At 51.8% G+C, this 67,476-nt stretch overlaps 4 protein-coding genes across 13 annotated transcripts; 1 reads left to right on the forward strand and 3 right to left on the reverse strand.

Annotated features, from left to right (window-relative positions):
* Positions 1-1,654: 1,654 nt before the first annotated feature.
* Positions 1,655-41,620, reverse strand: Zfhx2 (zinc finger homeobox 2). Of its 6 annotated transcripts, none has more exons than XM_063274250.1 (10): positions 41,511-41,620; positions 14,663-16,734; positions 13,997-14,517; positions 13,299-13,539; positions 12,049-12,123; positions 11,658-11,716; positions 9,357-9,557; positions 8,729-8,855; positions 5,121-8,582; positions 1,655-4,884 (listed from the first exon to the last, which is right to left on the reverse strand). In XM_063274250.1, exons 2-10 carry the CDS (start codon positions 16,683-16,685, stop codon positions 3,917-3,919), a joined length of 7,677 nt encoding a protein of 2,558 aa, XP_063130320.1. In that variant the 5' UTR covers positions 16,686-16,734; positions 41,511-41,620; the 3' UTR covers positions 1,655-3,916. The 6 variants fall into 6 exon arrangements, with proteins under 6 accessions (XP_063130320.1, XP_038949221.1, XP_038949222.1 ...); XM_039093293.2 differs by lacking the exon at positions 41,511-41,620 and adding an exon at positions 31,887-32,025; NM_001098803.1 differs by lacking the exon at positions 41,511-41,620 and adding an exon at positions 34,669-34,985 and having other exon boundaries at positions 3,015-4,884.
* Thtpa (thiamine triphosphatase) lies at positions 36,197-41,437 on the forward strand. 3 transcript variants are annotated; one of them, XM_006251970.5, is made up of 2 exons: positions 36,197-38,746; positions 39,838-41,437. In XM_006251970.5, the coding sequence occupies exons 1-2, from the start codon at positions 38,160-38,162 to the stop codon at positions 39,866-39,868; spliced, it is 618 nt and encodes a 205-aa protein (XP_006252032.1). In that variant the 5' UTR covers positions 36,197-38,159; the 3' UTR covers positions 39,869-41,437. The 3 variants fall into 3 exon arrangements, with proteins under 3 accessions (XP_006252032.1, XP_063130321.1, NP_001007683.1); XM_063274251.1 differs by having other exon boundaries at positions 36,197-38,706; positions 39,289-41,437; NM_001007682.1 differs by having other exon boundaries at positions 37,798-38,706.
* On the reverse strand, positions 41,428-49,292 carry Ap1g2 (adaptor related protein complex 1 subunit gamma 2). 3 transcript variants are annotated; one of them, NM_001427245.1, is made up of 22 exons: positions 49,127-49,180; positions 48,557-48,758; positions 47,960-48,084; positions 47,678-47,819; positions 47,477-47,573; positions 47,226-47,302; positions 47,004-47,099; positions 46,423-46,503; positions 46,159-46,257; positions 45,953-46,008; positions 45,686-45,799; positions 45,398-45,538; positions 45,264-45,318; positions 45,067-45,189; positions 44,384-44,473; positions 44,181-44,308; positions 43,850-43,954; positions 43,445-43,571; positions 43,227-43,362; positions 42,500-42,663; positions 41,701-41,799; positions 41,428-41,621 (listed from the first exon to the last, which is right to left on the reverse strand). In NM_001427245.1, the coding sequence occupies exons 2-22, from the start codon at positions 48,755-48,757 to the stop codon at positions 41,520-41,522; spliced, it is 2,358 nt and encodes a 785-aa protein (NP_001414174.1). In that variant the 5' UTR covers position 48,758; positions 49,127-49,180; the 3' UTR covers positions 41,428-41,519. The 3 variants fall into 3 exon arrangements, with proteins under 3 accessions (NP_001414174.1, XP_063129959.1, XP_038949762.1); XM_063273889.1 differs by lacking the exons at positions 47,226-47,302; positions 47,960-48,084; positions 49,127-49,180 and having other exon boundaries at positions 41,431-41,621; positions 48,557-48,687; XM_039093834.2 differs by lacking the exons at positions 41,428-41,621; positions 41,701-41,799; positions 42,500-42,663; ... (2 more) ...; positions 43,850-43,954; positions 44,181-44,308 and having other exon boundaries at positions 44,417-44,553; positions 49,127-49,292.
* A 143-nt stretch (positions 49,293-49,435) lies between these two features.
* On the reverse strand, positions 49,436-58,759 carry Jph4 (junctophilin 4). The gene is made up of 6 exons (NM_001003711.2): positions 58,135-58,759; positions 57,047-57,596; positions 55,553-56,324; positions 52,697-52,815; positions 51,884-52,416; positions 49,436-50,998 (listed from the first exon to the last, which is right to left on the reverse strand). Exons 2-6 carry the CDS (start codon positions 57,423-57,425, stop codon positions 50,915-50,917), a joined length of 1,887 nt encoding a protein of 628 aa, NP_001003711.2. The 5' UTR covers positions 57,426-57,596; positions 58,135-58,759; the 3' UTR covers positions 49,436-50,914.
* Between the last annotated feature and the right edge of the window lie 8,717 nt (positions 58,760-67,476).

A 67,476-nucleotide genomic window follows, 5' to 3' on the forward strand; every position in this document is an offset into this window, starting at 1 on the left:
CTGTCTTTAATTGGTAGTAACTGCTGCTGTAGTTCCCTGGCTTCTCTTCCTAATTCAGTCTCCTAGAACTGGTAACCTTATTTATAGCTCTAAGTTTCTTTTTTTTTTAAGATTTATTTATTTTATTTATATGTTATTACACTGTAGTTCTCTTCAGAAGAGAGCATCCCATTACAGATGGTTGTGAGCCACCATGTGGTTGCTGGGAATTGAACTCAGGACCTCTGGAAGAGCAGACAGTGCTCTTAACCACTGAGCCATCTCTCCAGTCCTAGCTCTAAGTTTCTGATTGGTGTCTGAGATGTGTGCCCCACCTTCCCAATACCAGGCCTTCCTGTAGAGTCCCAGCATGCTCTGCTCAGTTTCAGGGTGATATAGTTCCCTTGACTTCTCTTGTTTAGACGACAATCATTTATGGCCTTTCTTCTGCAAGTTAATAACGTTCAACACTAACTGACCGTGGTCACATTTTCTCGGGACTTGGTGTAGTTCAGCTTTTTCTGTCTCCATTCACATGAAGAAAATCAGCAGGCATGAGGTCTTTGCAGGCAAGTGCCCTTCCCTTCTGCTAACCTACAACCTCGGTTCCTAGAAGATATTGCTTCTCAAGGGTGTGAGGCTGTTATGTCAGGCCACATTCTTGTACGTGTGTGTGTGTGTGTGTGTGTGTGTGTGTGTGTGTGTGTGTGTGTGTGTGTGTTGTATGTACTTCATCTACCTGCAGATAGACCCTTGGGTAGGGTCTGCTTCTTTTGAGGATGAGCTTGTTTTTTTGGTGGGGTGTTATACACAGAACTCTGCTTCTGTTCATATGCAAATTATTATTAATTATTATCATTATTAAAGATGGTCTCACTATACAGACCTGGCTGGCCCAGAAGTGTAGGCCAGGCTGGCCTTGAGCTCATAGAGACCTGTCTGCCTCTGCTTCCTACTTCCTGAGTGCTGGGACTAAAGGTATCCTTCACCACATCCAGCCTTATGTGATTATTTTTAAAAATAGGGACCAATGAGTAGATGAGCAAATGTCTTGAAATAGGAGGGTGATGAAAACTTTATCTATCTTGACATTAAGGAACAGAAGGAATGGAGCATCCAGGGCTATTATGCCTAGAATCATTGGCTTTCTCCGTTCTAAGTGTTTAAGTTCAGCCAAAGGGTAGGGTTTTGGGGTAAGAACCAGTTTGTTCAATGATCCTGCAGCATCTATCTTACCTAGCTATGAAGCCTTCAGATTTTTCTCCCTTTCTTCCTGGTTGAGGACTGGGTACTTCTCAGTCCTCTCACGAGGTTTAAAGGGAATACCGTTCACAAATGTGGAGTAAGAAGGGACCTGTTTTGGGAGCTTCCTCAGGAATGTGTGTGTTAGAAACCTGAAGCCATGATGGATCTGTCTTATGAGACCTTAGTTCGAGCTTGTTTAAAAGACAGACAGCCCGTAGATGTCACTGTGCTTGCTCTCTCGTGACTCGCTGGTCACCTCTAGCATCCTTCAGACACCAGGTCCCCTAGTGCACACGGCTGTCTGAGGGATTGGTACTGCTGTGTGGCCTGAGAGACTTTGGATCGACAGCTGACAAGCAGCTCCAGTTTCTGTCTCTTTGAAACTAAATGCAACTTAATCAGGCTAAAATACATAACACAACACCTCTAATTATCCCAAGGCAGATGTTTACCAAGATTTTCTTTTAAAGTTCCTTTTCTTTTTCTTTCTTTTTTTTTTTATCTTTTATACATGTTACATTCCCAGAAAGCACTGAAAAAAATCCAAAAAAACAAACCAAACAAAAACCCAACCCTTTTCCTTATACACATGCTGCTAAGAAAATACTTTTATACATAGAATTTCAACGAGTGAGACAAAAGGATGTAGGTATGTGTGGCTGTGAGAGAGGCGCTGAGAGACAGGGACCAGACCACCTCGGGCTAGCTTTTCTTCCATTTGTCATCATCTGTAACTGGCATTTTTTGGTATCAACAGGACTGGTTTCATCCTACCCTCAATTGGCTGGAGTTAGGAGTTTCTTAATTTTCAGTGAATGTCACAGGAGTTTAAGATTCAGAGTATGTGGGAACTGAGGATTAAAGCTGACCCTCCCCCTGTCTCCCTTTCTGCACATAACCATTGCTCTAGTGTTGACATGTGGCTGGGGTACTCTGCAAAAGCTGGGCTCTAGGGCAGGCTGATGTGTAACTAACTTAGGAAGCCTGGAGCGACTCCTTGGGTTTAAGGGGAGACATGAAATGTGTGGAAGGTGTAGGAAATTTGGGGGGCTTTTCTTTGCTAAAATAAAGCATCCATTAAACCTATCCTGTGCCACTCGGGCTAGATTTGGGGATTGCCAAAATTACCCACTAGAACTGAGATGGGGGGGCTCCCCCCCAGGACACTGTTCTCCTGTTTTGTCCCCTGGAGAGTATGCTGTGCTTCAGGTATTTCTTCCTACCGCCTCACTAGACCCTTATGCCCTGCCTTGGGCAACACTTCCGGGAGATGCTGATTAATGGAGAGGCTGGGTTGAGCTGGAGGGGATAAGGGCAAGGGTAGAAGTCTAGGAGGAAAAGTAGGTGGGGAACAGGGGGACCCCACAAAGGCAAAGGAGATTCAAGACAATCAGAAATGTGACAGGATCCCCCACCCGGGGTGGTGGTGGTGGTGGGTATCAAGGAGAAGAAAATGGGGCAGGCATAAGGGATTTCAGAAACCAGAAGTGTGGGGAGAAGTGTGCCCTTCTTCCCAAGGCTCTCAGGACACTAGGCTTTTTGACAGCTAAGAATGAGAGGATTATCACCTGTCCTGTTACTTGTTTACCTTAGGGGACAGGGGTTACCTCTACCTTACTAGTACTGAGACCTGGTACAGCAAGGGGAAGGCTGTGTTGCCTCCGGTCCTGCAGCTCACCGGCACCCAATAAGGGCTTAGGGGCATCAGAACTCAGATTGCAAGAAACTCTCAAATGGGGAAGAAGGGCCACAAGCAGTAAAACAAAACAAAAACAAAACAAAAAGAACACTTGTTTGATGAGAGTTTTCTTTTTTTTTCTCTCTCTCTACGTATATTCAAAGTTTATGTTTTTCTTTACTTCATCCTTCTGGTCTCTCCATCTCACGTGTCTGCGCACACTCTCTCTTGCTCTTGTTTATTTGGTGTGGATTTTTTTTTTTTAAGAACTTTGGATTTGCCATTGGTGGGCAATGCTGATCCCCGGAAGCTGGACCGCCCTTGGCAGGGCTAGGGCAAGGGGGCAGGCCCACGGCTGCTGAGAGGACCTCCGTGTTTAAAGCCTTTGAGAAAAAGTTACTGCAGTTTCCAGGGTAGGGGTGAGGGGTGGTAGAGGGCTTCCTGGCAGCGGCTTCCCCGGGAGTCCAGGCTGCAAGGGTCCTACCAGGTGAGGAGAAGGAAAGAAGGGAGGGGCGCGGGGAGGGTGACCAGGGGTGCTTCTCCCCCTGACAGCCTCCAGTTTGGTTAGTTTTATGGGCTCCTTGCCCATCCCAGGCTCCAACCTTAGGAACCAACTGGGTTTTTGGAGTTTGTGAGCGGTCTGTGCTCTGGACAAGGGACAGGAAGAAGGGGGGTGGCAAAGTTGATTTTCCACCCCCCTTTTTTTGCCTTTTTCTTTTCTTTCTTTTGGCGTTTTTCTCAGTCACTATAATAGTATGGAAAAGGTATGTGTTTACAAGGGAAGAGGACTGGGAATTCAATGGGGGAAAAAACAGACAGTTGGGGTGCATCTGCAAGGGGCTGAGAATGAGGGTCAGAGTGTTTGTGGGACGGGGAGGCAGGACTCTGCTGGAGGTGGGGTGTGTGAAGCCCACTGAGGGTGGGAATTGACAGACTCCCATGAGGTGGGCAGAGCTGAAGGTTGGGGTGAGGGAACCCTGAGGCCCTCTCTTGTCCCCATCTTGGTTTATCTGTTTATAAAGCTAGAAGTGTAGAGGTAGTAGTAGTTTGGGGGTTGGGGTCCGTGTGAGGTAATCTTGCTTCCTCTTTGGCAAAAGCCACAGCAGCCGGGACAGCAGTGGCGCTGTTGGTAACGGTGATGGGAGGGCCTCCTGGGGGCGGGGCTGCCTTGCGCCTGTGGGCTGAGGAGCGCAGATGGGAGGCTAGGGCTTCACGCCCACTCAGCAGCACCTCACAGGCCAGGCAGTGGTAGGTGCAGATAGGCACCCGCAATGGGGCGGGCATGGAGCCCCCAGAACCCCGCCCAAAGAAGCAGAAGGATCTCTGGTGGGCAGTAGCTGGAGCCTCGCCGTCAAATGCCATCTTGCACTGGCGGCACAAGTAGCGGTGAGTCACATCCACGGTGGAGATGCCAGCGCTGCCTGTCAGCAGCTCGTCAGCCTCACTACTCTCCCCTTCCCCCGGAGCCGGCAGCTCAGGAGGCTTTGGAGGGGCTGTAGCTGTAGGCTCAGGGGCTTGGGGTGGTTGCTGGAGGAGGGCATTGGGTAGCAGCCCAATGAGGGTCTGAGGTATCACCGGGTTCATGGGAAATAGCCCCTTCTTCATGCCATAAAGCTGTTGGAAGTATGACCCCTGTAACTGAGGGCCAAAGACGGCTGGTGGTGCTGCCCCGCCTGCAGGGGGCAATGGGAAGGGCAGGAATTGGCCCCCCAACAGAGCTGGGACAGTGGCCTTCAATGCTTTCAGGTTCTTGAGGGCGTCAGTGGAAGAGTTGGTAAGCGTTGCAACTGGCTTTCGCTCACCAGAGACTTTGTCTCCTGAGGGCTCAGTAGCTGGGCCAGGGGAAGGGTCAGTAGAACTGTTGGTTTGGTTAGACACAGGTCTCTGAGGTAAGGGGCGGCCTGGACCAGCAGTCTGGACCACTGTGGTAGCAGGCAGGACGGAAGTGGCAAGGCCAAGAAGGCCTGAGGAGGCTGCAGGGCCTAGGAAAACGAAAGCAGTAATGAAGGGTTAATGGTCTCCCGCCTCACAGACCTTTCTGCTCCAGACTACACCTACCACACACTCACCGTGCCCCCGCCCAGTGGCCATACTCTCAAATCTCCTTTTTCCTAGAGCCTGCTGCAAGGCTTGGCGAGAGCCGTGAAGGAAAAGAAGGGCTTACAATTAGAGGAGATGCTCTCGCCAGTCCAACTCCTCCCAGCCACCCCTAACTCACCTGAATTGAAAGAAGCTATGCTTCCAAGTGGTGGCTGGGCTAGAGTTGGGCCAGGCAAGAGGACTGGAGCCAGGCGAGGCAAGGTCGGGGAAGCCCCCAAGGGCACGGAGGCAGGCGTGGTGGCGGGTGGCCCTTTGGGGGCCAGTGGGGTCTCGGGTGCAGGAGCTAAGTCATAGCATTTGCTTTCGCTCTTCAGCTGGGCTCGGACGGCCTCCTTAAGCTTGGCAAGGTGCTGCCGAGAGAAGAGGTGGCCTCGGCAGGAGACATAGAAGTCATACTTGACATCGCAGTAGGGGCAGTCGGTTCGCTGGGCTGCAGAGGGGCCCTCACTGCCACCCCCACTCCCTGCTGGTGCTGTCCCCTGCAGTTTGGCTTTTTTTTCCTTGGCACGGGCATTTTGGAACCAGACCTGGATGACTCTCTTGGGTAGTCCGATTTCCTCCCCGAGCACCTCACACTCCTGCATAGTAGGGGTGCGGTAGGCTTCATAGCAAGCTTTCATGATCTTTAGCTGCAGGCTGCTCATCTGGGTCCTATACCGCCGCTGTCCCATGCCATCGGGAACTCCAGGCCCACTGCCTGGTCCTCCACCATTCCCCCCAGCCCCAGGGGACTCTGGTTCAGCCAGGCTGGAAGCAGATGAATCACTTAGGTCTCCTGCTGATGGACTGCAAGCCTCGCTTTCTGGAGATGCTTTGGATGGTTCTTCTGGACCCTCATCCTCACTGAGTGCAGACGGAGGGAGGGGTGGAGGGGGCTCTGGTGTTGGTGCAGTGACCTCTTTCCCAGGCGCTAGGAATGGCAGAGGCCCAGGAGCGGCAGCAGGGGTGACTGTGGGGTAGGGAAAGGCAGGTGCTTCTCTCTTTGGGGCTTCCTTCCCAGTCTCATCTTCGATCTTGCTCAATAGGAGATTGAATTTGGGGAAGGGTGCTGGGGAGGGCGTGGCAGTGGGCTTGGCTGCTGGACCAGCCACTCCCCCAGGGGTGCTTCGAAACTGACCTTTCCTCTCCCGGGCTCTGGTATTCTGGAACCAGACCTGCACGACTCGTTTTTTGAGCCCCACTTCCTCAGAGATGCAGTCGAGCATCTTCCGTGTGGGGTTGGAGTCCTGCATGTACCAGCGGTACAGGATCTCCAGCTGCTCCGGCAGGATGGTAGTGCGTAGGCGTTTGTCTTTGGGGGGTTCACCCTCTCCTCCGCCCCCTGCTTCACTGCCCGTGGGAGACAGACTGCCGTCATCGTGCTTCCGCTTGAGGGGTGTCCCTGTCACTGATGAGGGGCCCGATACTACAGGGTTTCGCTCCCCAAACACCAGCAAAGGCAGATCTAGGAGCTGTGACGGGGCACTGGGCTGCACCGATGGTAGGAAATGCAGTCGGTGGTGCGTGGTCAGGAGGTCCTGGCTGGGGAAGGAAATGGAACACTGGTCACAGGTGTGTGCTGGGGGTGAGGGAGGCGCCTTCCCTTCAGTCTCTTTGCTTTCTGGCCTTGTTGGCTCTGCTTGGCCTACGTCTTCCGCATTTGCACGTTCTGGTGATCGGTCACCATGTCTTCCTGCAGGTTCCGGGTTCCGTTCCTCCACCTCCTCTTCCTCTACCTCTTCCTCCTCTTCCCCTCTCTCTGCCTCCTCCTCCTCCGCGGGAGGCTGGTCATCAAAGCACTTCTTGAGGTGCCGCACTAACTCAAAAACACAGGCGAAGGTGGCGTGGCAGCGCCTGCAGCCAGAGGCTCCTCCCGTGGCTCCTCCAGCTGTCATGGGCCCACCCTCGCAAGCATTTTTTCGGGCTTTCTGGCGGGCATTCTGGAACCACACCACGACCACACGGCTAGCCAGGCCCAGGAGACTTGCAAGCCGCTCCACCTCTCCGTCCTTGGGGTAGGCACTAGTCTCAAAGAAAGACTGCAGGGCCTGGGTCTGGAACTCTGTAAACTTGGTTCTAGAGAACCGGCGGCCTACAGGGACTACACTCCCTCTAGAGCCTTCCTCTTCCTCTGAGGGCCAGGGTCCTCCTGCCAGGCCTCGCTCCTCAGAAGTGTGGATCCCCCCTACTTCAGGCTCAGGAACCACGAAAGGTGGGCCTAGCTGGGGAGGTGACTCTAGGGACCCATCTGGAGGTTTGGGGGGCTCTACTGGGGGTGGGTACAGGCTATCATAGCTCTTTCGAAACTGAGCAGCATAACGGCTCAGAGCCTCGAAGGGCAGAAAGCGCCGGTGAACATGTTCCTCATGAGTCTTAAGGATAAGCATATTGGAGAAGAGTTTCCCACAGGCCCCGCACGCCAGCTTGTCTCCGCCCCCCAGAGACTCTGGGGGAGGAGGAGTCGGGGGAGGGGGCACTGCCTGCTTCCCTTCATTGTACTGAATTACTAACTCAAAGCCAAAATTTTCTAAAAGGGCTTTGGCTGCTGTGCGAGCGGCTTCATTGGGTGACGAGTGGGGTGGTGAGGAGGGTCCCGCTTCAGTCCCCTCCTCAGCTATGAGGGGCCGTTCCCATTCCTGCTCAGCCAGCTCAGCCTTGGGGGGTGCAGGGAGAGGAGGTGGGTTGGCGGCTGGCAGGGACAGCATGGGCGTAGGGCTAGCCAGTGCCAGCTTGGGCCCCACCTTGAGGTCATGGAGGTAGAAGGGAAGAAGCAGCTGTTGTTGCTGGAGCTTGAGTAGTGATTCTGGAACCAGAGGGAAGGGGGGCAGGACTGGTGGGGTGAAGAGAGGGGCGGGGAATCGGTGCAGGTCCAAGGGAGGGGGTGGTGGGGACAGGAAAGGCAGTCCAGACATGAAGCCACTGGGGTCAGGGCCTTTCTTCTCAGTGCCCACCTCGCCCTCCGTCTCGCCTTCCTTGAGCTCTTCTTGGCTTCGCTCTGGTCCTTCGGTCCTGGCATCAGTCTTGGCCCCCCTTGAGCGAGTCTGATGCAGAACGGATCGCATGTGAATCTCCAAAGTGGAGCTCTGGTTGTAGGACACTCGGCAGACTGTGCACTTAAAGGGCTTGTCTGACGCAGTGGTGGTGGGTGGCGGGATGCCGGCCTCTCCTCGGGCAGGGCATGATGGGTCAATGGCGGCCTTCTTCATCTTATGAAGGTGAGAGACGGAGTTATAATGAACCAGGAGGATGTTCTTCTGGGTGAAGGACTCCTTACACACAGTACACTTATAGGGCCGAGCAGGGTCAAGAAACTTGTCCAGGGCAAAGTTGGTGGTCTTCCGATAGGTTAGATGGCGAGAGTCAGCTGGGCTTGGCTCTGCAGAGCGGGGCTCCCCCATGACTCCCTCTTCCTCTTCAGACATGGTAGGTAGAGGAGTCAATTCTTCAACTTGGGCATCTGGCCGAGGGACTGGAGATGAGGCTGGAGAAGGGGGCTGCTGAGGGCTTTCTGAGGGCTCCATGGGGCCCTCGACTGGTGCCAGGGGAGGCTCAGGAGGAGGAGGAGGATCTGGACTGGCTTCTGGGGCCAGGTTAGAGCTGTCTATAGGAGACAGAGGAACAGAGAACTGTGTTCAAGCTGAGCTCCAACCATTCCATATCCAGAGCCATTGACTTAGCATCAGCTAACTTCAGACCTCTTTATCCTCCTTTCTGCCACTTTGGGAGGTAAGCTGTGCCCTTCCTTACCTGCTACCTGGTCTCTGTTGGGAGTGGGCTCTGGTCCAGGAGCTGGGCGTTCTAGGCCATCCTCCACAGGGTTTAATGTGGGTCCAGGCAGCATTTTGGTTGCAAAGGTCATCTCTACAGTTGTGGCCTATAATGTAGAAAACATCCTAGTGTCTTCATTGTACCTGCTGCCTCCTGTTGCTAGCTAGCCCTGACCCGTTTACTGTGCACCCACATCTGTGCCAAGCTCGCTTCGTCCGGACCCAGCCTCCAGGCTAGACAAACCTCCCAGTGAACTGATGCTTTTCTTTGGATGAGGGACTGGGTAACTAGCTGCCCGCTGCCCCGACCTTCCTTCCTCAGGCTGAATATCTTACCTGAAGGCTACCTGGTTCTGCTATTAAGGACTCTTCAGGGTTAATGGAAGTGAGGGGTCTGTATAGTTGTCTCATCCAGGAGTAAAGGGATTAGGCAACCTCGGTGCTGAGAGTCACCCCACCAATTTTAAAGTCAACTTCAACTCTCTAGAATGTTATTTCCTTCACACACCTACCCCCACACACTGGCCTGGATATTGCTTTCTCTCCCTCCCCTTCTGCGTTGCTCTCACAGGACTTTAAGGCCATTTTTTTCCTCAGCCCACACTCACCACAAGCAGCAGTTTCTCAACACATTCGGGCACCACGTTGTGAAGGTGGCTGAGGTGGAAGTGCAGGGCAGGCCGGCCCACCAGCTGCTCCTGGCAGAGCGGGCACCTGTACTTGGGCTGCACGGCATGCTGGGAGAGTGTATGAACTCTCACCTGGTCACACTCTGGGCTCAGGAAGCTGCAGTAAGGACAGCAGAATACCTGGGGAATACATATGGGTGGAGGAGGAGTCAGGAGAGAGGTGGGGGACCTACTATCTCTGTTAGTAGGATTCAATGCAACACTGTCCCCATATCCAATTTAGGAGACGGAAGTCAGACAGGAAGGCACCTTAACCCACTCAGCCCCCAACTAGCCCTCAAGGCTGGCAATCCCCTTGGCCTAGGACAAAGGTCTAGCCTAGGTTGTTACTTTGACTTCCTTCTTTGTCGGTGTCCCACCCCCATCTCCCTGCCCTGTCCCTTCACTCTGGTTTTTGCCTCTCTTTTGGTGTCTTTCCTTGTGTCTGATACTCTAGTCAATTTTCCAGCTTTCTTGCTGGCCTTACATCAGCCTTGCCCAAGTCTAGCTTTCTTACCCACTGCCTGCCTTTTCTGTGAAATACCTCTTTTCTTCTGTGCATTTTCTGGGCTGAGGTTCCTTATCCTGCCTGTGTCGCTTCTTCAGATGCCTCAGCATCTCCTACAGAAGGTCCTACTTGTCTGCCCCTGAGGCTCACTCATGCCTTCCAGGCTCAGATGCTCACCATTCTCTTCCCCTCACCATTTCTTGTCCTGGAATTTGTTCTGTAGACCAGGCTGGCCTTGAACTTAAGAGATCTGCTGCGTCTGCCTCCTGAGTGCTGGGATTAAGGTAAGCGCCATCCTGCTTCTTATTTACTTCTTAATTATTATTATTTACTTCTTTTTTTTTATTTAGAGAATACTTTATTAGTTTTTGTAATCAAACCCACGTAGATAAGACCTTACATATTTAATACAGTGTGTTACCCCTGTACAAATGGAAAAAATTTAAGCTCAACATTTCTAGACCAATATGGCTGTTAATTTCTGTACAGTGCCAACTCAACACAGTAAACGGGGATACTTTTTTCCAAAGTTGACAGCACAGCTAAAGTTTCCAAAAATTCAAATTATATATCTGTATATATTATTTACTTCTTAATTATTATTATTTACTTCTTAATATAAGCAAATGCCACTCAAGTGACCCTGGTAAACTCTGGTCTGTCCCTCAGCACAGTCTGGCCTAGACTTCCAGATAGGCAGGAGGCAAAAGAGGCCTGCTACCACATGAACTGACTAGTGGGCATTTTCTCTGCTGCCTCAGACCAAGCTTCTCTCTCAAGCCTGCTTTGTCTCCTGTGGCCCTGCGCTTTCCCAGGCCTGCATATTGGAGCAGGGGATCCAAGCATTCATATTACCTCAGAACACACACCTGTAACAGAAAGGCTGTGGGGAACAGGAGTTGGGAGGAAGAGAAACTCAGGACAGAGGCATCTCTGCATGCTGCACTGAAGTCTGGGAAGCCCGGGATGACAGGCATCTCCTCAGGAGCAACGCTTTTAGAGGCCATAAGGCTAAGCTGTTCCTGGGTGTCCTCAAGTTCAAGTCCTGGGGCTTACTTGTCAGTCAGTTACTTGCTTGGTGCCTCTACTCTAAAGAAGGGGGTGCCAGGATAGTGCCCTCCAGACTTATGGCTCCTTTGAGGAAGGAGCAGCCTCCTAGCGGCCCAGGAAACCACTCTTTGACTTTGCTCTGCTTTTCTCATTCCTCCACTCTTCCCTCCCTCCTCTCCTGGCACCGACCACCAGTCTTTCCTACTGTTAATACGATTTCTCCCTTGACTTTTCCTCAAGTCCCTGCCGTCCCTTCCTGTCACTCCTGTGTTCAGGCAGCTCTCTCCCATCCCTGCTGAGCACATAGAGCTGGCCTTGTCCAGCATTTCTCGTGTGATATTCTGAACTAAATCAGCCACAAGCATGACAAAAGCCTCTAGAGCAGGGGTTCTCAACCTTCCCCATGCTGTGACCCTTTACTGCAGCTGCTCATGTCGTGGTGACTCCCCCGTCCCCAACCATAACATTATTTTCGTTGCTACTTCCTAACTGTAACTGTGCTACTGTGATATGTTGTGACATAAATACCTGTGTTTTCTGGTGGTCTTAGGCGACCCCTGTGAAAGGGTTGTTCAGCCCCCAGAGGGGTCGTGACCCACAGGTTGAGAACTACCCCTTTAGAGTAAGAGATTTCAGTAAAGCCAGTCCCCCACCTTCATCATCCCAGTCACCCCAGTTCTGACCGTGATCTGGTTGGCACTGTCTCTGGGAGGGCCAGTTCTGTCCTCTGTCACTTCGGAAGCTGAGGATGAGAGGAGAGGAGGTTGAGGACTTCTTAGTCCCCCTTTCCTGCATGGCCACTCTGCTAGCAGAGAGCTCTCAGGGTAGGAAGCAGGAGAAACTCAGCAGCCAGGTGAGGTCTGGCAGGGGTCACTGCTGGGTTAGCCAGGGCTGGGTTTTTAAAGCAGGCAGGGATGCTGGGGCGGATGTCACTTGTTCTCCCTTCCCCCCACCCCTTGGTCAGTTTTGCTCCTTCTGGGCAGGAGGCCTTTTGGGGTGCCTGGGTTTCTGAAAGGCCCCACCCACATGCCAGTATGCACAGTGAGTGGGGGAGGGCATCGGGGAGCAGCTCACCCCGTTGTTCTGTCCTGTTCTGGGCATCTTTCTCAGAGGTGGGTGGCTGAGCTAAGGGGGTGTCAGGAGCCTTCCCTGTGTGGGATGGAGAGAGAGAGGAGAGTCAGCGTGACATGGCAAAACATGGGAGAAGGAAGGAGGGAAGAGGGCAGAGGAAACAGGACAAGCAGCCAGTGGTGGAGGAATGGATGTGTGAGTCCGGAGGCGGGAAAGGATGGAAAGCCACCAGCGGACGCACACAGGGTAAAAGTGCAAAGTGGGAGAAGCCTAGCACCCCATCCCTAGGAACATGCCCCACGACAGGACTGGTCTGAGCTTGGCCTCCTGGCCTGACTGACCCTGGGAAAGGGAGGCCCCACAAGTGTAGTGGGAGAGGCACTGTCGAACGAAGCGGCAGCTGTGGTGAACAGGCGATGGGCAAGGAGATTACCACTCAAGTAAGAATTGACAGATGTGTAGGAATTTATTTTCGGTGGCAGCCTAATTAAAGTGTTAAAAGTTCCTTAACTCCATTCAGCCTTGCGCCAGGATCGTTAGCTATTGATCTGGGCCCCTCCAGCACTTAACTCCAGCCAGCGTATTGGCAATTCAATTAGCACCAGTCAATGCTTGCTGTTCCTGGTTCCTGCTGCCCTGCCCTTGCCCTCGCCCTCGCCCACCGCTGGCCTCTCCAAAGCCCAGATGCCCGTGCCCACCTCTGACAGCCCCTTCCAGGCTCTTCTCCTGCACCCTCAGGATCAATGGCGCATGCCCGGCTGTTCCCGGCCTCTGCTGGTATAGCCTCTGCTGCCTAAGGGGGGTCTCTAAGCCCAGCCTTGAGGCTGAAGACCTCCTAGGAGACAGGAAGAGGCTGGGAAACTCGTCGGGGCCTCTTCTCATCCCTGTTGCCTTTGGATCGCGCCCACAGCTCCCATCGCCTTCCGACAAGTCTGACCTAGCATGGGTTCTGTTTTCTGCCTGTTACCTTGTACAGCCAATAGAGCTGGGACACTAGTTCACTCATTTCCTCCTGCCCTTTACTCAGCAAAATCTCTGTTATTCTCTCCCGCTTGCCTCCTCCCTGCCTCCTCCTTGGGAAACCTTCCTGTCCCTGAAGCCCCCATCCTGCCTCCTCACTCTTCCGCGCCTTCCTACTTGCTGTCTCTGCCTCGGTTCGGGCGCCCGTTTCTACCTCCTAGGTTACTTTGCGGTTATCCCCTTGCATCTGCTGCCTCCCGTCCACCCTTACTCTCCCGTTCCCTCTTCCTCACCAGGAGTCTGAAGCCGCCCACGGCTGAAGCTCAGAATACTCTGGAGAGCTGAGAGTCCTTCTTCGGCTGCTGGGCCGCTCTGTAGCAGCTGCAGACGCCTCTGGGCCTGGGCATCGCGGTGGGCGGGCATGCGTAGATGTTGCAGCACAGCTAGGCGGGAGGGCGTGTCCCAGGCACACAGCAGGCAGTGGTAAAGCCCCGGCTCTGGTCCTGCCTCTGCTCCTTCCATTTCCAGCAGAAACTAGAACCATGGAAGAGGCCAGCTCAGGTGCAGAAGGTACACGGTCAGATCTCTGGGGACTGTCCCTCCTCGCCTGAACTCTTTCATTCCTGGGTGACTTCCCTCGACTCTTCTATGGCCTCCCATATACCATGGCTTATTCTCTCAATTTCCTTTTTCTCCCATCAATCCTGGGATCCCCAGTGTGTGACTGGAATCCGCTCCTGTCCTGGATACTATGATGGGCTGGACTGCTATGGACTCATCCCTATAGCATTCATGCCAGAACAGCTGAATAAACTGTTTCTCCTCCTCGGAGCCCACTGTCCTTTGGTCTTTCTCCAGGTCTGCCCAAGGCTGTTACTCTGGTACACACGCTGGCCCTCACCACGCGTTCCTCTAATTTTCTATGCTGTACCTTCCACCCTACCCTGCTCCTCCTCCCTCTCCCGCCCGCCCCCTCTTGCCTGAACTTCACCTTATAGATCTGGCTGTTTTCTTCGTGGGCTGAACCCCGGGCGTGCAGCTGCATCTTCTCCTTGCTGTTGGACTCAAAGTCACAGATGTTGCAGCGCAGGTGAAGCGGGGAGACAGAGCCGCCGTATGAAGTCCCATCCCCCAGGGACAGTGGTGAGGGGCTGCCCATGGCTCCGCCCCCCTCCCGGAGGTGGGCTGCTAGCTGGTATTTCTGAGTATGTTTGTCAGTCTTGAGGTGGAGCTGGAAGTTGGCCTTGAGCTGGGTGCCATAGCAGCAGAGCTTGCACCGGTGGGTGTCACCAGCTACCTCCTTCCATTCAGCTTCCGGGAGGGTCCGGCCAATGCTGCAATGGTACAGCAGCAGTTCCAGGCTGTCTGTGCTGAAGGCCTGGCACACCAGGCAGCGGAACACCTTCAGGGGTGGGCTGTCATCTGGGGATGGTGAAGTGGACAGGCCATCCGACGAGGAGCCCAGGAGTTGACTTGGTGGCAGATGGGTCTCAGGGGAGAGGCTGCCGGGGGCTGGGGGGGCAGATTAGGAAGAAATGAGTGAGGTACTTAATTAGAATAAGCTATGTTGACCTAAGTGGGGTGTTGGCCTTTGGATGAAGGCAGGGACTACAATTTGACTTGAGTAGGGAACAGCTGGAGACTGCTGAGGACTTACCGGCTGTGGGGAACTTTCGGGCAGGCGCTCCAAGGTGGTGGAAACCATTGAGAAGTAGCTGAGCTTCAAGGGGCTTGTCTGGCCTCAGCCCGGGCCCAGGCATGGATGTCTGAGGCTGTCCTAGGGCCTGGGGCCCAAAGTACTGGAAGAGTTCAGGAGGGTTGGTGGGGGCAGCCCCTGGTGGGGGAGGAGGACCTGGTCCCACCAGCCCCGGGGGCAGGCCGAGTGGCAGCCCCTGGTGCAACATCAGGACGTTCTGCATGTGCTTCTCAGAGGTCATGTGGATGCGCAGGTTTCGGGAGATGTTGGTTTCGTAGCTGCACACTTTGCATTGCCAGGATGATTTGGTCTTGGGCTCTTTCTCCCCTATGGAGGGGGGTGGGAGGGATGCCTCTGGGGGACTTGCCTGCCCACCAGGCCCTGCCTGGAAGCCCTGCAGGTTGGCCAGGTGCTTGTCCGACTGCATGTGGATGCTAAGGTTGCCTTTGGTGGTAGTTGAGTAGTTGCAGACATCGCAGCGGTAGGGCTTGTAGCCACAGTTGTAGCTCTCTCCACGAGCGAGGCGGGGGTGGGCGCCCCCGGCGCTACAGTAGCTGCAGTGGCTGTTGCTCTCGGGGTGTTTCTCCCGCATGTGCACATCCAGGGTCTGCTGGTACTTGTAGTGCCAGTTGCACTTGGGACACTTGAGAGTCTTGCAGGAATTGCGTGAGTGTAGCAGGGACATGTGGCTGGACAGGCTGAGGCCCTGGAAGGCTGCAGGGGCTGGAGTGTAGTCATCAGTCAGGCGACAGGACTGAGGTGGGTCACTGGTGTCTTCAGGAGAGCCTGCTGGAGCTGGGAGCACGGCCACCTCCTTAGAGGTGGGTGAGCTTTGGTTGAGCGGGAGGCAGAGCCCTCCGTCCTCTTCCTGCCCCTCAGGGAACCAGTCTGGCCCTGCCTCGCCTCTTGATACTGGCGATTCTTTGGCTTGGGTTGGGCTGGGGTCCCAGGTGGCTAGGGCTGTGGGTGGGGATGGTGGGCTGAGGGCCATAACCTCTTCACCGGGGAGAACAAGGGCCTGGACGTCTGCCTCTGGGGGGCCGTCCTCAGCCTGGGCTCCATTTGTCTTCACAGTCACTGTGCTGGTGTCAGGTACCTCAGGAGAAGGGTGAGTAAGAAGTTTTGGTTCCAGAAAGCTTAGGAAGGCCATGCCGCCATCATGACCCTCCTGAAGTACAGCTGGGCTGCCCAGCAGGCCTTGGTGGTGGGCAGGGGTCAGCTTCACTCCATGAGAAAGTGTGTGACCTATAAAGGCCTGGAGCCTGCCGAAACCCAGGCGGCATAGAAGGCAGATCCAGAACATTGCCCTGTGGTCTCCCCGTCGGCTCCCCATGGGGCCATCTTTGGGATCTTCGGTTGGGTTTGGAACCAGCTGGTAGCTCCAGAAGGATCCATCCCTTCCCTCACAGGCAGCCAGAGATGGCGCTGAGGTATCATGGGACAAAATTTGGTCAGAAGAGCTAAAGCCTTGGACTGGGTCAAAGCCATGTTGGATGTGAAGGGTGGTAAGGTGTGAGGAGGGGAAGTGGGCAAGGAGGGGCAGGCTGGGCTCTTCCTTGACGCTTGCCTCATCCCAGGGGAAGCCCTTTGGTAACAAGAGTTCACTGCCACCTGACAGGGACAGGTTGGCCAGAAGGTAGGCCTGACCTCCAGCTGAAAATAGTAAGTGGTTGCTTAGGTCCAAAGGAAGGATTCCTTTCTCCTCCTTCGACACCCCAAGGTCCTTTGGTGGGATGGGACCACAGCCAGGCTCGTGTCGGGGCTCTCCAATCTCCTTTGGTGGAGCAAGGTCTCTGCCTGACTCCAGATGCTCTCCCCCTGGTTCTGAGGACCTTATGCTTTCAGCGGTGGAGGGGGCATCAGGGGGATCTTTGGTGACAGGATCAGAGGTGCTGGAGGAGGAGGTCTCTGGAGATGGTGATGGAACATGGTGCCCAGGGGAAGGAATGGTACCAGAGGAAGAGACTGAGCTAAGGGTAGCCATGGTAGACGGAGGACTGCTGAGGGTTCATTTCAGCGTGACAGCCAGTACCCTGCAGGGAAGCATGGGAGAGCAGTGCCATAAGATCTCAGAGTCCCCAGCAAGGCTGAATGTCTGGGCTCTTTAGCCCTACTATGCTCTCTGAGCACCAGCTTCAGGTGCCCTCGTGTCGACTTGAAGCTTTACTTAGTGTGTCTAAAATCAGAACTCACTACTGCTTCCTGAACCAGCTCTCCTCCATCTCGAGATCTCAAGTCTGGGGCCACCCACCCTTCTGCCCATATCTGTGCTCCGCAGCGTTCCACAGCAAGCTGCAGGACGCATCAGACCGTACACCTCACGGAAGCACCCTGGCCCAAGCTGCCCACATCCTTTTGAGCTAATGTGCCAGATGGAATTCTCATCTCTGTCTCTGCCTTCTCCATCTAACAGGCAGAACGACCACTTCATTTTTAACTAGGAAAAATGCCAAATCCTTGGAAGGAGACCCTCTATCTGCCGCCCCATTGTCGGCAGCAGTCAGCGCATGCGCAGTCTCGTCTGCATGAGTGTCCTCACCAACTGCTTTACTTTTCACAGTGCTTCAATTTTGGGTTAGAGTTTTTCTTTTTTAAGACAGGCTCTCAGGTAACCCGGCCTAACCTTGAACTCCTGACTCCTTTACTTCCACATCTGTTGGGATTACAGGTGTGCAACGCCACACCCAACCCAGTTCATGAAATTCTAGGGACTGGACCTAAGGCTCTGAGCCACCTAGCTCTGTCCTTACCTCTCCCTCATGGTTGTCGTAAAGCAATTACGTGTGTGTGTATGTGTGTGTGTGTGTGTGTATGTGTGTGTGCATGCCATGGCACACATGTGGAGACCAGAAAACAACCCGTGGGGGGGTCAGTCCTCTCCTTTTACTATGTGGGTCCGGGGATGAAGCTTAGGTTGTCAGGCTCGGCAGCAAGGCCTTTAGTACTGCGCCATCTTGTCAGCCCTCATAATTGTCTTTAAAGAATGGAAACCATATTACATTCTACTTAAAAACCCATCAGTGGTTTCTCATCACACACAATAAAATGGAGACTCCTGTTCCTGGTCTGTAAAGGCCTACCTGCCACAAAGTCTACCTTTTGTCTTCAAGCTGTCTTGTTTTAACCCATCGGCCAGCTATCCAGCCTTCCCGTCTCTGTCGTTCTCCCTACCATACCCGTTCCCTCTTTTTTTTGGTTCTTCCTGTCTCTCAAACAAGCTGATTCCATTCCTTGGTCCTTGTCCTTGGTCGGCCAGGGAATCCTTGACATTCACACCATCCTCCAGACAGACTGCCCACCTAGACTTTTCACCGTCTAGTGAAAGACTTTTCCTGACTCTTTGTCCCTTCTAGAGGGTTAGTTCCGTGAGTGCCTGTCTGCTTTCCATCTCTTTACGATTACACAGACAGTCCAGTTCACATAGCCCAGGCTAGCCTTCAGTCCAACTAGTTGAGAATAACCTTGAATCCTCTTGCCTCTACTGTCCAAGTGCTGGCATGACAGGGGCGTGCCACATCCTAATACCTGCCTCTACTGCTAATAAGCATCTTCCAAATGAATGAATCCTGGGAAAAGATCCCTAGGTCCAGCCCCAAGTCAGTCCTTCTGCTTTTCTTGGCACAAATCTTCCTCCAGTGTTTTCCAGATCCAGACTGTTTGGGACATGCCAAGGTCGAGGAATTCTCCTTGGCTAGTTGGGAGGCAGTAGCTCCTTTGCAGCCCTCTCTACTCTTCACATCGAAGGTACAAATATTAGTAGTTAAGTCCTAGCAATAATGGTACTAGCAGCTGTTAAAGTATTCATAGCATGGCCTTGTCACCAGCTAAAGACATATCAGAGCCTCACCACATCACCCAGCATTCTCAAGGGTTAAATGAGCTACCGATAGTAACTGGGCTCCAAAATGGGGGAACAGCTTAGCACACAGAACGATTAGCGCCTAGCGTGCACAGAGTCCTCACAGAGTCCTCGGCTCAGTTCCCAACTCTGCATCAACTGGGGGTGGGGGATAGGTTCACGCTTATAATTCCAGTCCTCTGGCAGCAGAGGCAGGAGGATCAGAAGTCCTGCCTACATAGCAAGTTCAAGTCTAGCCTAGGATATGTGAGACCCTGGAGAGATAGAGGGGGTGGGAGGTAGGGGGGGAGGGGTTGGGGCGGGGGATGGGGAGGGAGGTTTGTGTGTGGGAGGAACTGTCAAGCCTTCCACAAAACTATCAGTTCTGGGGCTGGGGATTTAGCTCAGTGGTAGAGCCCTTACCTAGGAAGCGCAAGGCCCTGGGTTCGGTCCCCAGCTCCGAAAAAAAGAACCAAAAAAAAAAAAAAAAAAACCAACCAAACAAACAAACAAACAAAACCCAAAAAAACCTATCAGTTCCCCAAGTATCCATCTACCTCCTCTCTCACAACAGATCTCTAATGATCAACTGTCTAATGTTCGGGCCACACTGCTTCAGAGAAAGGGCGAGGGGAGGGCCTCTTTCTCCTTGCACCACCTTTAACCCTCATCTCCAGATTCCCAGATTTGATATGGGTCCTTGGTCCATGTGCCTCGTTGCCTTTCAGACTATTCCCACTTCCTGCCCCTGGGAACCCACCTAGGCCTGAGTCAGAACCTTCAAGGAATTCTTGAGGGGTGGGATTAGTATGCTAATGAGATGCAAAGAAGTACCTGGTAAAAGGGTTGAAGAGAGAAATTAAAGTGCAGAAACAGGAGGAGGCTGTGGGTGGAGTGCCTCCTGGGCACTGAGACTCCCAGTTACTTAGTTAGTAGAAGCCCTGACATTGTTGGAGAAAGGCACTCCTTCGGAGGATCCTTGGTGGGACAGAGGATGCTAAGTTTGTTGGTTTGTGAGGGTTCAGTCATTTCCACAGGCTGGGCTCCACTTGATAGGAAGAGCTGAGGGTTGACATGGTGGGCCCTTTAACTCACCTGCCTTGGAGAGTGAGAAGAGCCCCGCTTACAAGTATTCAGCTCCCTCGTGGCTCTCCACTCACAGCGCTACATCACGGCTCAGAGGCTGCCTGACAGGACCAGACCCTGGAGTAACCCCCAGATCCCCCGTCTCTCTGAAGCTTAATTTTCCCAACTAGAAAAGGACCACTGATTGCTAAGTGGAAACCAAAGGGGCTCAGCTTTTGGCCAGCTTGTGGGCAAGACCCGCAACACTGCCCGGTAGGTCAGCTGGTGGCTGTTTAAAATTGCAAATCTCTTCCCTTCCTCCCAGCCTACCCCTCCTCTTCAGGAAAAAATTTCAATTGCAAATTTATCTCTGCCTCCTCATCCCCCCCTACCTAAGTCCGAGGTCCCTTTCTCCAGTGTTTCTCCCACCACTCACTATTGAGGGGACTTTTGTGGTCAGGGTGCTCCCCACACTTCCACTCCCCCACTTCTGTCCCCTCTCTAAATCTCCAGGTCCCTTTTTGTTTTGTTTTGCCCTCTAGCTTTGGACTGTTGACTGTTGAAGCCTCTAAAAGTCAGGCCCTTCTACCTGCTACCCCTAGTCAAGATTCTCAGTCATCCAGTCCCATGGCCATTTCTTCCTGTGGTTCCCAGCATTTCTTAAGAGCGGCTCTCAGGTGGGCCTGGTCTCACAGGAGGGTAAGCAGAAGGCAACTGCCACAGACCCTGCCACTACAGCTCAGAAGGAAGGGAGGGAAGGCGGCTGGTGTTCTGGAGGTGGGGGACAGTAAAGGAAAGGGCTGAGCCTTCGCCTAGCAGAGGGGCTGCCGAGCAGGCAGTGGCAGCCGTGTGATTAGAGCGGAGATTGATGTGAAGGGGCGCCACAGACGGCAGAGAGAGTCAATAAAACGAGAGGATCGCATTAGAGGCGACAGGGAGTGCTTTAAATTACAAGGCTGCTGCCACCACGGGGGATGGAAGGAGCCTAGGGAGGGTGGAGAGTTCTGAGGGTGTAGTCGCCCTGAAAGATGGATCGACAGCTCTAAGGCGGCCCTCAGTCTTGGGAGCTCCCTGTGGCTCTTCTATTCCCCTGTCCCTTTCCAGCTCCTCCACAGGGTGAGGTGGAGAGGGAGAGATAAGGCAAGGCTGTGGAGAAACATGCTTTTCATTCCAGGAACTGTCTCCTTTCCCCTTCCGCCTGGTTCTCCTATCTGTCTGTTACTCAGAAAGGGAAGCACGGGAGAGCTTTCAAAGCACAGCAGGAATTGCTGTCCTCCAAGTACAAAGTGGTCATAATTACTGACCTGAAGAGGAAGGCATATATATGCATATACACATATGTATACACACATGCACACACACACATGTATGTGTAATATATATCAGGAGACAGAAACAGAAAGGCTTGGATTGAGGTTTGGCGTACAAGCAGAATATCTTTAAGGCAGGCTTTGAGGCCCCGCAGGATGGGAAACTGGCAGACGACTAGAGAAGTACTAGAGCCGGGGGTGGGAGGGTCGGGGGAGACAGAGCATGGAAATGGAGTTAGAGGCTCCACAGAATTTGAGGCCACCGTGGCCCAGGGGGTTTCCCTCCAAGCCCCACCTGGGTTGGATTAGGAGGAAAAGAAACACCACTGCTCCCTGCTGGTCACAGAGAGAACATCACCAAGTTCCAGTTCTCTGAAAAGCTTAAACAAAACCTGCTCCTCTCCATTTCCTTAGCCCAGTGAAGGAGGAAAAGTTTTGTGGCAACAGTGCTGGTACCAAGACACTCCCAGCCCTGGGCTTTACATCTTCAAGAGTGAGAGCACGGGCCTTATAAGACCCACGGAGTGAGAGCACGGGCCTTATAAGTCCCACGGAGTGAGAGCACGGGCTTGGTCTTAGCAGGAGCTAAGATCCACGCAGACCAAGCCCGTGCTGGCTCCAGCACTCACAGGCCGTCAACCTCACCAAGTTTCCTCACGTCATGAAACCTGGGAGTCATGGTATGAGGGCCACAAAGGCAACATACAGAGTACATGGCCTGGGTATCAGCGAGGGCTGTGCTGTACCCTCTGTCTTGGCCATCTTCTCTTGGGGCAGAACAGTGTCCGATAGGAGGCTGGTATCCCTCCTGCTCCGACTCTCAATGGGGGCAGAATAGGTGGGCAGGATTCACACCCAGTCCTCCCACAGTTCACTCGTTTGCTTGGCCTCCCTCTTGCTCCCTGTCTTTCTCTCTGAGATAGCATCTTGCTCTGAAGCCGAGGCTGGCAGTGCCTGCCTCAGCTTCCCAAGTGGGATGATAGGCATGGGTGGCCCCTAGGAGGTTCGCAGAGCTCAAGTCTTACGTGGCCTTTGTTTGTTTTTATGGTGCTGAGATTAAACTTTGGGCCTTGCATATGCTAGGTGAGGGCTTTACCTCAGAGATCCACATCTAGCTCTTGGCTGCTGGGTCTGGAGATACTCATAATCTCAGAGCAAAAGAGGATGCTTCCCTAAGTCACACTCAGGCTAGGTGAAGCAGCTAAAACTGAGGCCCAAACTATTATGGCCTCTCCCTGCACTTACTTTTTAATGGATTCCTTTACTTTTGTGGTTGTAGGGACTGAACCTAAGGCCTCATGAGACAGTTGCTCTCCCACTGAGCTACATGGGCAGACCTTTCATTTTAAAGATTTATTTTTATTATGTAGGTGGTGTGGTGTGTGTGTGTGTGTGTGTGTGTATGTGTGTGTGTGTGCAGATACTGATGAAGGTCAAAGGTATCTGATCCCCTTTGGATCTGGAGTTACAGGCAGTTGCGAACCATCAGACATGGGTGCTGGGAACTGGGTCCTCTATAAGAGAGCCATAAGCTGAGCCATCTCTCCCTGCCCCCTTTTTTCACCCAGACATGGTCTCATCACGTAGCCGTGGTAAGTCTAAAAGTCTCTCTGAAGACCAGGTTGTCCTTGAACTCACAGTGATCCTCCTGCCTCTGCAGCCCCAGTACTGGAATTAAAAGGTATGTGCTACCATATCCAAACACTCCTTTGATTTTATTATATTTTTTAAAGAGAATATCAATCTTCTAAAAATATTTTTTATGTACTCTGTGTCTCTGCGCAGCACACGGGCACCCAACATGGGTCAACAGGCTTGGTTCCGGGTGCCTTCATGCACTGGACCATACAACTTGCTACCCTTCTTCTGTGTAGAGGCGCGATCTGACTAAGCTGCTTAGGATGGCCTTGAACTCTGGCACCTAAGCCAGCCAAAGTTTGTGCCCCTCCTACTTTAGCCTCCCGAGTATCGAAGATGACAGGCCTGTGCCATTAGGCCTAGATCCCCTTACATTTAAAATAGTAATTTGTCTCTCTCTCTCTCTTTAAGTCTTACCTTGAGTTTAAAAGGAAAATTGCAATGCGGTACCTCAGAGGCCGTTCTGATTCTACCTTTCCTGCTGACCTCTCCATCTTCATGAATATTTAGAAAGTGCTTACTTTGTGTAAGATTAATTTTGTTCCACAAGAGAGGGAAAAGTGAGCACAGAGGACAGTGAAATAAGCAAGCAGAAGAAATGCCACAGACAAAGAGACAGTTAAGGCGGAGACAGAAGAGGCCTAGGAGTGAGGTGGAGCCGGGCGCTGTCTCCTGATTTGCATATGTAAATACTGCAGTCATCCAGACCGGGTGGTGGGCTGTCCCTAGAGAGAGGAAGGCTACCAGGAGGCTATCTTATATCTTGCAAGACATTTAAGGTGGACTTGGGGGGAACCGGTAGGTTGTGAGGAGTAAAAGGCAAGAGACAGGTGAAAGGGAAGTTGTGGGCTGAAGCCACGCACATTACCATGGGCATGGGTCCCTAGGCATGCTCACTGCTAAGAGCATCCTGGGCACTCCATGACTAAGACATTAGATGTCCTAGGGTGATAGCGTAAGACTGCTCTGGTGCACATGGCATTTAACCATCTTTAAAGACTATTTATCACGTATATGTGTATGTCTGTGCAAGGTTGCTCAGGGGAGCCAGAAGAGGGGACATCAGACTGCCCCCAGGAGCTGCAGATCTAGGCAGTTGTGAGCTGCCCAATGCAGGAACTGGGAACCGAACTCTGGAAGAATAGCAACACTGCTACCTGCTGAGCCATCTCTTGAATCCCTGGGAGACTCAGAGGGGCGTGTGTTTCACATGCCTCAGGCTTGGATGGCTACAGGAAGCCAGCTCAGAATCTTTCTTTTGTGGGAACACTTGGAAGTGAAGGGGTTAGAGGCTGGTGCCCTTAAATCTGGACTCACCAACTTATTTGATCCAGGCCTAGGCTCTCTCTAGAAGAGAGTTTGGAAGAATACCACAGTAAGGTCTGCTAAGTGTTTCTGGTTCTCCAATTTGATGTGAGTTTCTCTGATATAATGATGTCATTTTAATACTATTGTAGCCGCCTTACCTATAATCACAGCTACGGGGAGACTGAGGCAGGAGGATTAGAAGCTTGAGAATGTCTGGGTTACAGACTTTGGGACCCTGTCTCATAATAACAAGGGCCAAGCTTGGTGGCATAGCGTGTAATCCCAGCACTTGGGAGTTGGGAGACAAAAGGACCAGGAGATCAAAGCCAACCTTGGCTATGCAGAGTTGCATAGAGGCCTGGCTTACACACACACACACACACACACACACACACACACACACACACACACACACACACAAATTAAAACAAATGTAAAAAAGACAGCTATAGGAGGCTACAGCTCAGTAGTAAGACGTCTGCTTAGCACCGTGAAGCCCTGGTTCAATCCCAAATAAACAAACAGATGAGTAAACAATTCCCATTACAGCAACTGCTACAGTTTGAATATCTCTAGTCTAAAAATCCAAAGTACGGACTGGGTGTGCACTGTAGTGGAATGTTTGCCTCACATTCATGAGGCCTTGGGTTAAGGATTTAGCACTGAAAGACATAAGCAAATTAAACCCTCCTGGGCTTGGTGACCCATGCTTACAAGCCCAACATTCAGGAAGAACAGGATTGCCAGAGGACAGCCACAGTTAGATAGTGAGTTTAAGTTAGCCTGGGCTACAGAGTGATAGGACTTGTCTCAAACAAAGAAATACAAAAACCAAAAAGAAAGTCCAAAATGGGGCTGGAGAGATGGCTCGGTGGTTAAGAGCACTGACTGCTTTTCCAGAGGTCCTGAGTTCAATTCCAAGTACCCACATGGTGGCCCACAACCATCTGTAATGGGGATCTGATGCCCTCTTCTGGTGTGTGTGAAGACAGCTACAGTGTACTCATATATAATAAATAAATCTTTTTTTAAAAGATTTATTTGTTTGTTTATTTATTATAAGTACACTGTAGCTGTCTTCAGACACACCAGAAGAGGGCATCAGATCTCATTACGGATGGTTGTGAGCCACCATGTGGGTTATGGGATTTGAACTCAGGACCTCTGGAAGAACAATCAGTGCTCTTAACCACTGAGGCATCTCTCCAGCCCTAAATAAATCTTTTTTAAAAAGGTCCAAAATGTTTTAAAATTCATCTTGAGCAGCAATCTGATCCTAGTATGCTATACTCCGTTACTATGTGTACGTGTCATAGATATAATACAGGTACACTCAAATACTGTAGGAAACTTCCCTTTTTCGTCGGGGGCTGTGGAGATGGCAAAATGGTTAAGAACCATTGCTGTCCTTCCAGAGGGTCCCAGCACCCACACGGTTGCTACAGTCCCCGGTAGCTAGCTCCAAGGAGGGAATCCAACACAAGCATCCCACAAGTGTACACAGAGGCAGATGGGTCTCTATGAGTTCAAGGATAGCCTGGTTTAGGGAAGGTTCCCTAAGTGAGACCTGGCTTGAAAAACGAAACAAACTTCCAAAACTTAAAACAAAACTCCCCTGGCTAATGTTAGGTAACTAGATAGGCATCAGCGGGTGAGCAGGCTTGGAGGCTTTTGAAGATGGACTCCATCTCCCATTACCTCATGAAAGGGTGGAGGTATCGCTTTGTTAAAGGCCACACAGACGGGAAGCTTCCTGTTTTTAGAGGAATGGGATCTGAGTTCTCCCTCTGGCTCTGGGTGCAGATGAAATCTTCTAGTCTGCCTTAAATATTAGGGCACCGCATACAACTGCCCTCTCCCCTTACAGTTAACCCAACCTAGCACTGGGGGGGGACGCGGGGGGGCTCACTAGGCCAGAACCCACTAGGAAAGCTGGGAGAAATGTCATTTCCTGTAGTGCAGTTGCTCGAGGAGGTTCACAGCTAATCTGGACTGTGTTTCTGAGTTCTGGCTTAAAAGTCTATCTTTTTCTTTTTGCCTTCCCATCTTTTCTTGGACACAGGGCAGGATCTAAGCAGGCTCTAGTTCTCCGGGCTCTCCCGCTGGTTTCTCTGAAGTCCTCTAACATCTGCCACTTCTTGCAGACCCATGGCTGATCTACCTAACTCAAAATGCAGAGTTTTCTCTCTTTCCCGTCTTTCTCTTAAGGCTACCTGGGTTTTCAATTTGCCTATCCTGTCATTTTCTCATATTTTAATGAAACAGCCTTCCAGCTTCTTATTAAGGCCATTAATTAATTTATTTATTTTTGCCAAAGACAGAATCTCACTTTGTAGCTTTGGTTGACCTGGAACCCCAAATGTAGACTGGGCTGACCTTAAACTCATGGAGATCCAGTCTTCCTCTGCCTCCTGAGGGCTGGGATTAAAAGGTGTGTGCCAATACACCGGGTTTTGTTTTAGAATTCTTCTATCAACGACACCAGGAACCCATAGATAGGGAATTGACTCCCCAGTAACATGTTTAAAGGATAAATATGAAACATGGTTTTCGTGTTTAGACTCTTGGTCTCTGAGATCTCTCCTGTGTGCTTTGTCTGCCTCTCTCTTTCTTTCACTGGGGACAGGAGATACTCAGCCTGTATCTGTAACAATCACAAGAGTTGACATCTTTAACACAAGGCCTGGTATATGCTAGCCGAGCCCACCACCACTGAGATGGATTACTGGTCACAACAGCCAACATCTTTAAATGTCTGCAGTGTGGCTGGACCTATGTGGAGCCTCTTGCAAATGTTACATCACTGACCCTCCACTGCTCTGACAGCAACACAGACAGCTCTTCATCCCATGGTACACACCATGGGACAACAAGAGAGGAGTTCAGTGATTTTTTTTTTTCTTAGAAAGCTGAATCAATGGCTAGCAAGATGGCTCAGTGAGTAGCGACACTTGCTGCGAACAGAGCCTGCTGTTTGAACTTGATCCTGGGGCCCCATGTGCTAAAGAGAGAGGAGACAATTTCTGTGTGTGACTGTATGTATGTGCACATCCACTCCCTTGTGTGCTCATATACACAGATGTAATAAATACCCACATACATATAAATTATGTATATAATATATATTAATCCTAGCACTAGGGAGGCAGAGGCAGGTGTATCACTGTGAGTTTGAAGCCAGCCAGAGTTACATAGTGAGGCCCTGTTTCAAAGACAATGATGATGGTGATGATGATGATGATGGTGGTGGTAGTGGTGGTGGTGATGATGATGATAAGCAGTAGTAGTAATGTAAGATGAGCTTAGAACTTGGGTGTCCCCACAGGGTGCTGCTCTTGGCTAGCACACAGTCTGAAGAGGCCTTTTAAGGGTTCTGCTGCCCATGTGTGTGTGCTGCTGCGCTCCTCTTTGAGCCTGAAGGTGGGTAGAGTTATTTGAATGGTAATGTGTGTGTCTGTCTCTTAGTGTTCAGAGCTGGAGAGATGGCTCAGCGGGTAAAGATGCCTGTGCTACAAGTTGGACAGTCTTGAGTTTGATCCTAAGAACCTAGAGAGAGATGGAAGGGGGCAACTAACTCCTCAAAGTTGACCTCTGACCTCCAACCTCCAAACACACATAATAAAAGATAATTTTTTAAACAAGCTAACAGTCTACACGTGTATCTATATTAGCATATGGACTCTGTCAAAGCAGTCTGTTGTTACTTATACAATGAAACGAAAGAGGTAACAGACTTGGGGCTGGGAAGCCTAGGAGTACCAATACCTCGGTGCCAAAGGAAAGCCAGAGCCTCAGCTTCTGTAGTCACACAGGCCCAGTGTCAGATTCTGCTCAGGTCTTCTCATGTGTTGCAAAGAACAGGAAGTAGTAGGTCATGGAGTTTTGTCTCTTCCCCCTTTCTAGCCTAACACTCTGGATATGACCAAGCAATAAAATAAAGACCACTTTCTGTTCGCACGCCTTATTTCCTGAAGTGGGGATATTTGAGTGCATTGCTCTTTGGGGTCTAGTGAATTTGCTCACGTCAGGCGGGCATGCTCTAGAGTCCTGAGGTTACACCTAGGTTGGCCCTAGCTTCCCATTCTGCAGTCATGTGGCACACTGCAGTGTGCCTGCAAATGCTTGGTGGCCGGCTGGCGGCTGGCTCAGAGTGTTTGGGGTGGTGGTAATTACTAGGATGGCCCATCCCTAATGAGTGTGATCTCGTTACACTCTTGCTGCTTCTAATGGAGCTAACCTCATTTCACAGCCATTAGCGATGGAGATGAGGCCCCGCCCACCGGCCCCACCAGCTGTAGCTCTCGCCGCCCGCCGCTTTGGCCACGTTCTTCCCCACTGCTCGCCATTACAGCTCACCTCTAGGGCGCCCTCTTTTTTTCCATGCCTTCCTCTGGGCTCCTCTCTCTGGTCCCCGCTGTTCTTCTCTATGCTCACCTTTCCCCTTGCCTCCCTCTCTGGGCTGCCTTACATTCATCACCCTCTACATGGTGTCGGCCTTCTGCATTTCCTTCTCCCTGTCTTCTTCGGCGCCCTTCCCCTGCCCTTCACCTCTGCTGTCCTTCCCCTCCCCCACACTGCCCTGTCTGGCCAGAGGACGGATCTCCCGGGGAAACCAGCAAAGGCAAACAAAATGCAGTGACTTCATTATATTGGTTAATTTGCCACTTCAGTTCTCCCATAAGGGTCATAACCAGCAAGGCTTGAACTCAGGACTGACCTGGCGCTGAGTTAAGGCCTTGATGTTTTCACGAAGGGCCACCCCCTCTCCCTGATCTTGGGCTGTCTTCTCTGGACTAGAGGGGTCTCTGAGGTCTTTTTCTCTGTCCATACAACCTTCCCTCACTTTTCATGCAAATTGTGAAATCGATCTCTCTCATCTCAAAGCTACCTCCTCCGTCTCTATCAGACTCTTCTGGCCCAATCTGTCCAGATCTTTTTAAAGGAAGGGGCTTAGGCTGGCCTTGAACTCCCTAAGTGGCTGAAGATGACCTTGAACTGTGAGTCCTGCTTCCACCCTGCAAGTGCTGAGATGGCAGGCCCACAGGTGCCGCCCAGTACCTGTTTCTCACTCTTGTCTGCCCTTTTCTCTCCACTCTCCAGGGCCTTATGTCCCTAAAGCACCAGGATGCAACTCTGGGGTTTCAGAAACAACGGAATTTGAAGAAGCCAGGGGTGGAAGAAGGGCTCCCATGGCCTGCAAAGGCCAGTTTTCTAAACATAGGATGGAGGGAAGAGGCCTGCGGGTAGAGAGAGGATATGGAAGTGAGGTACAGAGGGCCTTTGGCCTGGATAGCCAGCAAAGCAAGGAAGGAAAATTTTGAGTATGGAAATGAATTTACTCTATTTTTTTTCCCTACAAGGAAACAGTCCAATTGTCTGCCTTCCTTCATTAAGAAGTCAAATGACAGGGCTGGGGATTTAGCTCAGTGGTAGAGCGCTTACCTAGGAAGCGTAAGGCCCTGGGTTCGGTCCCCAGCTCCGAAAAAAAAGAACCAAAAAAAAAAAAAAAAAAAAAAAAGAAGTCAAATGACTGGCAACTGACTCTTGACCTTTTGCTTAAACCGAATCCCAAAGGGAGAGGGTAAGGGTAGTTAGCCAAGTGTGGAGGCTGCATAGGGGAAATGTCTACACTTACAGTAGACATTTATGGCCCACACCCATCGTGCCCCATTGGCTTGGCACCTCAGCGTGCTACAAACCCTATATGCGTATACCCTGTCCTACACAGGTTTCACACACCCTGGGCAATTACGGTCTCCTAATTGTATAGCACATGTAAGTCTGGTGGATGGCTCTATTGCAGAGCCAAGGCCTGGACCTTAGCTCTGAAATAATTCTGTACTCTTGCCCAGACACAGGAGGAATCTCCAGTTCTCTTGGACTTTTGGAGGTAGGCGGGGGAAGGTCGAGTGCTGAGCTGCCTTGGTAGGAAACAGAAAAGAAACCAGACATAATGCTACCTGTCTGCGATCTCAGATTTGGGAGGGAGAGGCAAGAAAGGATCAGGAGTTCAAGACCAGCCTTTGAAATGTAGTGAGTTTGAGGCCTGGGCTACATGAGACCCTCCCCTCTCCCTACCCCCTGAAAAAAAAATGAAGAAAAACTAAAAAGAATCTCTCTTCTCAGCATTCAGGGGGCAGAGGCAGAAGAGAGTCACTGTTGGTAAAGGCTAGCCTGGTCTTTTTTAGCAAGTTCCAGGCTAGCCTCTATATAGTAGTCTTGTCTCCAAAAAAAAAAAAAAAAAAAAAAAAAAAAAGCCACTATACCACTATTCCCTAACCACCATTAAAACTTTACACAGGAGTAGGACTGCCATCTGGACAGTGTCTCCAAATCTTTTACCCCTGCCTCCCCCAGCCAGGGGTGGGTGGGACAGGAATAGGCAGGGCAATTAGTTCACTAAGCTTTCCCAGGGAGCAAAGGGGCCCCGGGAAAGCGGGTGGTGGGATGCCTGAAGCTTACTGTGAGAAGCCTGAGAAGAAAGATGGAAAAATCAATGAAATGAGTTTCTAACAGTGAGGTAAAGGACCGCTGTGTCGACAGCTTGTCACCTGCCGCAAAATATGAGCTGCCCAAGTCAGTAGCGGGTGCTGACAGTACACATAGCTACTGATGTTCTCTCCCCTCACCCCCTTCTGCTGCGAGAACTTAATTATAAGCCAGGCCTACCAGAGCTCCTTGTGTCTCTCTCCCTTGTCTTCTCTGCTAGCTTTCTTAACTCTGATTAGAGTCTTTTGGCTCTCTATTGCAAGATCAGGCCACGCCATAAGCCCTGGTTGGCACCCTTTCTCCTCTGAGGTTTATTTCTGCAGATTTGCTTGGAGACTCATAGTGAGCGCTGTTATTTCATGATCGCTCCCCCTGCCCCTGACAGTGGGCAGTCAGATGTGAAGGTCATTTCTTTCTTTTTTTTTTTTTTTTTTTTGGTTCTTTTTTTCGGAGCTGGGGACCGAACCCAGGGCCTTGCGCTTCCTAGGTAAGCGCTCTACCACTGAGCTAAATCCCCAGCCCCGTGAAGGTCATTTCTTACAGGGTTGTTTACACCACGGTTTGGGCAGCAGCTAACTCCTTGTCCTGTGACACGCTCAGCCAAGGCTCACGTCACTGTGATCACTTTGAGGCAGGTGTTGTCTCATGTTCATTTATGGACTTTTGTGGTCATTGTGGATGCGTGTGTGCACACATCTGCACAGCTGTGTACAAGTATGGCTGATTCCGCTTTAGCTTCATGATAGGGAATAAGGTTTGCCTGCTCTCTGGAAACCCTGGACCTTTTCTGGAATCTGCCTCCTTACCCTCCTCTGTATCCTAGGCTCCTAGGATGGTTCACTCACATGATCCTGTTATTCCAGGTCCACCTTACTACCTTCAGCCCCCAGCACTATCTCTCTGCCCTGTTTCTGATTTCCTAACGTGACTGTATGCAGACAGGATAACTCTCAGACTCTGAGCATCTGCTCAACAGGTTATGTATAATGCCCGTTCTGTGTGACAGACACTGAGGTGTTACAAAACAATTAGAAACTAGAAGCAGATATGGTGACTCAGACCGCAAGAGATTGAAGCAGGAGGATTTCCTCAAGTTCCAGGCCAGCTTGGGCTACAGAGAGAGATTCTGTCTCAACCCCCAGCTCACTCTCCCTGCAAAAGAAACTGAATCCCCGGCTCAGAAGATAACTGACCAGACCTACGTCTCCCACATACGCCTTTGGTCTCTTAAAATAAAGAGACCCTTTCCCCGCCTTCATTTCAGCCAAGGATTACCGTGCCCTCCGGCATTTCAAAACTCTCCATGTTCTGTTCAGGCATCCGTTTACACTTGGCCACTCCTAACACCAAAACCAAGCTCTTGTGCGGCTTCCAGCAGCTCTCCTCCTGGCTCACAAAACCCTTCTCCTTTTCTGTTCCATGTTGACATTCTTTTTTTCATGCCTTTCTGTCCCACCATCCTAACTTCAGTGCCTACTCTCTCTTGAGGTCAGTTCCTCTTGCTTTTGTCAGGATTTAACAAGCCTAAGGCACTCACAGAGTAGTTTGTGACAACTGTCCGGTGCTAAGAATAGCTCCAGAGAAGCAAAGTCACTACCAGAGACAGGAGTCCTACGGATCTGACTCCATCAGACCCCTGTCCCACACGGGATGCAGAGGGCAGGCTGTTCCTGGATGGGTCTCAATATGGTAACGCCAGCTGCCTCTGACATCATGGAGGAGGGACCCTGTCAGGTTGCCAAGGCAACCAAGCAATTTATGACATCAGAGGCTTGAAGTGTTTGGTTCTCTCAGGGGGCTGGGAAGATTCAAGTTCCTGTCAGTTGCAGTAAATGCGAATTATACTTTTTCATCTCTTTTCTCTATTCTCCTGGCTTGGCAGTAAAATAGGAAGAGGCTGATGGAATGAACACTGATGAGAGTCTCGTCCCTCTCTCTCCATCTCTGCAATTTCTCTCCTCATAAGCATCTCTCTTTGAGGGCCCAGTGGTTGTCTGCCAGGCCATTTTGTCCAAATTGCTCACCCCCCGCAGTGCTTGCTCTCTGCCTCGGTCATGCTGTGCCCCCTCAGACTAGAGGCGTCTGTCTCCTTTGATGCCCCACTCTTTCCTCTTCTCCCTTTCCAGGGCGCTCTGCGGCTCTGATCTGCTCCCGCACATCCTGTCTTCCTTCGCCGTCCATACCTTCTTTGTACCATACCCTCTCCCCACCTCATCTTACTCCTCAGTTCGTCCCTTCCCCCACTGTATTAATTTCATATTGCTTTTGTTGACCCCCCTCCTCAGGAACACTCTCTCATCTTTCTCTCTCCTCCTGTACAGCTATTAACTCATATTTATTTAATTATTTCATTTGCTCAATTTTTCATTAATCGCTTCTTGGTCCCTCCCCTTCCCCACTCTTGGTTCTGCGTGGATTTTCATCGTTTCCTTTGCCCATACATTTAACTCGGGTGTTTACTGAACCTGGTTTCTCCTGCCATCACTTGCCTCATCTTTTTTATCCTCCTGAGCTCCTGCAGTCTGGAAAAACAATGATGGGTTTAAGCCCACGATAAACTCTCCAATCCATCATCCACCCTTGCCATTCTTTAGACTGAATGAACGCAGCCCTTGCACAAGATAGGGTTTTCTGAGAATAATAAAACCTGTCTCATAAAGAATGTTGCTGAACCCAAAGAGAAGAATACCAGGATCCCACGAGGAAAATGAGCTAAAAAGTGAAGAAAAAGCCACGGGGTGACCAGGTGGGGTGGAGCTCAGAGTCCCAGAGAACATTCCCCTTACAGAATCAAAGTTGACAGTTAGCTATGGCACTGATGGGTGACAGAGTTGCATGCTCCAGGAAGACCGTTACATTGATTTCTTGGCCTGTTTATATGCCTTCAGAAAACATAACCTCTACCTCTCACCCAGCCCTTTGCTTGTGACATCTTCTAAGGTTAAAATGCTGAGTGACAGGAGAAGGGATAAACAAACAAACAGAACACCCAACAACTTTGGTTGACCAAGGAGAAAAAGGAACAAAGATGGAGACGATACAAGGGGGCTCATCAGATAAAAGGCTATGGAAGCAGGGTGAAATAAACTGCTGAGATAATAAATGTATATACAATGGTAGAGTGGGGGAAGGGAGGCAAATTAAGTCAGCAGGGATGAGGTTTGTGGGGAAAGCTCCTGGAAAAGCAGAGGACACACTGAAGCCCCTAAGGCACATGGCAAACGAGGTATCAACAATGTCAGAAGTTCCAAGGCTTCCCAGCTGAAGCTGAACACCAGGCTGTTGTGCCCATGTTGAAAGGGTACTGAGGTCTTCAGGGGTAGACACATCAGCTCCATCTCCCTGACCGCAGACTACCACAATCATGGCTGATAAGCAAACTCCAAAGTAGCTGAAAAGGCCACAGTTGTACAGACAGACCCTGAAGGAGAGCAGTGGATGGCCAAACCGTCAGGCAGTCTAGGCGTGACACACAGGGACCGGGTGCGCGGATAGGATCACTCGGATGAGAAGTGTCACTGTCACAGAACTGGATATAGATGGGGTGGGGAGCCAAGTGAAAAATGGCACAACCATAGATCAGTGGGGGCGCAGGCACAGTGAGAAGCGTGGTCCAGAGCTCAAAAAATGATGAGGGGCATACGAGAGCGGATGGAGAGTCGGGGTGGCAGGTGAAGCAGGGCAGGCATGCTTCGCCGCCAATGGGGCTCCCCTCACCTACTTCAGGCAAAAATGAACATTAAAGGTATCCACTCCCCCTCCCACACGGCACCCCGGCGCGCTAGCCCATCCATCCATCAGCCCTTCCGCCCGGGTTTCTCCCCCATCTCGCAGCCAGCTGAGATCCTATGCGGGCTGCAGGCCCCTCCAGGCTGACAGCTCAGAGCCCTCTCACTCACCCCGGCCTCCCTTTCCCTCCAGGAACCCCGCTCCCGGTAGAGCTCGGCGCGGTACGTCTAGGCTCTCGCTGCCCTCTGTCCGGCTGGCCCTATCTCTCCCTTCTCCGTTTCTCCACCTCTGCCTCTCTTCCCCATCCCCACTCGCGCGCCCTTTCTCCCCAATACTCCTGTCCCCTTTTCCTCGGCAGTCTGTCCGTCCGAGTCCCCTCCCCCAGCCTCTTCCCGTCCCTCTCCGTCCCCTCCAGTAGCAGTCTCCCCGCGCCTCCTCTCTCCTGGATCTCGAGATTCGGAAGAGCATGGAAGGGAAGGAGAGTGAGAGGCAAAGAAGAGGGGGGGAAAAAAGGAAAAAAAAAAAACCAAAAAAAAAAAAAAAACCAAAAAAAAAAACAACCCAGCAGCATCGGAAATCGATGCACTTACACCTCAGCTGGAAGCAGGGACGGGAGTCGAACCGCGGCCGCCAAGCAGCGCGAGGCGGGGAGGGGAGGGGGCGGCTCTTGGAAGGGACTTCTCCGATGTGTTGATTCCTTTTTTGCCCCTCCTCCTCCCTCCCTTCAGCGCTCGCTCCGGGGCGTCGGGGACGGAGATGGAAAAATAAATAAATTCACGGCGGTGAGGGAAGTGAAAGAAAATAATCAATGCTATTTGGCTGCGGCTGAAGTGTTTTCCCGGCTTCGTGAGTGGGTTTCCATTGATTCACCCTGGGCACTGGCTTGCTCCCTGTCTCCTCCTCCTCCTCCTCCTCGCCCTCCTCCTTCAAGCCCTCACTCCTCCGCCTCATTCACTGGCTGGAGCCGAGGCGTCCCACACAATGGAATAATCAATACCCAGGCGCCCGGGGCAGCCCCACTGAGCAGGTGCAGCGACCCGCCCGCCGCAGTGCATGCTGGGAACTGTAGTCTGTAGGTCTCCGCCCTCTATAGACAGCTAGCGGAGTCTGCCGGGTGTCCCAGGACACAGAGACCTGGGTGGGGGCCAGGATCTTAGGGCGGGGCAGACCGATCATGTCCTCAGCCTTATTCCTTGACTCCCAAAGTAGGTCTACCCTAAGCCTGCCAAAAGGGCAGGTCCTTTAAAACTCTTGTTCCCTCGTCTTTATCCTGTTTACAGAAGTGTGTTTTATTTTTATTTTTTTGGTTTTCGAGACAGGGTTTCAGTGGGTAGTTTTGGCTGTCCTAGAACATGTTCTGTAGACTAGGCTTCTACCTCTACTTCCCAAGTAGAGCTTTTGGGAGGTCCATCATTATTTCACTCCCTTCTTCTAGCCTTATCGTTCCCACCCCCTTTTGATTACTAGAACATTCTGTTTCATAGCAATTACTCTGAAGTCTCTCAGTGCTGCTGTGTTCTTAACTCAGTTACATCCCTCCAAGTTGGGTAGGGAGCTGGGAGGTTTGGTTCCTTCTTTTCATCAGCTTGTCAGCTCATCAATGTTTTATATTCTAAGATTTTAAGATTCTAAAGCAGAACTGGGTGTACTGGTGCATACCTTTCATCCGGTACTTGGGAGGCAAAGGCAGGTGGATCTCTGAATTTGAAGTCAACCTGGGCTACAGAGAGTTCTAGGGCAACCAGGGCTACACAGAGAAACCCAGTCTCAGAAAGAAAAAAAAAATAGACTCTAAAGTGGAGTATACAGGACTTCATTTTATACTGGAAGAAAACACGGTTTCCCAGCTCAAGATTGTATGACCAATAAATGCTAGTAAGATCATGCAAATCTCAGTGGTCTGACGCAAGAGCCCAAGCTTGCTGCTGTGACATATTTTTCTCACCGGATAACAATAACAAGAACTACCGAAATTGAGGTTGGTTACAAAACCATTATTTTGAGTTTCTCAATGTAACAGTAAACTTTGTAACTGACTCTTTAGTCCTCATATAACTGAGGCAGGTGGAGTAGCATGCCCAAGAGCCAGCCAGGGTCTACTAAAGAGAACAGATGAAGATCGGGCTAATGAGAAGAGCTGGGGCCAGGGACTTGTTTCCTCCCCACTCAGATCTTTGGCTTTACTTTTCAGTTTTGTTGACTCAGGAAGCACTGGTATTTTCTGTGTTCTGTAAGATCCAGCCCATAGACCAGAAGCAGGCATTTGTTGAATGCCATCCCACGTTCAAAATGCCATGTCTGTAAATGCCAAGTTCTCGTAATGCTCCCTGCCTGTCTCACTCTTGGCCCAGGAGTGGCTGGAAATCAGTCTGTACAGGCTCTCCTCAAGCTGTGATTTCTTGCCCCAGCTTGCCCGATGGTGGGAAGCCAGGTGCACACCACTCTGCCTGACTACTGTTTGTACTCCTGACAGAGCTGCCTCCAGGACTGTTGGACTGAGTCTGGCACTCACTCGTGGCTTTTCAACCTGCCACTCAATTACACTTCAAGTCATTGTCAGCTTAGATACTGGCTAGGTGCTGTAGCTAGTTTCTGGTTCTTTACTTAGGCAGTTATTCTCATCTAGGCCTCCAGTAATCCCATCATATTCATTCATTCATTCATTCATTCATTCATTCATTCATACACTCTCTCATTAAAAAGAATATGTACCAGTGTTTTGTCTGTAGTACAGAAGGGTGCCAGAAGAGGGAGTAAGAACCCCTGTAACTAGAGAATGCTGGGAAGGCAATCCCAGAGCTCTGTGAGAACAGCAAGTGTACTTAAGTGCTGAGAATCCATCACTCCAGCGCTCCCATCACATCTCTTAATTCACATTCAAAACAACTTCCTCCACGGATACAATATTTCCTACTCATCTTTATTCTAAACCTTTGAACCAGTTTGTATTAGATCCCCTCTAAAGTCCCAGTAAAGAGGTAAGGGCACGTTGGCTCACACATGTAACCCAGCAATCACTCGAAGGGGAATCGGCAGTTCCAGGCTAAATTGGGTTACATGAAATCCTTAGGTCAAAACAACAACAGACCCAAAACAACAACATGCAACAACAACAACAAAAAAAAAAACTATAAAAATATTCCAAGTGGCTAAATTGAATTACAGGCCACCACCACCTGGGAGCCATAGTTTGTGTTTCATCAGGACCACCCACCGTCTACACTGGGAGGGGTTAGGAACTACCCTTCCCGTTCGCCACACCCCCCAAAGCCTTCCAGTAGAGCTTTAGGTAGATTCCGGCTGGCTGACACTAATTACATGTTTCTCATCACCATAGTGACGGGTGGCCACGAAAGGTGAGTTGGCCCTTTGGAACTACATCTCCCATCATGCATCAGGCCCAGAGTGCCAGGCTCACGCTAAGGCTCGAGATCTTGGCCGATGCCGGGGCTCCAGAAAAGATCCAGGATGAACAGCAGGCAAGAGGATGGTCTTGCTCCTCTTGCCCACCGGGTTGGGTCGTACGTAACCTAATAGACCTCTCAGGCCTAGCTTGCCATCGGCACCGCCACACCGGTCTAATATGGCCGCTGGTGCTGGGACCGGACTCGCGCGTAAAAAGCCAGGACTAAGGTCCGGAGCGGGAGACCGCTCCCGGCATTCCTCGCGGGTGTAGCGTGGGCACCCTTCCCCCACTTCCGGGTCCCGGGAGAAGGAGACCCTGGGGTCTTGAAGAGTGTCCGGAGGTTCCGCTGTATGGTGCTTAGGCGAAGAATGGCAGGCCCTCCTGGGCAGTGAATTCTGGCCTTGGGTAGCAAGGTGTAAAGAGAAGATAGGTCATCAGCATCACGGCCTGTTTTCTAGGGAGCCTTTCGGGTTATCAGTAGTAGGATTTAACTGGAGACTTGTCACCATTGTTGCAGCCCGGTGAGACCTTGAAGTAGAGCCTTGTGTCACTGGAGCAGGGCTCTGAGACAGTGTATATGCATCTTAAATTCATCCAGGACTAGTGGGTCTTTGATGACTAGTCCTCACCTTGAGCACGCAGTGAATTCTTCACAAAAGTGTGTTGCAGGTTAACATGGCCCAGGGCTTGATTGAGGTGGAGCGAAAGTTTACTCCAGGGCCTGACACAGAGGAAAGGCTGCAGAAGTTGGGGGCCACCCTGGAGCACCGGGTCACCTTCCGAGACACGTACTATGATACCTCTGAGTTAAGCCTTATGCTGTCTGACCACTGGCTGCGACAACGAGAAGGTAGTGGATGGGAGTTCAAATGTCCTGGAGTAACAGGTGTCTCAGGACCTCACAATGAGTATGTGGAAGTCACATCGGAATCTGCAATTGTGACCCAGCTCTTTGAACTGCTGGGGTCTGGGGAGCAGGAGACTGCAGGTGTGGCTGCTGTCCTGGGCCGACTGAAGCTGCAGGAAGTAGCTAGTTTTATAACTACACGAAGTTCCTGGAAGCTGGCCTTATCTGGAGCCCATGAAGAGGAGTCACTGCTCACAGTGGACTTGGATTCAACGGATTTCGGTTATGCCGTGGGTGAGGTAGAGGCCGTGGTGCATGAGAAGGCTGAAGTCCCGGCTGCCCTAGAGAAGATCATCAGCGTCAGTAGCATGCTTGGTGAGGGAGATAGGCCTCTGTATGCTCAGCAGAATGCTGGGTGAGGGAGACTGGCCCTTTGGGCTGTTTTTGTTTCTCACTTAACCTCACTGGAGAGTGAAAATCATTGTTGTAAGGGAAGTTTTTTTGTAGCGATTTTCTTGAAAAATCCAATTTGCGTACGCTTCTATAAAAATCATTCCCTATTCTTTAGTAGCTAATTTGGATTTCATTCTTCCCGGTTCCCAATCTTCATCCTAGTTGTCACTTAATTCTCCTAGTTCTATTTATCAGGTTTCTGCTTTGATCCTTCACAAACTTCCGTTTTCTCTTTCAACTTCCTACATGGTTATTTTACTACTCCTTTGGCTCTTTCTGTAGTCTTCTGTGTAGCCCAGGATAGGCCTTAAGCTTGTGATCCGCCCCAGGGCTGGTGTTACAGGTGTAGGTAGCCACACCCCCTCGACCATGCTTTCCGATTGGTGTAAAGATAAGAGCACCACATTGGTATGGGGGGCGGGGCAGTGGTGTACTCTGGCAGGTGGTTCTGTCTCCATATCTAGCTCTGAAATAACTCATCTGCCCACTTTGTGTGCCCCACAGGGCCTGACAGCCCTGGAGGGCTGAGCCTCCTTGGAAACCACCCGTGGTTTCCTGCTGTGGGTCAGCAGGCTGCTGTCCATTAGCGACACTGGCATCAGGCAGTTAGAGACGAGGTTCTGTGAGCTCCCCTCGCGGTTCCACAGTTCCAGTTCCGGAGCTCCGTTTCTCACAGCGCTTGGTTATCTTCCGTACTCCGCTGCGTGTGCTCCATTACCAAGCTAATGAGCTTCAGCCTGCCTAGATGGGCTTGAATCTTGATTGGGAGAAAGCGGTAACAAATGAAGTGAGTTTGGCTCCCCTGCCTCCGTGGCACAGGATGCTGCTTCACCATCTCTCATTGCTGGAGGAGAGGCACAACCCAAGTGGGTCTTTGCCGTGAGGGTCTCACCTTTGCAGTCCAGTGAGTGAGTGGGTGGGTTGGACAAGCTGCTTGATGACGTCTGGATTCTTAGTGCTTTGCAAATTTTGCCCTGGCCGGGTGGGCAGGGACCAGAACGGAAGCGTGTACAAGGGCTCAATCCTCTTTCCTCCTTGTCCCCTTGCCCGCAGGAGTGCCAGCACAGGAGAAGGCACCTGCTAAGCTCCTGGTCTACCTACAGCGCTTCAGGCCTCAGGACTATCAGCGCCTGCTAGAAGCAGACAGTTCCGGTGAGGCCACAGGGGACTCAGTACCGTGACAACAGTGCATGGAAGCAGGGTTCACTTCCTCAAAAGGATGGTAACCCTGAAGCTGCCATCCACACCCGGACCCACTGCGCCCCTTCCCTTTCAGCAGAGCTACTTTTCTCTCCAGCTCTGCCTGGTCTTTCACCCACACTGAGCTATCCTTCCTGGAGCCCTCCCTCACTGCTTCCCTCATCCGTCAGATGCAATCTGTGGGCCGCCCCTCTCCCCTGGCCGCTAAGCAGCCTCCATTGATTTCCGCTCGTGTTTATAGGATTTCCACTTAGCCGTGATCAGTAGTTAAGCACAGGGAAATCCCTTGCCACCCCCCCTCCCCTGGTCGATGCCATTGATTCTGCCAGAGGCTCTGAAGCCGCCTTACAGCTGAGTTAGGGATGAGGGGAAACAGTGGGGATTCCCCTGCCTTGGGGTGCAGGAAGAGTAAGAAGGTGGAGAAATGGTTGGGAACTCCTTAAGGGATCTAGACATTCTGGGCCTGTCACTGTGCCTGGAGGGTAGAGTGCCCTGTGTGGCAGTTCAGACATACATTTGCTCTCCAACCCAGAGAGGGGAGAAAGCAAACGGTCAATGTTGAGACAGGTTCCTAGGATTCCGGGAAGTCATTCTTGTGGAGAAGGCTCCGCCCTCGGCTCTTAGACACTGTTTCTCTCAGCTAGGCCTTTCTGCCCTCCTCAGGCTTCATAGACATTTTTTGTTGGGCAGGAGGCAGGCTGTCCATATTGCGGTGACAAATAAAGGGTCCGAGTGCCACCTGCTGGTGGCCCTCAGGGCTGTGTCCCAAGCTGAGGGCGCAGAAAGATTTCAGGTGAGCTGAGGCAGTGATGAGACAGGCAAGCTTAGCAGCCCGCAACTCCACTTGCTTCAAGCCATACATGCCTCTCCGCTAACTGCCACTTGGTGCCCTAGGATCCTCAGCTGCATGTACTGCGGACACACACTTTTAACAGTGCACCCAGGACCCCAGCCATATTGAGTAGCAGTCATGTCCCACTTCGAACGACGGAATAAATCTCTCCTTCCCCGGTGGCCATCAAAAACTCCCCTTTTGTGGACAGTCTTATTCAAACATTTTAGAACATACCCCAAAGTAGGGGGCTGGTTAGGCCTAGACTGGTTTCGGGTGCAAGCACAGTAAGGTAAACTGTGTCCTTTGGGTGAACTTTTAAGGAGAACCCTATTGACCATCCTGTGTCTATGAAGAATGAGTTAGCATGTGATTAAAAAAATCAGCTGCATCATGGGAAGGGTCATGCACAGTCAGGAAAGGCTTATAGAATCCAAGTCTGTCAGCGAAAATAGAAAATTATGCTACTTTGCAACTAACACCTTTCCCTGAGACTTTATCAAAGGGACACTGGGCAATGACCCTGGGCCCTTGAGTACTGTGATCATCACCCGTTTGCAGCACATTTCTAATCTGTATGGTCACTGTGCTTTTAAATAAAGTTTCCTTGCTACTTCGCAATTTACGTGTGCCTTTATTTCTATTTCTTGAACGAGACACCAAGAGCCTGGAGAAACCCAGGCCAGACACTGACCACAGTAAGTTACTGCCACGTCTCCACAGGCAAGTTGTCCACCTCGAAGATCTCCTGCACTGGCTGGCCAGAGTGGTTGTAGGTGAGGCGAAGCTTTAGTCGCAAAGGGGCCTAAAAGCAGGGAAGCAGAGACCAGGGTCAGGGCTCAGACCTCTCCTGCCCCTCTTAGCCACAGGATCTAACAACTCACCTTGTTAGGATTGAGGATTCTGAAGACCTGGGTGATGGGAGGACCACCCTGAGCTGGAATTGTGTTCCCACTGGGGGCCTGTAACTGCAGCTGGAAACTCTGAACGTGGGAGATTTGGGCAGAGCATAGTAAGGCCTCTGGTTAGGCTCAGGCAGTCCTCCACATCCTGGGGTTCCCACACATTTTTGGATGACACCCCAATAACTCCATCCCTCCTTTCTCATTACACTCTGCCTCCCACCCTCCTCCACTCCTTTCTGGCCTTTTCTCCTGCAGTGCCTGGGCCACCTCTGAGTGCTATTTTTTCTCCCTCTTTTTTTTTTTAAAGATTTATTTATTTATTTTGTATATGAGTACACTGTAGCTGTCTTCTGACACACCAGAAGAGGGCATCGGATTCCATTACAGATGATTGTGAGCCACCATGTGGTTGCTGGGATTTGAACTCAGGACCTCTGGAAGAGCAGTCAGTGCTCTTAACCACTGAGCCATCTCTCCAGCCCAAAGAGTGTAACTGACTCAATGTCTCTTTCTTTTTTTTTTTTTTTTTTTTTTTGGTTCTTTTTTTCGGAGCTGGGGACCGAACCCAGGGCCTTGCGCTTCCTAGGCAAGCGCTCTACCACTGAGCTAAATCCCCAACCCCTTTTCTCCCTCTTTTATCGAAACAATGTAGCTCAAATTGGCTTCCAAGTCACTATGTTACCCTCAGGTTGGCCGGTGAGTCTCCCTGCCTCAGCTTTCTAAGTTCTAGAATGATAGACCCGAGCTATCACACCTGTCTGAACCCCAGTTTTCAAACCTTGGGCACAGCCGCCTGGCAAACGAAGTGGGTAACAGCCTCCTCTGAGGAGTTGGTGGTGGTGGCAGTGACTAAGAGCAAAGCAGGGGTTTCCGAGGGCCGCATGAAGGAAAGATCCAGCTGTAGGCCCTTACGCTCAAACACTCTGACACTGGGGATTGGAGCTGGAGAAGGGGGAGAGGTAGCTCAGCGCACGGGCTTAAGATAGAACACGCATCCACTCACCCAGGAAAAACGGAGTGAGCCAGTCTTGACCCTGCAACTGCCCCAGATCTAATGACAAACTAGACAAGCTAAGGTTGGAGCTGACCATCTAGTTGGGGGAAGAGAAACATGGAAGTGTAAGGTAATCATGGCTGTGGTGAACCAAGTTAAGCAGGAGAGGGTAGGACAGATGGCATTTAGCTGAAGAGTGAGTGGAATCTGCTAGCCCTTTTGGGGTTGGGTAAAGAATGTGAAATGTTAAAGGTTTGAGGTGGAAGAATTTGGGGAGCTGAAGGAGCCAATAGAGGGGGTAGTGGGAAGTGATATGGACCAGACTGGAGTGGAAACAGGCCTGCAGACTGGGGTGAGAAATACAACAGGGATCATGAAAGAGGACCACGGTGGGATTGCCATGGAATGAAACTGTTGCCTACTGAGATGGGTGTCCCCATCCTTGGCTCAGAAGGAGAAATGACCCATCTCCACTCCACTTCTTAATGTGTCTCCCTTTGCCGAGGCCTACCTGGGGTTGGAGGTGCACAGGGAAGGTCGAGGAGATTAATTAAGGCTTCCCCTGGGGAAGGGTCCAGAGGAGGAAGGCGCTGAGCATGCCCAGAAGTGTCATCCAGGAGATCAAGCAGATCTAAGAGTTTGGTGGCCTGGGGCAAAGGGCGGGAGGGTCATGGTAGGGTGTGTACACCCACATAAGTCTTCTTTCCTCAGAGCCTCCCACCTTCTCACCTGGGGTTGTGTGGGGACAGGGGCTGTTGCTTCCAAGGGCTGGGCCCCAGTTTGCTTTTCCTTCCCTTCCTCATTAACTTGAGGGTCACTGCGCTCCACAAGAGGCATCTTTTCGAGGATGGCAGCCCTGAAGGGATGGAGTGCAGGGGTTCCCGTGTGAAGCCCATGCTTTCACAGAAGCATTTAGGAAGAAGACTAAGGACGTAGAGGGCTGTGGCATGCGGGGTCACAAGCCCCATTCTGACTAAGACAGGGCACCATTGCTGGACTTCTGACAACCAATGAGGATGGGACACCGGCTTGGCATCAACTATGGATGGGAGGCGAGCCCCACAAAGAGAAAGGTGGGACGAGAGCACTGGGAGAGGATAGTGTGAAGTTCTACCTGCAGGTTTCTGGACATACCTCATGTGGTCATACTTCTGGAAGAGTACGTTATACTCCACAGCCCGCTGTTGAAGCTCTATGTCCATACAGCTCCCGTAGATGGACACCACCTGGCGGATACGACTGGGCCACGGCGTGGCATGTGAGAGGCCATGGCAGTCGGCCTGCCCTTCCACTCCAGGACGAGAGGGAAGGGAGAGGCCTCACAGAGCAAGGAGACACTTGATATATGTGATTCAAAAGCAGATTCCTAAGGACTAGGTTGGGAGAGGGATGTGTGCCTGGGGACTTTGAAGACTAGTAGGCATGGCAAAAGGACATCTCTCATGGGACAGGAGCCCCTTCTTACTTGTTGTCTCCCTGGAGCCGGGTGCTGAGTTTCATGAGAGCCGTGATAGCATAGCCTCGAGTGGCTGGCAGGGACATGTGGGACTGGAGCACCTTCTCCAGTAGTGCCAGCACGTCCTCTTCTTCCACCTTCAGGTGTGGGCAACACGTCATGTCTGTCCTGATGAATCCTCCCCAGGGTCTCGCTCACACCTCAGGTCTCACCTGAAAAGGCTCCGTCTCCTCACAGTTACCTTCCAGCAGGAGGTCTCCATACTCGCCAATACACCAGGCCGCCACCTGAACCAGTGGTTGCTGGATGGGAGATGAGACACTGAGGGGCTGGTTGGGTGCGGGGTGGGGTCCTCTCCTCTAGACCCAACAAATCCCCTTTACTGCAATGCAAAGAAGGTGGGGTTGGCAGGGTAGGGAGGAGACTTTTAAGTTTAATAGGCTCCATCTTAGCATTTTTGGCTACTACTGCCCTCTGGTGGGCAAGCAACAAAACTACATAGCGTGATCACAGGACGGAGGCCTGAGAAGAAAACAGAGATGGTTTCTACCTACTCTACTCAAGTTGACAGAGGGAGTTATAGGTATCTTAGGCTGTCACCGTTAATCCACTTGGCACTGAAAGTAATAATAGAAGTGACTACTCTATGTGCCAACTTTTGGTCTCGAAGACAGCCTGGGAGGTAGGCATTTCTAGAACGTTGAGGACATGGAGCTTAGAGGGATTACAATTATTTATCTGGAGATGTAGCCAGTAGTCACCAGGGGCAGGACAGAAGCTTAAATAAAAGGTAGGCTTGGTCCTTGGTTCAATTTTCTATGCTTGTGGGGGAAAGCATTCAATTTCTAGAATTGAGAAGGCTGGTCAGCCGGACCTGGGAAGACAGGAATGATACCTGGGAGATATCCTCTGCTAACGCACTGTAGAGGCGGCGCACGGAGTAGGTATGCAGCTCCTCGGCCTCCCCAATCAGCTGGGTCAAGTTGGCCACTGCATCATCCCTCACATGGGTGCCTGCCTGGAGAGGGGTGGATGCAGCCAAGTCAGGGCTCTGCTGACTGCTGCCCAATTCCCTGACTACCCGCCTCTTACCGTGGTCAGCACGTGCAGAATGGTGTCTATGTGCCACCGCTTGCTGGGAGCAAACCTAGGGGATGTGGCTCATCAGCGCTGACACTGTCCCTTCCCAGGCCACACCCTCTGACTCCCAGTCACATGTCACTTACCTCTCTGCAGCCAACAGAATGCCTGAGGCACAGTCAGCCCGAAGATCAGGGGGGCAGGACTCCAGAAAGGCCTGCAGCTCCTGCATCATAGCTCGCACATTGGAGCTATTCACCAGGGCCAGGCTCAGCTCCAGGGCCCGCCTGGCGAGAGAAAGGCATCCGTGCAGATGGCTGAGCTCACCCTGTTCTGGCTTCCCTATTCCCAGATGCTCTTGAGCTGGTTTGAGTTTCGGCCACTGGGTGCTGTGTCCTCTGCCCTGTCCCCTTCTCCCTTCTCCTTCTGCTTACCTGCTAAGGGAGGCGTCCTTTTCCTGTAGACACTCTACCACGGTGGACCGGTGACGTTGCACAGCACTGTGGTCAGACTGTACCAGCTGCAGCAACGATGTCAGAGCTACATACCTGGTCAGGGTAAGAGAGGCCACATCACATGGGCGTACCAGCCTTGATAACCCGTGTTGCCTCCAGGATACCTAAGGGTTAGGTGGATCCGAAGGGAGGAATGCAGAGGGCCAGGTGGATAGTGGTACAATCTAGCCCCATACTGGCTGTTACCTGATATTCTTGTCATTGTTGAGCAAGAAACGACCGAGAATGTTAACAGCTAGAACCTGTGGGAGGAAGAAGGTGGAGACAGTAAGGGAAGAAGCCACTTGTTCAGTGGGATCTCCTCCATGATGGGGGTTAGGGAAAAGCCAGGGACCAGGACTAGCTGAGTAGGTGGGGCCACAGCAGAAGAGCACATGACTGTGTAGTGGTACCCGGAGGCCAGCTGCAGAGTGGATGGCCATGATGGTCAGTACTGTCTCCAACAGGACTGCGTTGCCTGCATTTCGGCTGGTGTCTGTGTTGGTGGCTACCTGTGCAGATGGGGGAGAGGTGCATCTGTACAGGGTTCCAGTGAATGCATGGACTTCGTCGGTTGGGCGGGGACAGAAAGGCCTCTTCGTGGTGAATGGTCCTCTGGGGAGTATGCAGGCCTGATGGACCCTAAGAAACCACAAGGCCTAAGGCGTGCCTCCCACCTGGGCCAGCAAGTCGTTCATGGTCTCGCTGCTTTCTTCATGGTTCCGTCCGAGGATCCGAAGTAGGCGGAGTATCTGGACCTGAGATTGGATCAGAGTGGTTCACAGGGTAGGGTCGTGGGCCCGAGGCAAAAAGACCTAACAGTGTAGACAACAAATACTGCAAGGGGCCCAACTCTTTCTCACCTCTACAGCTCCCTTAGATGAGCTGGGAGGAGGTCAGAGTTACATAGAGTTGGGGGAGTTTAAAACCGAAGGGTTTTTTTCTCTCTCTCTGTAGCCCTGGCTGTCCTGGAACTCACTCTGTGAACCCGGCCCACTACACACTCATGGGCCTCATTTAATCCACCTGCCTCGGCCACCATACTGGGCTTTGGAATAGGCCTTTTAATGGTTACCAAACTGGACTTTCTGGTAGCCACCTTTCATTTCCCCAGTCTTAGGACAACTAGGGCAATCCTGAGTTCACTACCTTCTTATTCAAGACATGGACTGTGACCAAACGGGAAGTGACCACTGGCCAAGGTCTTCCTGAGAAGCCTTCTCTGTTCTGGGAATACGGCAAGTAAAGCTCAGCCTACCTGCAAGAAGGGGTCGCTGACTCCAGAGATACTGTGCTCTGTGGAGTATCCTGTCGTCACCAGAGTCCGGAGGATCTGTACCAGCTGGGGCACTACCTGGAAGACGGGCACATCCAGCCTTGTCTGAGTTCTGCCTGTCTGTCTCCTCTCAACCATCAGTCCCAGTTGAGCACCCACCATCCACCTCTGCCTGCCCCACGGCCTGCCCCTTCACTAGCCCACCTTGCGAAAGTGTCTGAGGGCTGCAGGGTTTCTTTCACAGAGCTCCGTGATCAGCGTGATGGTGCCCAGCAGGGTGCCTGGGGTCAGGGCGGGGCAGTGAATGGTGGGCCAGGCCATGGGACAGTCTACTACGCGTGTGTTTGTGTGTGTGCACCGCCCTTATCCGATGAGCTGCTCTTCCTGATTTGCTTTTCACGTCATCTATTCATAGCCAGACCAGAAGTGGACAGTGGAGATCCCTGGACCCTTACCATGATGGCGCTCACGAAGCAGTTTGGTACAGGGTGGGAGGAAGATGTTGGAGAGCTCGGGGTCCTTCCGGATCATGTGCACTGCAGCCAAGATAGCCTGCAGAGGTCGAGGGCCTCAGAAAGGGCCACCACGTTAGAGGCCATGCCTCTTCCACGGCAGACTGAGAGCACGTTCTGGAGAGGCAAACGCCCACATCTCACCTTCTTACGCACATAGGGGCTGGGTTGCTGAAACAGCTTTTCCACCTCGGTGGCTAGGTCCCGGCACATCTCAGCAGAGCCCATGGTACTCAGAGTACACAGGGCCAGGCCTTGAACTGGCTGAATCCCTTGGCTCAGGTCACTGTAAGGTTGGAAGGATGGTCAGTCAAATCTGAGCAAACCAGTTCGTCGGCGCAGTACCGATAGCAGGCAGCCCCTCTGGGATTTTGCGGTTCCCACTCTCCCAGCGCCCTGATTTCAAGGGCCCCGGGACCCTCTCACTTCTTGATGCTGTTGGTAATGAGCAGATGGGCATCGTGTCTCTCATCCAATAGGAGCATGGCCCCAAGGTAGCCCACCCTCTTGTCTGTGAATCTGGGGGAGGCGATCAGTTTCAGGCACTCCATCTATAGGGAATGAGGCAGACCAGGAGGAGCAGGGTGAAACCACAGGCACTAACTTCCCCGCTACAACCTCCTTTAGGCCAGATTAACGTGAGGAATCATATTTCATCTCTCTGTAACCAGAGGCTTAAGTGTTGATCCAGATGACAGCAGGGTGGTTTCAGGGACCTGTGTAGGAGTAGAAGCTGGAAGAGGATGGGGAGGTGCTGAACGGGGCTGGCCAAGAAATCACTAGTAGGGTGATGGATAAAAGGCTCAGAAGCCAAAGGATTTAACTGGGCAGGGTGAGGCATGCCTGAAAACCCCCACACTGAAACGGAGGCAGGGTTTTCTCGAGTTCTAGGTCAATCGGGACTATACAGAACCTGTTTCGGAAACAAAAAATCTGGCGGAAAAAAAACACAGCGGGGGGTACAAATACAAAGGGGCGCAATGGCCATCTTCCTCAAAATTTGGGGCCATCCCAGGCCAGTACCTGTCCAAAGTGGGCGGGGTAGCCCAACATATGGACGTAGAGAAGTTTGGCTAGCTGGCGATGTCTCTGCAGGGGATCCCCATCGCGGAAGGAGGCCCGAATTTGGGCGCACTCCTTCTGGATCACCTCCCGTTCCTGGGCCTGCGTCTTGGCCCCACGAATCTCTTCGATTAGGTCCTGAAGTTTCAACGAAGGCACCATCCTGGGGACAGAGCCCGGGAGTTGGAAAGGCTTAATTTAACACGTTCTAGCCGGTTGGACAGAATTGCCCTGAGCCAAGATCTCTAAAGGATTGCGTTCCACCGCCGACCTAAAACCGTGTCCACTTTTACCTCCCACCTGGACCCGAGAGCCACTCTCCCGCCTCGCAAGGACATCCCCACTACGCATGCGTCCTTGCTCCACCCTGTGCCTGTTTCTACTGAGCCTGCGCTTCAGATCAGTCTATTTCTCACTCTCCTTCCCCGGCCAGATTCTCTTCTCCAGTTTTTCTCCTGGTTTTCTGCGCTATTGCCTTTGCGAGATTTCTCGCCCCCATTCCCACAGAAGGCTCCCCAGTCCCAAGCTCACCTGGCTCCGGTGTCAGCTTTGCTCTTCTACCCCCTACCCAGGACTTCCTGGTATGGGACAGAGCTGGGGTTGGTGCGCTGCTCGGGCCCTTCCCTCTTCCCCGCCTCTACCACGGGACCCGCCCCTCTAGGGCCTCCTTGCTGAGCCTACTTGAGATTTCTGACCTCTGGCCTCTTTGGTACTTTGATAAAGGAACCTAGAATTGTTACAGGACTATGGCTCCCCCAGGGGCCTCATTTTTCATCCGCCCCATCAGGTGACACTTGGGTCAGAAGCCATTGCACCCCAAAGGAGATGACAGTCCCCCCCTTTTTGGAACTTTTTTATTAATATACTTTTTTTTGTTAAATTTCTTTGTATTTTTTTTTTCCTGCAAGACTTGATGTTGTCGGCACTGTTGTATAACGTCAATCCCAAATTCCATGAAATAGAAATCAGAAGTAAAGATCGAGAAGGAAGGAAGGAAGGAAGGCGGGAGGAAGGCAGGCCAGGGAGTAAACAGAGGTTGACTAGAAAAATAAGAAGGTTGTGTGGTGGGCATTCCCAGGCAAGGCCGTTCCTTGAGGAGGGGATTGGCAGGCCGCTTGCCTCTGCCTCATGCAGGGAAGGAGAGTCCCCCGGGCTTCTACAGTTCCCTCTTGTAGAGCTTTCTGTCCCCAGAGGATAAGCTAGTGACGATGGATCAAGCGTATCTCAGACAGGCTCTTCACCCACCTCTCATCTGGGGATGACACCCACCTCTGCCCTGCCTGAAAGTGTGGGAGACAGCGAGCGAGTTCCTCAGATCCCCTTTATTTTCCCACCTCACAGGAGTCTATGTGAGGGCTTGGGAACTAGACTTGTGGCAGCATTTGCTGCCCTTCAGTCCTCGTCTTCCGTGTGCTCCCCACAACCGCCAGAGCTGGAGTGGGGTCCCTGCTTGCTGCAGTGCCTCTGACCCTGGGCAGAAATGTCTTCTTCAGGCCCCTTAGGAATTTAATCAAAGGCCACAAGTGAGTCCAGACCAACCAAATAAATTTTCAGGGGGCGGAGAAGGGTAGAGAGGTGAGTGGCAGAGTCTGAGAGGGGCGGGCTTGGTGTACCAGATGGTTTTCGTTGCTTTGCCCATTGCTCTTGGCTTGGCGTGCCATCCTTGGGGGTTGGGAGAGGGACTGGCTGAGGAGGACAGGAGAGGGAGCATGGGGAGCTTCCTGTTGTTCGCTCCCCTTTTCTCCCTCAGGGAAGGATTGAATTAGGCAAGAACTTAGGTAGGTTCTGGGAGGTAAGAGTGGAGGGTACTCTCCCTGAAGCTTTCCATGGGGGCCAGTGAGCCCCAAGTGGCTCAGCCAGTGCCTAGTCTGGCCACTCAGTCACTTCATAAGTGTTCTCTTTCTCCCTTCCACTCAGATTCCAGGAGATTCCTTAGGACACCAAACCCCTACCCTTGGTGAAGTTTTGATTCAAATAAAAGGTTGGGGAGGACATGGGGGGCAATGGTCTGACTTAGATTTGTGTATCTCAGAGGAGAGAGCAACTCTGAGAGAGAACAGCCCTTCATATGTAAACAATCTAGAGAAAGAGGGGTTGGGGTGGGAAAGAAAACCAGGAAGACCAGAGACAGGTCCAGAATAAATGAGACCATCTCAAAGAATAGAGGGAAGGAAGAAGCAAGAGACAAAAAGAAAGGGGCCTGGGAGAAAGGAAAGGGGAAAACACAGGTAGGTGGAGGAGGAGAGAAGAGAAGGCAGGTCAAAGGTCAGAGTGGGTGCAGAGGCAGGCAACCAAGCCGGAGGAAGCCAGGATGTTGCCTCAGGTGAGGAGCTGGGAGAACAGGAACGCCAGGCTGAGATCCAGCAAGGCCACAGCTCCTACCACCAGGGGGTTGGCAGCTCCCTAGAGAGACAGAGGGCGAAGTGAAGTCAGTCCGGGAAGGCAAGTGTAGGTCCCACCTCCCTGCCCTGGCTTTATTGGCAAAGCCGAAAGGTCCCAGACCCCCCCCCCCCCCACACACACACACAGGTAAGAGTAGAGGAGCTGATTTCAGACTGTGAAGAGCCTCGCTTCTCTGCAGAGCCCTGCCCTCACACTCTGAAGATAGAAGGCACTGCCTCCACCCACCACCACCACCACCGCTCTCCCCATCCCTCAGCGTATCATGTGGGCAAGGCAGAAGGTGCCTGGCCTTAGCAGCAGACATTGGCAGCAGCAGCCAGTACTGCAGTAAGGCAGAGGGAGGAAGGGGTGAGGGAGGATGTGGTTGCTAGGAGATGGGAGAAGGCCTGGAATCCAATCAGAGCAGAGGGTTCTGGAGAAACTCTCCACCTCTCTCGATTTTCTGTCTGCACAGCCTCCCCCTAACCCCCAGGAGAGGGAGGGAGAGTGAGGGTTGGGAGGAACAATTTTTTCCTATTTCTGGGCACCAAAGAGAGAAAGTCTGGAGGTGGGGGTGGGGGTGGAGCAGGAAACTGGGGCTGGAAATGATATGGAAGGAGAACAGGAAAAAGTGCTCTGATTTTACCATTAATTATTAGTTTGTAGCTGGGGACAGGTTACTTAAGTGCTCGAGGCCTATTTCCTAGCTGTCTTCTGGGAGGGCTGGACTCCAAGGGTCATTTGAGCTGTAAAGTTATCTTTTCTATAAAGTGGGGTGTGGTCCAAGACTGGCCAGGCAGAGAGGAAGCTGGGTGGAAATTCAAGCCCCTCAGGGGATTGTACTGAAGCCTGGAGGTTTGGGAGGCAGGGCTTTGAAAAGAAGAAGGCACAGGGGGTGGGGCTCACCGGCTGGGCAGGCCTCTCGGTGGCAGCAGGCTCCTCAAACTCTTCTGTCAGGCACCCAGCATCAGGACCCCTTGAAGACAGGCCCCTCAAAACTGGAGTGGTGACAGGCTCAGATTCTGAGCCTCCTGGGGCCCTCAGCTGGGGCAAGGACTCTTCATCTTCCCCTTCCTCCTCTCGAAGACTTCCTGAACTGTCACTGCAGCCTCCGAGAAGTGGGGAACCATCTCTCGGTCCTGGACCCTGCATCCCAGCCTCATCCTCAGCCTCATAGCCAGCCAGTTCCTCTGCCTGCTCACCAGGACCCCCCCACTCCTCAGGCCAAGCTTTAGGACTGGAGAAGGGGCCCCAGTTCCCTCCGGGAGGCAGTGGGCTCCGGCAGGGAGGGGCCCGCCAAGGTTGGTGGGAGGAAGCAGGGCTGCTGGGCAGTTCCGGAGATCCCTCTGAGGGGGTCAGTCCATTCTCGTATACCCCGGGGCTGTCCTCATCCAAAGGCTCTGTGTCAGAACCTCCAGAATCCTGTCGGGGTCTGCGGCCTGGGCAGGAACAGCTAGGAATCAGTGGGAGCCAGGAGCCAGAGAGGCTGCAGCTCTCTGCTTAGCACTGTCCAGGGTTCTGGTTACCCCCAGGCTCATAGCTTGTCTTCACCAGACCTCAAACCTTCCATTACCCTGCCTCACACCCGCTTGGTTCCACCTCCAAGACACCCTCTACCCCCTTGTTTTTTTCCACCCACTCCGTGTCCCCAACCCCACCCCATGAGCCTCTCCAGCTCCCCAGGGAACCCTCCCTTCCCACAGGATGCCCACACCTCACCTGGGGCCTCTAACATGGGTTGTAGATCCTGGGCTATCAGCTTGGCCATCCGCGCCGCCTCCACGGCCTTCTCCGCGACGCTGCTGGCTGCCACTGCTTTGAGGAGGGCGTCTGCTGCCCTGTTGGGTCCCGGGAACAGGGACTTGGCCGACCTTCCCCCACGTCAATTTATTCATGCTCTGATGCGCTAGCCCCTTACCCAGTCCCCACTACATCACATCTGTCTGGCTTGAGCTATCTCTGCAGTTCTCCTCCCTCTGCACAAAGCCAGCCATTGTCATCCTTCAGCGGGCCAGGACTGGCTTCTTCACTTAGTCCAGGGCTGTACTCTGTCACCACACTCCCCCTTTCCTCTCACACTGTTCTACCCGTATGTCCCGGTAGTAACACTTCTTCCAGCCGCAGGGCCAGCTCCCCTCCCATCTCTGCATTCCATGGCTGCCCTGCTCCTGTTTACTGAGCTTTTGCTTTCTTGGCAACTCCCTGGCAGTCCTGTTGTAGCTTTAGCACCTCTGATTCCTACCAACCCCTCCTGCCTCTCTGAGGGATGTAAGGCACTGTCCAGTACCTTACCCTGCTCTAACAGCAGTCCCCACCACCATCTTCTTCAACCACCCCTTCCTCTGTGTTGCCCACTCCCCACTGCAAGCCCTCTTTATTTAATTCCACTTAGACCAGTCTAGATTCCCTGGCAGGAAAAGTTTTCATCTCGCTCTTGTGTGGTTTCTTCTGGTATCACATCCTTCTCTTCTGTTCCTGTCGCTGCCTCCCCAACTCCAACGCATCTCTGAGATCTAGAAGTCTCTCTTTCTCCAACTCACGTAGACCAGATCGGCTTCGAACTCCTTGTGTAGCCAAGACTCCTTTTTTGCCTCTATTTCCCAAGTGTTGGGACTAAAGGCATGAGCCCGTGTCTAGCATAGAGCTGGAATAAGAGAGGTTCCCCCCCACCACTTTTGAACCCCTTCCCTACCACTGTAAGCGCTGACACCTAGTGCGAACATTCAGTGCGTACATCTCATGTCTGTGTAAAGTCTTCTGTATCCTGCTTGTTTTCCTAGCCTGCTCCTCAAGCTCAGACCACTTTAAAGGATGCTCAGTCCTCGCTCCATTACTGTTTCTCAGTTCTCTCTTTCAGATGCTCCCTCCCATTTCACCCTCTGCTGTTGGTGCTTTAGTATCATTCGATTGCTTTTATAGTCCAGACTGAAGTCAGGCACACAGGAGCAGAAACAACCAGATCTGAGCTTCACTCTTGGGTTGTACTGAGTTCTGTTGATGGCCACAAAAACCTGTGGCTTTAGACATGAAGGGTGTGGATTCTTAAGTCTAATAAGCAGTAGACTTAGTCTGTGCTTGGGCATCAGGCCACACTCAAGCTACCTGGCGGATGCACCTGCTGCCGAGGCTCTGTGGTTTCCATGGCAGCCAGCAGCCAATCAGGGTTGTCAGGCCTGTTGCTGGGGAGACCAGCCAGCCTCTTCCCACTGCCTGATCTTCTAGCTAGTGAGATCAGTTTTTTCCTGCACCCTATCTAGCCCAAAACGTTCCACGATGCTCTGACCTCCCTCTGTCCTGGCTTACGGCCTAGATTTTAGGATCCATAGCAGTCAGACACAACTACAGATGCACATTCTCTGGCCCAGTTATCCACTCGGGATTTGACATAGTCATACATAATCATATTCACACATGTGCACGGATACAACGACTTGCCCATTATGCAAGTTCTTTGATTCATATCTGGGCCTATCCTGATGTACCCTCAACCCTCATTACCTCATTAAAGAAAACAATACATACAAATTCAAATGTGTGTGAGCTCCATAGAGCAAGGGTCTTTGACTCTCATTCCAAATGCATTCTGGGTATTTTTAGACCCGTGCTGTCTCATTCATAGAACTATTAAGCACTGAAAACGCGGCTTCTCTCAACCAGAAATGATAAACTGTAGGTGAAAACTATGCACATCATTTTAAAGAATCCGTAAGGAATGTAAATTATATTGTTGGTTGAAAGGATAACAATTTGGAAATATGGCTTAAATAAAAATATTATTAAAATTCATTTTACTTCTTTAAAAAGAACCCCCCCCCCCATATGAGGTTTCTTTGTGTAGCTCTGGCTCTCCTGAAACTATCCCTGAAGATCAGGCTGACCTCGAACTCAAGAGATCTGCTTGCCTCTGCCTCCTGAATGCTGCGATTAAAGGCGTGGGCCACCACACCTGGCTTACGTTATATTCTTTCTGGACTTCACTGCTTCAGCTAACAAGGCTCTGATGCATCGACCTGTAATCTTATTTTGCTGAAAGACAAAGCTTCTTTAGAGGCAAGACTCCTCCCTTCAGATCTGAGGCAAAGCAGGCAAAGTGGGCAGAGAATGGATTTCAGCCGTAAAAACTAGACCTCCTCAGAAACTAGAAATAGATTTCAGTCAAGGCTGAAATAAAGGCAAGCTGGAAACTGGTGAGGAAAAGTCTACAGCACCCATCCTCCCAGCCCGAGGCCTGAAGGCTGGATGAGCAGAGCAAGAAGACCAGGGAAACCATGAGGTTTTGGGGTCTGTACAAAGCAGCGTTCACTGTACCAGCCACACACCATGGATTCTATAGACACACATATCCACATTACTACTCCCCACCCCCACACACTGAGCCACCCACAGTTACACCCTCATCCACCTGTAGCCTCGGTTCTAAACACCCCAAATCCTAGAGCTACAACTGCCTGGACATAGGCCTGGGCATGTTTCCCCAACAGGCTGTAGAGCTTGGGTCTTGATTCTCTCTTAAGTGTAGTACCCAGAGGAACCTCTCCTCTCAACCCACGTTAGATCTGTGCACCAGATGCCCACCTGGCAGCAGCAATTTCCTGGCGCTGGCGGGCAGCACTCACAGCTCGACGGGCACCTTCGACAGCCCTGTCCACTTTCTCCTTGACTTTGCCCCGTCTAAGGGCCAGAGGCAGGAGGCTGCGGACACGTCCCCCGTGTACCAGCCGGTTGCGCTTGTACTTGCCCTCCTCACGGGAGCCATCGGGCCGGGTGGTGCGCCCGTATCCGTGCCGTCGGTTGCCCAGCCACTCGCCTTCATAGCGCAGCCCGTTGGATCTCTGGCTCACTCCGTAGCCACTGCGCCGGTCCGCACGCCACTCACCGGCGTACACCTCAGTGGCAGAGCCCTCGATGAGGGCAGGTGGCGCTGGGATAGGGGGCCCGCTGGCCTCGGAGCCCGGGGGTCCTGTACTGCCCACTTCGCTGCTCACCTCGCTTCGTAGTGATCCCCTCTTGCTGCCCAGGGAGCTGCGGCGCCCACCAGCCCGGAGCCCGCTGAGCAGCAGTGAACGGCGGAAGAATCCACCTGCTGCTGGGGTGCGCTTACGGGAAGACGCCCCATCGGCGTCCCCTGGCCCCGCCAGTACGAAGCCGCCTCTGGAGCCGGAGGCAGGGCTGCCTCCTTCATCTCCTGGTAGGGGTAGGGGTGGAGGCGGCGTCGGGGGGTCGCTGTGGCCGGAGTCCAGGGAGGTGCGGCGGGGTGAGCGCAGAAGCGCCGCCTGGTGGTAGGGTACACTCTGGCGTACCCCGTAGCCATGGCGTTTTCCGGCTTGCCACTGGCCTTGGTAAGTGCCTGTCGATGTACAGGAGTGAAAGAGTCAGAACATTACGGCGGCTCCCAAACCCACTAATTCGTAGCCCCAAAGCCCTTGGAAGCTCAGGTGACAGGAGGAAGCTGTGAGTGTGGAGATCCCGGGAAGGAACAGGCCAAGCTTCGTTGGGAGGGGTGGAAGAGCAGGATGAAGACAGGTAGGGTAGCATTAAGATATGGTGGATTTTGGCAATGTCAGCGGACTGGGGAAAGGCAGAGAAGTGGGCAGGCTGGAGTATATGAAGGACAGGTGGCTCAGAGACTGTGATGCACAAGCTGACAGGTGGTAGTGTGTAAAAAAGGCACGTGGCAGGCAAACAGGACTGCAGGCTACAAGCTGACTTGACGATTATAGGTTAAGAGGCGAGGGGTCAGGCAAGTGGAAAGGGCAGGTGGGAGGGGCAGGCAGGTTGGAACGAAGGAGAAGCAGGTAGAAAAACTGTCAAATGAGTTTGTTTTGAGTATGATGATGGTGGGAGAGGCAGGAAGATGGAGGCTGGGGTCCTGGACTGGGGGATGGTGTGAGGGACGGACGGGAATACTGGAAACAGAAGGCTGGCGCACCGCACGCATATGGCTGGGGAAGGAGCATGGAGGATGGGAATAGCAGGGCGTGGAAGGCGGAGGGCTGGGGAAGCACACGCGCCCCAGGCCGGCGGGAGGCGCACGCGGACGGGCAGACAGTAGTGGGCCGGGCCCCGCACCTCCATCGGAGTAGGTCTCGGTGCCGTAGCCGTCCTGGAAGCCGTCCTTCCAGAGCCCGGCGTAGCGCAGGCCGGACACGCTCTCCCACACGCCGCTGCGCCCCTTCAGCCCGCCCAGCCACTCGCCGCGGTAGGTCCAGCGGCTCTTGCGCTCCACGCCCAGCCCTTCGCGCTTGCCCTGCTGCCAGTGGCCCTGGTAACTGTGTCCGCCGGGCCCCGTGAAGACACCCAGCGACTCGAAGCCGTGAGCCCAGCAGCCGCTGTACTCTCCCTGGGCGCCGGGCCCGGTGCACACGCCGTAGCCATGTGCCCGCCCCGCCTCCCAGCCCCCCACGTAGCAGCCCCCGTCGTCAAAGTCGAACTTGCCCCCGGGGGACATGCATGTAGTTGGCGTGGCCTCAGCCCCCCGGCAGCTCAGCGCATCCTGGGGCTGGAAAGCCGGCTGGGGGCCTGGGGGCCGGGCGAGGCCTTGGGGCGGGGGCAGTTAGACCGGGGCTGGGCGGAGGGGCCCCAGCGCGGGCAGGCAGGGCCGGACCCTCATCCTGAGTGGCTGCGGAGAAAAAGGGGTGCAAGTGGAGAGCGAGGCAAGTGGAAAGCGAGGTCCCCTTCTTTGCCTGCCGCTCCCCTGCCGGTAGCTTTAGGGCATCAGCACCGCCTTCCAACCCTCCTCCCATCCCCCCTAGGCAGCATCTTTCAGCAGCTCCCAAGCGGTGAGGGCAAGGGGGCTTTCCCATCCCTCCCAACTTGTAGAGGGCGCCTCCCGGGACTTGGGGTCCCAGCCCTGATCCCGAGTCCTACTTCTCCAACCTAGAACCCCGGAGTGTGGGGTGTGGATGGCAGTTATAGGTGGGGGACCTGGGAGGGGCCAGGGCAGGGTCTTCCGACACCTGCTTTCCTGGCGATTTGGACCCCTCTGCCTTGATTTTGGCTTCGCTAGCAAATCCTGGTGCGGGGGAGGCAGGGGGTAAAAATGTAGCTGAAAACCCGGCCCCAGGTGCGCCGATGGTAGAATGGGGATGTTGGGGGTGGGGTGGGGGATGAGGGTAGGGATGGGCAGACTGGCGAAAGGGAGGGGACAGGTTACTCACCATGTGAGCTGGGGCTCAGGCTGCCTCCCGGGCGCAGTTTCCATGTCAGGGTCCCTCCACTCACACCTCACCCGGACAAACCAAGCCCCCTTCCCTTCCGGAGAGACTGCTACAACCCAGAGAAGGAAGTGGGGGAGCTATGGAAGAGTCCCCTCTCCTCGGCTGAAGGTGCAGGCTAGTGTGGGGGGTGAGGTAGTGGCAAGGTGGAGGGGAATAAGTGTAGGGGGAAAAAATCTGCCTTGAACGGAGGCAGCAAAGAGGAGCTGGGAGCTGGATGGGAAAGAGGAGGGGGCTATCAAGAGGGGGTGTTTTATTTTTTTCTTCTTATGGTTGGGAGAGGGGAAAAAAATCAAAATTCCAATTCCATCCGAGCACAAATCAATGTTTGCTCCAAACCCAGCATCAAGGGGGAGGTTGGGCCAGGCAGATTTAAAGGGGCAGAGAGGAGCGGAGAGGAGAGGGTGGGGAGAGAGTCACTGGCAGTGGGGGTGGTGAGAGGATGCTCAGGCAGAAAAAAAATGGGGGCTCGCTACCCTTGAGGTGAGGGAGAAGGCAGGCAGAGGGGAGAATGGGAGGCTCAGAGACCCCCACGGTGGAAAGAAACCCTGGCTTGCCGGCAGGGAGTGGAGTGAAGCGGAGGGAGGGGAGGGGAGAGGAGCTAGGGGGAGGAGTCTTAAGATGGGGAGGCAGGGGGAGGCCAGAGCCAGGCGGGGGAGGAGAGATGCTGGGGAGACCGGGAGTGCAAGAGGAATACAAAGAATGAGGTGCAGGGGTGAGAGTTAAGGCAGGGGGAGATACACTCGGCATGGGAGGTGATGAGGGAGACCCATTCCAAGGCTCACGAGAGATGGCTAGGGAGAGAAGCCAAGGGAGGACGAAAGGAGGGGAATAGAAACAGATAGGGAGCTGAAGAGAGCGAAATAAGGGTTGCGATGAGAGGGAGAAAGCTCTGCAGAGAAAGGGCAGGCATGAGGATAGAAATCCAGGCAGGAAGAGCCCACATTGAGACGGGAGGTCCGGAAGTGGTGTTTATGGGGACCCTGGGGAGAGGGATGAACCTGCGGGCTGCTTGGCTGGAAGCCAGGAAGCATTCGAGCTTGGATACCTCTGCCCATTCAGCTCAAACTCCTCTACCAGGCAGCGCCCACCCTCTCATAGTTTTAGAGGTAGCTTGAAATGGGGTCCTGTCTGGAGGCCCTGCTAAACTAGTGCACTGTATCCTGCCCGTCACCAAGTGTTTCTCTATCATGGGCCCTCTGAAGGGAATGCTGGTATATTCAATAAGGGAGCTCAAGTTTGAGGAGGCCACCAAGATCTTAGGGCTCTGGAGTCTTCTCTTTTGCAACATAGAAGCAAATTACACACAAGTTTGCATGAGCAGGCTTTTCTGTGGCCCCCTTAAGCCCACCACCCTCTTTCCCTGTCCACTCACCAGAGTGACAGCACAAGTGAGCCACACAGGTATGGGCATACTGCATTCCCTCCTTTGTCAGCCCCTAAGCATTTAAAGGAAGGAGGCAACAGTACGCTCAATTGTCCCCCCCTCCCCTCCATGGGACCCAGTCCCTGCTGCCCACAGCTCAGACCCATACCTGATTTAAAGAGAACCAAAGCCAGGAAGGGGCAGTCATTCACCAAGGGCACACAGCAGAGTTGGCAGCTCTGGAAGTGGAACACTGGACTTTGGTGTTGGGAATTGAATTCTGGGTCTTGGATGAAGCATGCGCTCCATCCCTGGACTCTCACTGCTGCCTGGTATCTTTTGAGCCCTTCAATCCCTCCCAGATGTCTGTGCTTCGGGGCATCCACTAACGTCAGGGTTACATTGTGTACTTTGATAAAATAAAGAGTATGAAGATTGAAATAAACAGGGATTTACACACACACACACACATATACACCCACTCACACACACAGACAGACACACACACACTACTATATACACACACTATATACACACTATGGTGTGTGTGTGTGTGTGTGTGTGTGTGAGAGAGAGAGAGAGAGAGAGAGAGAGAGGGAGAGAGAGAGAGATCAGAGGACAACTTCAGAAATCATTGTCTCCTGTCTTGGTTCTCCAGGCTCCTCCTCCATCCCCCTGAGTGCTGGGATTACAGACAGTGCCACCAAAACACCACACGGATCAGGAAACCACATGTTTAAAGCACTTTTGAGAACAAAACAGAGTACCATCGGGTACTGGGGATGTGTGGCTTAGTGGTAGATCGTGTGTTCAGGATGTGCAAAGCTCCTGTACCAAAATCAGCCACCACCACAGAAAATCCCAGAGTCCACTTGGGGTTCACTTTACACATGATAGTTGGTTCATTCATTCACTCATTCATTTATTCATCCATTTTTCATTAAACATCTACATCTTCACCGACAGTCCCAGTTGTGCTCCTCCCCCCATTTCTCTGAGGGAGCTAGCCCTTTGGCCTGTCCCTAATGGTTGCTACAGTCATCTCTTTCACAATACGGCCGCTTGCTAGTTTATTTATTTATTTATTTTTTGAGCAAACTGGTTTGTTTTGTCACAATTAACAAATGTAAAAGTGTCGTGGGGAGAGGAGCTGGTGTTAGCTGGAGCCAGGTTCTGTGCTTGGCACTCCGTCCCCGCATTAGCTCATCCAGTCCCCACACCAACTGTAACTGAGCAGTCTGGGCCGGGAGCCAGAAGTGGCCTTCCTAAACAGACAACACCGAGCGCATTACCTGATGTTTCCGAGCTGTAGCTGGCCTGCCTCTACAATGGGTTATTACAGCTTAGCGAGGGCTGAAGTGCTGTATGAACAGGTCCACACGATAATGTACAGAGATCATGCCCTTCAGTATGGTGCTCTCCCAGGGCAGTTGAGATGCCCAGCAAATGGTGGCTTGAAAACTAACTTGGTATCATTTCAGTTTCCTAATCCGGATCTAGGAGTTATTTAACATGCTAATATGTAACAACCCTTAGAGCGCCACATATGTCAGACTCCCAAGTTAGTATGTGTGCTTCTCATCGCTGAGATAAAGTACCCAACACAAGGAGCTTCTGGAAGAAGGGTCTCCTTGGCCTCACAGTCTGAGGGTCGGACCCATCACAGTGGGGAAGGCGCCCCAGCAGGAGCACCAGGAGACTGATAGCCAGAGGAAACAGAAGGGCTCAGGTTGCTCCCCCTTTACAGTCACTCTAAGACGAAAGCCTGTGGCAGTGGTGCCACCCACGTTCACAGTGGGTCTTTCCTCTTGAGTTACACCAGCTCTCTGGAAAAAGCCTCATAGACACACCCAGAGGGGTGTTTCCATGGAGATTCTAAATCCTGTCAAGTTGACAAAAATTATCCATGCCTTAACAAATGCCTTTGGAGAAAGTTAAGACAGCTGTTGTAGACTTATGAAAGTCAAGCACAAGATCGAGAAGAAAATAAGATTTCCTGCAGTCTCCTGTGTAATAAACGCCTTAATGTACTTTCTTTTGCAATTCTATTTAGTTTTATCTCATGAGCATGAGTGCTGAATCGAGTCTCTGCACCAGGTGCATGCAGCACCCAAGAAGGCCAGAAGAGGGCACTGAGTGCCTAGGAACTGGAGTTATGGCTGGGTGCTGAGAACTGAACCCTGATCTTGTGGAAGAGCAGCCAGTCCCCTGAACTGCTGAGCTGTCTCTCCAGCCCCCTTAATGCTATACAAGCTATAACATTTTTATTTAACCATTTGTTAACTTATACTTGTACTTAACCTTGTACCATATTTGTTTTCTTGGCTTTATATAATAAACATTTTTCCTATCATTAACATATTATTGAATCTTGCATGGCTACAATCTTTTATTGTCTGTGTGCACTCTTGCTGAGCTAGCCTAGCACAACGTTTTTTATCCTATTTGCTTGTTTCTTTTTGTGTGGGCTATCCTGGAACTGACTATGTAGACCAGGCTGGCCTCAAACTCATAGGGATCTGCCTGCTTCTGCCTTCTGAGTGCTGAGATCAAAGTTCTTTGCCACCATATCTGGCTTCATATTAATTTTTAATAGCAGAAATGTACAAACATGAGCTGGGTGGGGTGACACACATCTTCAATCCCATTGTTCTGAGGCAGAGGTAGGTGGATCACTATGAGTTCAAGGACAGCATGGTCTACATGGTAAGTTCCAGGACAGCCAGGACTACACAGAGGAAAAAACTCACATCAACAAAATCTCCAAAACCCACCACCACCAAAACAAATACAAAAACCGAAAGCTAATGTTTGTAGAGAAATCTTTCCCTTTCTGACATTTAAAAAAAAAAAATTCTGGGCTGGAGAGATGGCTCAGCGGTTAAGAGCACTGACTGCTCTTCCAGAGGTCCTGCGTTCAATTCCCAGCAACCACATGGTGGCTCACAACCATCTGTAATGAGATCTGCTGCCCTCCTCTGGTGTGTCTGAAGACAGCGACGGTGTACATGAAATAAATAAATCTTTAAAAAATTTTCCATGAAAATTAAAAAAATGAATGCATTTATTATTGCGTGTGTGTGAGGGGCACGTGTCACGGGCTCATGTGATGGTTAGAGGACACCTGTGTGGAGTTGATGTTATCTTTCCACAGCAGATTTGGGGCTCATGTGTAAATCATTAGGCTTTTGCAACGCAAATACTTTTACCTGCTGAATCTTCTCACAGGCCCTGTCACAAAAATTTCAAACACAAGCCATGGACAAAAATGAATGAGAGAAGTTCCAGGTACCCCCCTCACCCAACTGGATCAACAACTACTCTAGCAAGGAATTACTCTTGCCATAATTTTGTTTTCTCTTCTCTGATCTCCGGTTTTAGAATTCATTACACTAGTCTACTGTTTTGTTGTTTCGAGGCAAGTTTTCTACCTTCGTTGACTAGTGTTCCTCCTGCCTCTGCTTCCGGAAGTGCATGCACATAAACCATCAGGTCCCACTTTGACATAGAATGTTTTTCCCTCCTGCCTGGAGACCCAACCCCAAAGCATGGGCAAGCCCAGCAAGCGTGCTACTGCTGAGATTCAGCTCCGGCTTGCAGACAAGTTCTTAACTGTGTAATTACTGGATTCTGGGTTAGAAAGGCCATTTTAAGATTTTGGCTTTGGGTTGGGGATTTAGCTCAGTGGTAGAGCGCTTGCCTAGCAAGGGAAAAGGCCCTGAGTTCGGTCCCCAGCTCCGAAAAAGGAAAAAAAAAAGATTTTGGCTTTATTTCATCAGGGACCCTTCTAGAAAGGTTGTGCGAACTCGTGCTCTCAGCACTTGTGCAAGAGAATGCTGGTCTGTTCTTACAGGGCACCCTGACTTTTATTGGCCATTCTTCGCAACACCTATGTGTCCATGCGTATTCAATTACATGCTTGGAAACGCCCCTCCCCCCCCCCTTTTTCTTGATTGCCAGGGTTCTACTGAGAAGGCATCTGATGGCTACAGCAGAACAGACTTTCCTGAAGAGGTCACAGGAAACACATCAATCTTAGGAATCCCAGCTGGGGTTAGGGCTATTTTTTTCCAGCCGTTCTAGAACCAGGTAGCTATGGTTCCTAGCTCAAGGGAGGAGCTTGGAAGTCTCCTGCCTCATCTAAAGGGCAGCCACCAGGGGTCAGGATGGGGCTAGAGATCCCGGTGCTAGGAGAGGGGAAGGATGGCTGGCAGCCAGACACTGCATTTCCTCTGTTTGGCCACTGCTGGCTGGTGGCACAACTAGCCTCTACTTGCCAGATCCTGATTCCAGAAACATCTGCAAAGGTATCCTTCCCCGTTTAGTTGCACCAGTATTTATCAGCTTGATGAAAGGGAGATGGACGGCCTGGACTCTGAGAAGCCCACGTGCATGCTCTGTTGGGCTGTGCGTCCTTCTTCTAACCCTTATGCTTAAAATCCGTATTAAATATCTTTATTAAAACCTGGCTCCATTTAATCGGCTGTCAGAAGCCACCCCGCGGAAAGAACTGAATTTACTTTGTCTCTGTACATGTTTCTGTGGGACTGGGCTCACCTGTACAGCAGAAATTTTAACTTGACAGCCTTGAGCTGAGGGAGCAAGGATGGTTCCTATGAACTGTGAACCTTTTCGGCGTCTGTGAATGGTGTGTGCATAGTGTCCTCTCTGGGGACAAAACAATAGCTTTTATGAGATTCAGCCCTCAGGCAGCCCAGGATTTTCTCATCTCTTTCCTCCTTCCTAAGCCTCTTCATTTTGATTGTAAAGAGAATTGGGGGTTGGAACATGGTGTTCTTGGGGGCCAGACTTTTCTAACCATCCAGAGGAGCGAAGAAAGAGCCTGGATTTTCCCCGGGATGCAATGTAGACAGGAAGGGGATTCAATGGGGGCATGGATGGATTTGGATACTTCCCATACGGCTACCAGGGCAAGTTAAGTGGCTGGAGTGGGTAGCAGAGGATTAGGGGGGAAGGCTGATCCCAGGCTAATAGTCTCGGAGTCTGTGCCTTTGAGTCCTGAGTGCTGGGCAAAATGCCAGAGGTAAAACCAGCGAGATGACTTACTGCCAGGAGAGTGCTTTCAATCTTGCTTCACTCTAACTCCATGTAAGCCCTTCACCCTGGGCAAGTGTGGCCGGGAGGTGGCCTTAGTTGGCATAATACAAGTTTGCTCTGTAGAAGAAAGAGGATCTGGGGACGTAGAGAGCCTGAAGGGTAAGTCTAGGGTTCAACATATGAGAGATGAAGAGAATATTTCCAAACTCTCCAAATCGTAATAGGAGGGTTTAATTTTCTTTCATAGTAGTGGTCTGTGTTTGTACATGGAGGTAAGAGGAAGATTCAGTGAGTTTTGATCATTACTCAAGTCTGCTTAGCAGCTGGAAGGAGGCAGCCAGAAGAGGACTGCTGTCAAAAACCACGGTTGTACTGGATTAGTATGATGGCTGAGTCAGGAAAGGTGCTTACTGTGTAAGCCTGCCGTGTCAGCTTGGGTTCCCAGAGCCAATATAAAGGTTGAAGGATCGAATTGCTGTGATCTCCACTCATCCGCCACCACATACACACCCCCCCTACCATGTGCACGTAATAACAAGAAAATACAAGTTAAGAAACCTAGAGACTTCAGTTACGCAGGTATAAATACAGGAATCAGCTTCAGACTTCAGATTCTGGCTTTTGGCACTTCCTATGGTCTTGCAGTTCACCTATCTGCTTTCCCAAGGGGGGGGAGGATTTCACCTTTGGCAGCAGCGACTGCTGCTCCTCGAAGAAGTTCCTCGTTAAATAGAAAACAAGCAGGTGCTCAGACTGATTATCATCTTGTTGACTTGCAGATGAAAATAGAAAACCCAGGGAGGGGTGACATCTTCGAAGAAAAAACGAGAACTGAAGTCGTATGCCAAGAATAAGTGCAATACACGGTGGTAACATGCTGTGGTCTCAGCACTTAGGAGGTGGAGGCAGGAGCATGAGGAGGCCGAGGCCAGCCTCTACTACACAAGAGTTTAAGCCTAGGGAGCTACAGGAGACCCTGTATCAAACCGACCAACCAACCGACCAACCAACCCTAAACCAGGAGAACTTATTTCTAGGTAAACCTTCCCTTCTGTCCCAGGGGACAATAGAGACCTATTGTCCCTTTGCCCTGTGTGATTCCTTTTTCCAGAGACAGCAATCGCAGACTCTGTTCCCACTGTTTACCAAGTCCTGTGCAAGGTTGCCCTTGGCCTGGATTTGTCTTTGGACAAAAGTAAGAATATTCACGTAACGAGGTCATCTCTGTCCTCCCACTTTTTCTTGTTTTTTTTTTTTTTTTCCCCCCCGGGCTGGGGGACTGAACCCAGGGCCTTGTGCTTGCTAGGCAAGCGCTCTACCACTGAGCTAAATCCCCAACCCCTGTCCTCCCACTTTTAAGAGGAAATCTTTGCAGAGGCACATAAGCCTTCCACCCAGTTTCCCATCATGCATTGCTTGCCATAGGTGTTGGTGCTGGATGCAAGTGGCAAACGAGAAGTCTGAGGTCAGTTTTACTCTTCAGTGAGGACTGGGAAGCCAGAATCCTCTGCTGTTCCACTTCAGGGGCGATCCAAGAAGGCTTCAAATTTGGCAACTCTTGCTTCTCACAGCCGGCAGCTCCATAGGGGAGCAGGGTTTCCAGTAGGGCATGGATGCCTACAGCCAGGAGAAGGTATATCTGTGCTTCACATCAGCACTGTGGCTGCTAAAGACTCATGATCTCTGACAAGTTCCTACCAGGCTGCTGCTTCCAGAACAGTGACCGAGGCTGAGTCATGTCCACAGAGGAGTTTCTTGGGGTTGGGGATTTAGCTCAGTGGTAGAGTGCTTGCCTAGCAAGCGCAAGGCCCTGGGTTCGGTCCCCAGCTCCAAAACAAAAAACAAACAAACAAAAAAAAAACAAACAGAGGAGTTTCTTTGTCACTAAGGCCTGTGGTTAAACCACCACACACGGCCTTATTGTGGGTTTTCCTATGGAGATTCCCCAGCACTTTGCCTTTGGTGGCAGCCAGCTTAGTCCGGTTGTAATCGCACCCTTAGCTTTCTTGTTGCCAACATGGACGTGGGTTATTCGTAACCACCCAGTCTGAGTTCTTTGTTGCAGCAGCTGGATAGGCAAGACGCTCTCTCTCCCAGTCAGAGGTGTCTTCCTAATGACACCGTTGTATTTTCTCCTCAGCTCTGGATTCTGGGAGTTACCCTGGTCCCAAGCAGCAGCTATGAAGAAACCACAGTGGTACTTCGTGAGTGTGGCTTCAAGGTCACGGGACTGCTGGCCTTGCCGGGATCTAATACAATCTAATAGGGTGTGTGCCACTCCAATGCATCTCTAGGTCCCACCTTCATGCTCTACCCCAGTGGTTCCCAACCTTCCTAATGCTGCAACCCTTTAATGCAGTTCTTCATGTTGTGGTGACCCCAGCCATAAAATTATTTTTGTTGCTATGTCATAACTGTCATTTTGCTACTGTTATAAATCATAATATAAAGATTTAGCCTTGGGCTCCCCCTGTAAAATGGTTGTTTGACCCTAAAGGGGTCGAGACCCACAGGCTGAGAACCACTGGTCTAGCCCACATAATGACTGAGATGCTCGGTCCCTCCATTCATTGGCCAGACTTCTGTTTTACTGACCTTCTATACACTCTGGTGTTTTGCAGGCTCTCTTTCTGCCTGGGCAATATCCTGCCTGTGCCAAGCAGAAGCTACTCTGCTTATGTTCAGAACGACCCTGGGTATATATCCCTTTGGGGTATGTATCTAAAATCTCCATCCTAAGCTTGGGGATGAGCCTCTCTTCAACCACCATGGGATCGATCCCCTGGCTGGCAAACTTCAGGAGAAAGAGCCTCAGACAAATCTCAGGCCGAGGCCGAGGAGGTTGTGTGGCCCTGTTTCCT

The sequence above is a fragment of the Rattus norvegicus genome, chromosome 15, assembly GCF_036323735.1.
Source record: "Rattus norvegicus strain BN/NHsdMcwi chromosome 15, GRCr8, whole genome shotgun sequence".
Taxonomy (NCBI): domain Eukaryota; kingdom Metazoa; phylum Chordata; class Mammalia; order Rodentia; family Muridae; genus Rattus; species Rattus norvegicus.

What these genes read in the sequence shown, in the direction of transcription:
- Zfhx2 (XM_063274250.1), bottom strand. Translation starts at nt 16,685, where the DNA reads ATGGCTACCCTTAGCTCAGTCTCTTCCTCTGGTACCATTCCTTCCCCT. An exon ending in TGGGCGGCTTCAGACTCCTG is followed by an intron (nt 12,124 to 13,298) that starts GTGAGGAAGAGG and finishes CATCCCACACAG; the next exon opens with GGAAGGCTCCTGACACCCCC. An exon ending in TTGAGAAACTGCTGCTTGTG is followed by an intron (nt 8,856 to 9,356) that starts GTGAGTGTGGGC and finishes TCTACATTATAG; the next exon opens with GCCACAACTGTAGAGATGAC.
- Thtpa (NM_001007682.1), top strand. Translation starts at nt 38,160, where the DNA reads ATGGCCCAGGGCTTGATTGAGGTGGAGCGAAAGTTTACTCCAGGGCCT. An exon ending in CAGCGTCAGTAGCATGCTTG is followed by an intron (nt 38,707 to 39,837) that starts GTGAGGGAGATA and finishes CCTTGCCCGCAG; the next exon opens with GAGTGCCAGCACAGGAGAAG.
- Ap1g2 (NM_001427245.1), bottom strand. Translation starts at nt 48,757, where the DNA reads ATGGTGCCTTCGTTGAAACTTCAGGACCTAATCGAAGAGATTCGTGGG. An exon ending in ATTACCAACAGCATCAAGAA is followed by an intron (nt 47,820 to 47,959) that starts GTGAGAGGGTCC and finishes CCAACCTTACAG; the next exon opens with TGACCTGAGCCAAGGGATTC. An exon ending in TAGCAGAGGATATCTCCCAG is followed by an intron (nt 44,474 to 45,066) that starts GTATCATTCCTG and finishes TCTCCCATCCAG; the next exon opens with CAACCACTGGTTCAGGTGGC.
- Jph4 (NM_001003711.2), bottom strand. Translation starts at nt 57,425, where the DNA reads ATGTCCCCCGGGGGCAAGTTCGACTTTGACGACGGGGGCTGCTACGTG. An exon ending in CGAGACCTACTCCGATGGAG is followed by an intron (nt 56,325 to 57,046) that starts GTGCGGGGCCCG and finishes GTACATCGACAG; the next exon opens with GCACTTACCAAGGCCAGTGG. An exon ending in ACCCATGTTAGAGGCCCCAG is followed by an intron (nt 52,417 to 52,696) that starts GTGAGGTGTGGG and finishes GTTCCTGCCCAG; the next exon opens with GCCGCAGACCCCGACAGGAT.